General features: G+C 53.6%; 2 protein-coding genes and 1 long non-coding RNA gene across 5 annotated transcripts in view; 1 reads left to right on the top strand and 2 right to left on the bottom strand.

Moving 5' to 3' along the window:
* Positions 1–21,701: 21,701 nt before the first annotated feature.
* LOC143784121 (uncharacterized) lies at positions 21,702–22,961 on the bottom strand. The gene is made up of 4 exons (XR_013217713.1): positions 22,807–22,961; positions 22,629–22,700; positions 22,122–22,176; positions 21,702–22,002 (listed from the first exon to the last, which is right to left on the bottom strand). It is a non-coding gene; the product is annotated as an uncharacterized LOC143784121 (long non-coding RNA).
* Positions 22,962–27,023: 4,062 nt separating this feature from the next.
* Positions 27,024–45,555, top strand: LOC143784987 (coiled-coil domain-containing protein 42-like). 3 transcript variants are annotated; one of them, XM_077273614.1, is made up of 7 exons: positions 27,024–27,094; positions 27,159–27,261; positions 29,040–29,144; positions 31,875–32,075; positions 38,023–38,244; positions 43,849–43,998; positions 45,431–45,555. In XM_077273614.1, the coding sequence occupies exons 1-7, from the start codon at positions 27,048–27,050 to the stop codon at positions 45,512–45,514; spliced, it is 912 nt and encodes a 303-aa protein (XP_077129729.1). In that variant the 5' UTR covers positions 27,024–27,047; the 3' UTR covers positions 45,515–45,555. The 3 variants fall into 3 exon arrangements, with proteins under 3 accessions (XP_077129729.1, XP_077129728.1, XP_077129727.1); XM_077273613.1 differs by having other exon boundaries at positions 28,968–29,144; XM_077273612.1 differs by having other exon boundaries at positions 27,159–27,333.
* A 7,706-nt stretch (positions 45,556–53,261) lies between these two features.
* The window catches only part of RNF40 (ring finger protein 40), an 18,785-nt gene continuing 1,482 nt past the window's right edge, over positions 53,262–70,564 (bottom strand). The window contains exons 2-20 of the mRNA XM_077273604.1: positions 68,795–68,989; positions 66,781–66,948; positions 66,470–66,611; positions 61,573–61,794; positions 61,381–61,499; positions 58,747–58,893; positions 57,911–57,985; positions 57,719–57,838; positions 57,424–57,603; positions 57,209–57,344; positions 57,024–57,136; positions 56,592–56,917; positions 56,110–56,227; positions 55,890–56,039; positions 55,591–55,803; positions 55,397–55,522; positions 54,585–54,725; positions 53,747–53,848; positions 53,262–53,543 (exon numbers count right to left, since the gene is read on the bottom strand). Coding sequence (XP_077129719.1) covers positions 53,367–53,543; positions 53,747–53,848; positions 54,585–54,725; positions 55,397–55,522; positions 55,591–55,803; positions 55,890–56,039; positions 56,110–56,227; positions 56,592–56,917; positions 57,024–57,136; positions 57,209–57,344; positions 57,424–57,603; positions 57,719–57,838; positions 57,911–57,985; positions 58,747–58,893; positions 61,381–61,499; positions 61,573–61,794; positions 66,470–66,611; positions 66,781–66,948; positions 68,795–68,926 — 2,907 coding nt within the window. The 5' untranslated portion in view covers positions 68,927–68,989 and the 3' untranslated portion in view covers positions 53,262–53,366. The remainder of the gene's footprint in view (positions 53,544–53,746; positions 53,849–54,584; positions 54,726–55,396; positions 55,523–55,590; positions 55,804–55,889; positions 56,040–56,109; positions 56,228–56,591; positions 56,918–57,023; positions 57,137–57,208; positions 57,345–57,423; positions 57,604–57,718; positions 57,839–57,910; positions 57,986–58,746; positions 58,894–61,380; positions 61,500–61,572; positions 61,795–66,469; positions 66,612–66,780; positions 66,949–68,794; positions 68,990–70,564) is intronic.

Genomic DNA, 70,564 nt, shown 5'->3' with positions numbered 1-70,564 from the left:
ATTTTGCCCCTTCCTCTTTGCACGTCTAGAGGTGACATTTTGCCCCTTCTTCTTTGCACATCTAGGTGACATTTTGCTCCTTCCTCTTTGCACATCTAGAGGTGACATTTTGCCCCTTTCTTTGCACGTCTAGAGGTGACATTTTGTGTCTTCCTCTTTGCACATCTAGAGGTGACATTTTGCCCCTTCCTCTTTGCACATCTAGAGGTGACATTTTGTGTCTTCCTCTGCACATCTAGAGGTGACATTTTGTGTCTTCCTCTTTGCACATCTAGAGGTGACATTTTGCCCCTTCCTCTTTGCACGTCTAGAGGTGACATTTTGCCCCTTCCTCTTTGCACATCTAGAGGTGACATTTTGCCCCTTCCTCTTTGCACGTCTAGAGGTGACATTTTGCCCCTTCTTCTTTGCACATCTAGGTGACATTTTGCTCCTTCCTCTTTGCACATCTAGAGGTGACATTTTGCCCCTTTCTTTGCACGTCTAGAGGTGACATTTTGTGTCTTCCTCTTTGCACATCTAGAGGTGACATTTTGCCCCTTCCTCTTTGCACATCTAGAGGTGACATTTTGTGTCTTCCTCTGCACATCTAGAGGTGACATTTTGTGTCTTCCTCTTTGCACATCTAGAGGTAACATTTTGTGTCTTCCTCTTTGCACATCTAGAGGTGACATTTTGCCCCTTCCTCTTTGCACATCTAGAGGTGACATTTTGTCCCTTCTTTTTTGCACATCTAGAGGTGACATTTTGCCCCTTCCTCTTTGCACATCTAGAGGTGACATTTTGCCCCTTCCTCTTTGCACATCTAGAGGTGACATTTTGCCCCTTCCTCTTTGCACATCTAGAGGTGACATTTTGTGTCTTCCTCTGCACATCTAGAGGTGACATTTTGTGTTTTCCTCTTTGCACATCTAGAGGTAACATTTTGTGTCTTCCTCTTTGCACATCTAGAGGTGACATTTTGCCCCTTCCTCTTTGCACATCTAGAGGTGACATTTTGTCCCTTCTTTTTTGCACATCTAGAGGTGACATTTTGCCCCTTCCTCTTTGCACATCTAGAGGTGATATTTTGTGTCTTCCTCTTTGCACATCTAGAGGTGACATTTTGCTCCTTCCTCTTTGCACATCTAGAGGTGACATTTTGCTCCTTCCTCTTTGCACATCTAGAGGTGACATTTTGCCCCTTCCTCTTTGCACATCTAGAGGTGATATTTTGCTCCTTCCTCTTTGCACATCTAGAGGTGATATTTTGCTCCTTCCTCTTTGCACATCTAGAGGTGACATTTTGCTCCTTCCTCTTTGCACATCTAGAGGTGATATTTTGCTCCTTCCTCTTTGCACATCTAGAGGTGACATTTTGCCCCTTCCTCTTTGCACATCTAGAGGTGACATTTTGCTCCTTCCTCTTTGCACATCTAGAGGTGACATTTTGCTCCTTCCTCTTTGCACATCTAGAGGTGACATTTTGCCCCTTCCTCTTTGCACGTCTAGAGATTATATTTTGCCTTTTTCTCTTTGCACATCTAGAGATTACATTTTGCCCCTTCCTCTTTGCACATCTAGAGGTGATATTTTGTGTCTTCCTCTTTGCACAGCTAGAGGTGACATTTTGTGTCTTCCTCTTTGCACGTCTAGAGGTGACATTTTGCCCCTTCCTCTTTGCACATCTAGAGCTTACATTTTGCCCCTTCCTCTTTGCACATCTAGAGGTGACATTTTGTGTCTTCCTCTGCACATCTAGAGGTGACATTTTGCCCCTTCTTCTTTGCACATCTAGAGGTCACATTTTGTGCCTTCTTCTTTGCACATCTAGAGATTACATTTTGCCCCTTCCTCTTTGCACATCTAGAGGTGACATTTTGCCCCTTCCTCTTTGCACATCTAGAGGTGACATTTTGCCCCTTCCTCTTTGCACATCTAGAGGTGATATTTTGCCCCTTCCTCTTTGCACATCTATAGGTGACATTTTGCCCCTTCCTCTTTGCACATCTAGAGGTGATATTTTGCCCCTTCCTCTTTGCACATCTAGAGATTACATTTTGCCCCTTCCTCTTTGCACATCTAGAGGTGACATTTTGCCCCTTCCTCTTTGCACATCTAGAGGTGACATTTTGCCCCTTCCTCTTTGCACATCTAGAGGTGATATTTTGCCCCTTCCTCTTTGCACATCTAGAGGTGACATTTTGCTCCTTCCTCTTTGCACATCTAGAGGTGACATTTTGCTCCTTCCTCTTTGCACATCTAGAGGTGACATTTTGCCCCTTCTTCTTTGCACGTCTAGAGGTGACATTTTGCTCCTTCCTCTTTGCACATCTAGAGGTGACATTTTGCTCCTTCCTCTTTGCACATCTAGAGGTGACATTTTGCCCCTTCCTCTTTGCACATCTAGAGGTGACATTTTGCCCCTTCCTCTTTGCACATCTAGAGGTGACATTTTGCCCCTTCCTCTTTGCACATCTAGAGGTGACATTTTGCCCCTTCCTCTTTGCACATCTAGAGGTGATATTTTGCCCCTTCCTCTTTGCACATCTAGAGATTACATTTTGCCCCTTCCTCTTTGCAGATCTAGAGATTACATTTTGCCCCTTCCTCTTTGCACATCTAGAGGTGATATTTTGCCCCTTCCTCTTTGCACATCTAGAGGTGACATTTTGCCCCTTCCTCTTTGCACATCTAGAGGTGATATTTTGCCCCTTCCTCTTTGCACATCTAGAGATTACATTTTGCCCCTTCCTCTTTGCAGATCTAGAGATTACATTTTGCCCCTTCCTCTTTGCACATCTAGAGGTGATATTTTGCCCCTTCCTCTTTGCACATCTAGAGGTGACATTTTGCCCCTTCCTCTTTGCACATCTAGAGGTGACATTTTGCCCCTTCCTCTTTGCACATCTAGAGGTGACATTTTGCCCCTTCCTCTTTGCACATCTAGAGGTGATATTTTGCCCCTTCCTCTTTGCACATCTAGAGGTGACATTTTGCTCCTTCCTCTTTGCACATCTAGAGGTGACATTTTGCTCCTTCCTCTTTGCACATCTAGAGGTGACATTTTGCCCCTTCCTCTTTGCACGTGTAGAGTTTATATTTTGCCCCTTTCTCTTTGCACATCTAGAGATTACATTTTGCCCCTTCCTCTTTGCACATCTAGAGGTGATATTTTGTGTCTTCCTCTTTGCACAGCTAGAGGTGACATTTTGTGTCTTCCTCTTTGCACGTCTAGAGGTGACATTTTGCCCCTTCCTCTTTGCACATCTAGAGCTTACATTTTGCCCCTTCCTCTTTGCACATCTAGAGGTGACATTTTGTGTCTTCCTCTGCACATCTAGAGGTGACATTTTGCCCCTTCTTCTTTGCACATCTAGAGGTCACATTTTGTGCCTTCTTCTTTGCACATCTAGAGATTACATTTTGCCCCTTCCTCTTTGCACATCTAGAGGTGACATTTTGCCCCTTCCTCTTTGCACATCTAGAGGTGACATTTTGCCCCTTCCTCTTTGCACATCTAGAGGTGATATTTTGCCCCTTCCTCTTTGCACATCTATAGGTGACATTTTGCCCCTTCCTCTTTGCACATCTAGAGATTACATTTTGCCCCTTCCTCTTTGCACATCTAGAGGTGACATTTTGCCCCTTCCTCTTTGCACATCTAGAGGTGACATTTTGCCCCTTCCTCTTTGCACATCTAGAGGTGATATTTTGCCCCTTCCTCTTTGCACATCTAGAGGTGACATTTTGCTCCTTCCTCTTTGCACATCTAGAGGTGACATTTTGCTCCTTCCTCTTTGCACATCTAGAGGTGACATTTTGTCCCTTCTTTTTTGCACATCTAGAGGTGAAATTTTGCCCCTTCCTCTTTGCACATCTAGAGGTGACATTTTGCTCCTTCCTCTTTGCACATCTAGAGGTGACATTTTGCCCCTTCCTCTTTGCACGTCTAGAGATGATATTTTGCCCCTTTCTCTATGCACATCTAGAGATTACATTTTGCCCCTTCCTCTTTGCACATCTAGAGGTGATATTTTGTGTCTTCCTCTTTGCACATCTAGAGATTACATTTTGCCCCTTCCTCTTTGCACATCTAGAGGTGATATTTTGTGTCTTCCTCTTTGCACGTCTAGAGGTGACATTTTGCCCCTTCCTCTTTGCACATCTAGAGATTACATTTTGCCCCTTCCTCTTTGCACATCTAGAGGTGACATTTTGTGTCTTCCTCTGCACATCTAGAGGTGACATTTTGCCCCTTCTTCTTTGCACATCTAGAGGTGACATTTTGTGCCTTCTTCTTTGCACGTCTAGAGGTGACATTTTGTGCCTTCCTCTTTGCACATCTAGAGATTACATTTTGCCCCTTCCTCTTTGCACATCTAGAGGTGACATTTTGCCCCTTCCTCTTTGCACATCTAGAGGTGACATTTTGCCCCTTCCTCTTTGCACATCTAGAGGTGACATTTTGCCCCTTCCTCTTTGCACATCTAGAGGTGATATTTTGCCCCTTCCTCTTTGCACATCTAGAGATTACATTTTGCCCCTTCCTCTTTTCAGATCTAGAGATTACATTTTGCCCCTTCCTCTTTGCACATCTAGAGGTGATATTTTGCCCCTTCCTCTTTGCACATCTAGAGGTGACATTTTCCCCCTTCCTCTTTGCACATCTAGAGGTGACATTTTGCCCCTTCCTCTTTGCACATCTAGAGGTGACATTTTGCCCCTTCCTCTTTGCACATCTAGAGGTGATATTTTGCCCCTTCCTCTTTGCACATCTAGAGGTGACATTTTGCTCCTTCCTCTTTGCACATCTAGAGGTGACATTTTGCCCCTTCTTCTTTGCACGTCTAGAGGTGACATTTTGCTCCTTCCTCTTTGCACATCTAGAGGTGACATTTTGCCCCTTCCTCTTTGCACATCTAGAGGTGACATTTTGCCCCTTCCTCTTTGCACATCTAGAGGTGACATTTTGTGTCTTCCTCTTTGCACATCTAGAGGTGACATTTTGCCCCTTCTTCTTTGCACGTCTAGAGGTGACATTTTGCTCCTTCCTCTTTGCACGTCTAGAGGTGACATTTTGCCCCTTCCTCTTTGCACATCTAGAGGTGACATTTTGCCCCTTCCTCTTTGCACGTCTAGAGGTGACATTTTGCCCCTTCTTCTTTGCACATCTAGGTGACATTTTGCTCCTTCCTCTTTGCACATCTAGAGGTGACATTTTGCCCCTTTCTTTGCACGTCTAGAGGTGACATTTTGTGTCTTCCTCTTTGCACATCTAGAGGTGACATTTTGCCCCTTCCTCTTTGCACATCTAGAGGTGACATTTTGTGTCTTCCTCTGCACATCTAGAGGTGACATTTTGTGTCTTCCTCTTTGCACATCTAGAGGTAACATTTTGTGTCTTCCTCTTTGCACATCTAGAGGTGACATTTTGCCCCTTCCTCTTTGCACATCTAGAGGTGACATTTTGTCCCTTCTTTTTTGCACATCTAGAGGTGACATTTTGCCCCTTCCTCTTTGCACATCTAGAGGTGATATTTTGTGTGTCTTCCTCTTTGCACATCTAGAGGTGACATTTTGCCCCTTCCTCTTTGCACATCTAGAGGTGACATTTTGTGTCTTCCTCTGCACATCTAGAGGTGACATTTTGTGTCTTCCTCTTTGCACATCTAGAGGTAACATTTTGTGTCTTCCTCTTTGCACATCTAGAGGTGACATTTTGCCCCTTCCTCTTTGCACATCTAGAGGTGACATTTTGCCCCTTCCTCTTTGCACATCTAGAGGTGACATTTTGCCCCTTCCTCTTTGCACATCTAGAGGTGACATTTTGCCCCTTCCTCTTTGCACATCTAGAGGTGATATTTTGCCCCTTCCTCTTTGCACATCTAGAGATTACATTTTGCCCCTTCCTCTTTGCAGATCTAGAGATTACATTTTGCCCCTTCCTCTTTGCACATCTAGAGGTGATATTTTGCCCCTTCCTCTTTGCACATCTAGAGGTGACATTTTGCCCCTTCCTCTTTGCACATCTAGAGGTGACATTTTGCCCCTTCCTCTTTGCACATCTAGAGGTGACATTTTGCCCCTTCCTCTTTGCACATCTAGAGGTGATATTTTGCCCCTTCCTCTTTGCACATCTAGAGGTGACATTTTGCTCCTTCCTCTTTGCACATCTAGAGGTGACATTTTGCTCCTTCCTCTTTGCACATCTAGAGGTGACATTTTGCCCCTTCCTCTTTGCACGTCTAGAGATTATATTTTGCCCCTTTCTCTTTGCACATCTAGAGATTACATTTTGCCCCTTCCTCTTTGCACATCTAGAGGTGATATTTTGTGTCTTCCTCTTTGCACAGCTAGAGGTGACATTTTGTGTCTTCCTCTTTGCACGTCTAGAGGTGACATTTTGCCCCTTCCTCTTTGCACATCTAGAGCTTACATTTTGCCCCTTCCTCTTTGCACATCTAGAGGTGACATTTTGTGTCTTCCTCTGCACATCTAGAGGTGACATTTTGCCCCTTCTTCTTTGCACATCTAGAGGTCACATTTTGTGCCTTCTTCTTTGCACATCTAGAGATTACATTTTGCCCCTTCCTCTTTGCACATCTAGAGGTGACATTTTGCCCCTTCCTCTTTGCACATCTAGAGGTGACATTTTGCCCCTTCCTCTTTGCACATCTAGAGGTGATATTTTGCCCCTTCCTCTTTGCACATCTATAGGTGACATTTTGCCCCTTCCTCTTTGCACATCTAGAGGTGATATTTTGCCCCTTCCTCTTTGCACATCTAGAGATTACATTTTGCCCCTTCCTCTTTGCACATCTAGAGGTGACATTTTGCTCCTTCCTCTTTGCACATCTAGAGGTGACATTTTGCTCCTTCCTCTTTGCACATCTAGAGGTGACATTTTGTCCCTTCTTTTTTGCACATCTAGAGGTGAAATTTTGCCCCTTCCTCTTTGCACATCTAGAGGTGACATTTTGCTCCTTCCTCTTTGCACATCTAGAGGTGACATTTTGCCCCTTCCTCTTTGCACGTCTAGAGATGATATTTTGCCCCTTTCTCTTTGCACATCTAGAGATTACATTTTGCCCCTTCCTCTTTGCACATCTAGAGGTGATATTTTGTGTCTTCCTCTTTGCACATCTAGAGATTACATTTTGCCCCTTCCTCTTTGCACATCTAGAGGTGATATTTTGTGTCTTCCTCTTTGCACGTCTAGAGGTGACATTTTGCCCCTTCCTCTTTGCACATCTAGAGATTACATTTTGCCCCTTCCTCTTTGCACATCTAGAGGTGACATTTTGTGTCTTCCTCTGCACATCTAGAGGTGACATTTTGCCCCTTCTTCTTTGCACATCTAGAGGTGACATTTTGTGCCTTCTTCTTTGCACGTCTAGAGGTGACATTTTGTGCCTTCCTCTTTGCACATCTAGAGATTACATTTTGCCCCTTCCTCTTTGCACATCTAGAGGTGACATTTTGCCCCTTCCTCTTTGCACATCTAGAGGTGACATTTTGCCCCTTCCTCTTTGCACATCTAGAGGTGACATTTTGCCCCTTCCTCTTTGCACATCTAGAGGTGATATTTTGCCCCTTCCTCTTTGCACATCTAGAGATTACATTTTGCCCCTTCCTCTTTGCAGATCTAGAGATTACATTTTGCCCCTTCCTCTTTGCACATCTAGAGGTGATATTTTGCCCCTTCCTCTTTGCACATCTAGAGGTGACATTTTGCCCCTTCCTCTTTGCACATCTAGAGGTGACATTTTGCCCCTTCCTCTTTGCACATCTAGAGGTGACATTTTGCCCCTTCCTCTTTGCACATCTAGAGGTGATATTTTGCCCCTTCCTCTTTGCACATCTAGAGGTGACATTTTGCTCCTTCCTCTTTGCACATCTAGAGGTGACATTTTGCCCCTTCTTCTTTGCACGTCTAGAGGTGACATTTTGCTCCTTCCTCTTTGCACATCTAGAGGTGACATTTTGCCCCTTCCTCTTTGCACATCTAGAGGTGACATTTTGCCCCTTCCTCTTTGCACATCTAGAGGTGACATTTTGTGTCTTCCTCTTTGCACATCTAGAGGTGACATTTTGCCCCTTCTTTGCACGTCTAGAGGTGACATTTTGCTCCTTCCTCTTTGCACATCTATAGGTGACATTTTGCCCCTTCCTCTTTGCACATCTAGAGGTGATATTTTGCCCCTTCCTCTTTGCACATCTAGAGATTACATTTTGCTCCTTCCTCTTTGCACATCTAGAGGTGACATTTTGTGTCTTCCTCTTTGCACATCTAGAGGTGACATTTTGCCCCTTTCTTTGCACATCTAGAGGTGACATTTTGCCCCTTCCTCTTTGCACATCTAGAGGTAACATTTTGTGTCTTCCTCTTTGCACATCTAGAGGTGACATTTTGCCCCTTTCTTTGCACATCTAGAGGTGACATTTTGCCCCTTCCTCTTTGCACATCTAGAGGTGACATTTTGCTCCTTCCTCTTTGCACATCTAGAGATTAAATTTTGTCCCTTCCTCTTTGCACGTCTAGAGGTGACATTTTGCCCCTTCCTCTTTGCACATCTAGAGGTGACATTTTGTGTCTTTATCTTTGCACATCTAGAGGTGACATTTTGTGTCTTCCTCTTTGCACATCTAGAGGTGATATTTTGTCCCTTCCTCTTTGCACATCTAGAGGTGACATTTTGCCCCTTCCTCTTTGCACATCTAGAGGTGACATTTTGTGTCTTTATCTTTGCACATCTAGAGGTGACATTTTGTGTCTTCCTCTTTGCACATCTAGAGGTGACATTTTGTGTCTTCCTCTTTGCACATCTAGAGGTGACATTTTGTGTCTTCCTCTTTGCACATCTAGAGGTGACATTTTGCCTCTTCCTCTTTGCACATCTAGAGGTGACATTTTGTGTCTTCTTCTTTGCACGTCTAGAGGTGACATTTTGCCCCTTCCTCTTTGCACATCTAGAGGTGACATTTTGTGTCTTCCTCTTTGCACATCTAGAGGTGACATTTTGCCCCTTCCTCTTTGCACATCTAGAGGTGACATTTTGTGTCTTCCTCTTTGCACATCTAGAGGTGACATTTTGCACCTTCCTCTTTGCACATCTAGATGTGACATTTTGCCCCTTCCTCTTTGCACATCTAGAGGTGACATTTTGCTCCTTCTTCTTTGCACATCTAGAGGTGACATTTTGTCCCTTCCTCTTTGCACATCTAGAGGTGACATTTTGCCTCTTCCTCTTTGCACATCTAGAGGTGACATTTTGTGTCTTCCTCTTTGCACATCTAGAGGTGACATTTTGTGTCTTCCTCTTTGCACATATAGAGATTACATTTTGTCCCTTCCTCTTTGCACATCCAGAGGTGACATTTTGTCCCTTCCTCTTTGCACATCTAGATGTGACATTTTGCCCCTTCCTCTTTGCACATCTAGAGGTGACATTTTGCTCCTTCTTCTTTGCACATCCAGAGGTGACATTTTGTCCCTTCCTCTTTGCACATCTAGATGTGACATTTTGTCCCTTCCTCTTTGCACATCTAGATGTGACATTTTGCCCCTTCCTCTTTGCACGTCTAGAGGTGACATTTTGCTCCTTCCTCTTTGCACATCTAGAGATTACATTTTGTCCCTTCCTCTTTGCACATCTAGAGGTGATATTTTGTCCCTTCCTCTTTGCACATCTAGAGGTGACATTTTGTCCCTTCCTCTTTGCACATCTAGAGGTGACATTTTGCCCCTTCCTCTTTGCACATCTAGAGATTACATTTTGTCCCTTCCTCTTTGCACATCTAGAGATTACATTTTGTCCCTTCCTCTTTGCACATCTAGAGGTGATATTTTGTCCCTTCCTCTTTGCACATCTAGAGGTGACATTTTGTCCCTTCCTCTTTGCACATCTAGTGGTGACATTTTGTCCCTTCCTCTTTGCACATCTAGTGGTGACATTTTGTCCCTTCCTCTTTGCACATCTAGAGGTGATATTTTGTCCCTTCCTCTTTGCACATCTAGAGGTGACATTTTGTCCCTTCCTCTTTGCACATCTAGTGGTGACATTTTGTCCCTTCCTCTTTGCACATCTAGTGGTGACATTTTGTCCCTTCCTCTTTGCACATCTAGTGGTGACATTTTGTCCCTTCCTCTTTGCACATCTAGAGATTACATTGTGTCCCTTCCTCTTTGCACATCTAGAGATTACATTTTGCCCCTTCCTCTTTGCACATCTAGAGGTGACATTTTGTGTCTTCCTCTTTGCACATCTAGAGGTGACATTTTGTGCCTTCTTCTTTGCAGATCTAGAGATTACATTTTTTTCCCCTTCCTCTTTGCACATTGTGACAGTTTCACTGGTGTCCTACATGAGGGGAGATATGTGTCACAAAGATTGCTTTGCATGTGATAGCCTTAAAGGGAACCTGTCACCCCCAAAATCGAAGGTGAGGTAATCCCACCGGCATCAGGGGCTTATCTCCAGCATTCTGTAATGCATTCTGTAATGCTGTAGATAAGCCGCCGATGTATCCTGAAAGAGGAGAAAAAGACGTTAGATTATACTCACCCAGGGGCGGTCCTGCTCCGATGGGTGTCTCAGGTCCGGGTCCGGCGCCTCCTATCTCCTTTCCATGACGTCCTCTTCTGGTCTTCACGCTGCGGCTTCGGCGCAGGCGTACTGATTTGCCCTGTTGAGGGCAGAGCAAAGTACTGCAGTGCACAGGGAAAGGTCAGAGAGGCCCAGCGCCTGTGCACTGCAGTACTTTGCTCTGCCCTCAACAGGGAGATAAAGTGCGCCTGCGCCAGAGCCGCGGCATGAAGACCAGAAGAGGACGTCATGGAATGAAGATGGGAGGCGCTGTACCGGACCTGAGACACCCATCGGAGTGGACCGGAGACACCCATCGGAGCGGACCGCAGCGGGACCACCCCTGGGTGAGTATAATCTGACCTCTTTTTCTCCTCTTTCAGGTAACATCGAGGGCTTATCTACAACATTACAGAATGCATTACACAATGCTGTAGATAAGCCCCTGATGCCGGTGGGCTTAGCTCACCTTCGATTTTGGGGGTGACAGGTTCCCTTTAAGTGTTTCCTCCAGCAGGATATGGGCTAAGAGCAATCCAGTTGCTATATGGGCCTGGCTTTCTTGGTGGATGGGTCAGAGATGGGCGGGATGCCTCCTCCATATCTCCACCTCCATGATGTGGTGGTGGAAATAAATGTCCAGCTGGTTTTATTTTCTTTCTCTGTGTTGTGTGGAGGAAGGAAGCCTCCATCCTGAAGCTCCTGTGAGAGCTGCCATAGGGGTTGTCCCAGAAGTGCCGGGCAGGACTGTATAAACTTTTGATTTTCATTTGAGCCAGACAGGCTGTTTCTGTTACCATTTTGGGGTTTTGGTTTGTGATACAATAAACCACCCAGAGACTTTAACCCCACATGTGCCTGTGTCTACCTCGAAGCACAGCTAAGTGAGCTGACCTTCCTCAAGTGGTGTTTTGGATGCAGGCAATATTCCAGGAACACGTGTAGCAGTGGTGCACAAATCGTATGTCCTAGGCTAAGGCAGCTGCAGAGATGGAACAGCGGTTGGACAAAATGGAGGAGCTAATCCAGCACCTGATCCTGAGCCAACAGCAGAAGCAGCAGATACAGCAGGAGACTAGTAAACTCCTAATACAACAGATACAACAACAAAGGTGGACAGAACTCCTGGCGGGGGATGTCTGCGGCAGAGATACCACCCCCCCCATCAAGGTGATGACTCCTGCATCCGGAAAGTGGTAAGATGAGCCATGCAAAAGATGACCCCAGAGGATGATATAGAGGCTGTGTTCGAGCGGGTGGCGGAGAAGCTACCACCAGAGCAGTGGGCAGAGGTACTGGCCCCCCGTTTGACTGGTGAACCACAGAAGGCCTATTTCGATTTGACATTACAGGATGTGCAAGAGTGTGCCAAGCTGAAAACGGAGATATTGGCATGCTCAGGGGTCACTCTGTCAGAGCCAAAAGGGTTCATCACTGGATGTGCAGCGCCCCCACCGCCGCAGGGCCGAGGGATACCCGGTACCGGGCCTACGAGTCTCTGCTTCTGGGGGTTGTCACGGCGGCTAGGCCCCGGTCCGTGACCCTGCCGTGGGGCGCACAGTGAATAATAGGTGTGGAGGATGGTAGTGGTGGTGCGGTGCAGTAAATAACGAGGACACCAGGTTGCAGTCTCTTTACCTCTTTACTGAAGATCTCTGAGTCCACAGTCCAGAATACGGTTCACCAGGCTGCGCAAGTCCGGCCGGTCCAATGGCACCTCCAGAGTTCTCTTCACAGGTGGAAATCGGTGCCTTCCTTCTAGGGCTATGTGTTGCGGTCCTTCCCTGCTGTGCTTACGGAAAGTCCCCACAACCGTTGTCTGTTTCTTAAGTTCCCTCACAACTCGATTAAATGATGTTCTTCTAATCCTCCGTCCCTCCCTGATGTTCTGGTTGGGACGGCACCCGTTTGACGGGTAGGCTCGGAGCTCTTCCGGGACCCTAGAGTCGCCCCTCTCCACAAGGTGCCCCCCAAGACTTCATAGGTGATTTGTGTGAGACAGCCCGCCTTAGACTGACTGTCCTGCCGCTGTTTAGAGTATTGCTTGAAGCTGAATGTTATAATACTCCCTCGGCGTTCCGGCCACCGGTAGTGCGCCTCAGTAGGGTGTTGCTCCGGTCTTACAGCACGACCCCTACTGGTATTTCTCCTATTGCTTGATCTCGTTTCTCACTCAGCACAATCTATCTCGCTTCTAGTCCTTTCTTGGGCCCCGCCGCTTCCCGGAGCTGGCGCGGACCCGTTACGTTCTTTCAAATGCCAAGCCTCTGTCAGGATCCCACCCCTGACAGGGGCCCTACCGAATCTTCCCCCACAACACCCTCTGCCACAAGGTGTTGCCTGGTTCCAACCCAGTCAGCTTTCTGATCTAACTTCCTGCCTGACCCCCAGTTTACCCACTATGGTGGGGAGTGGCCTAATGAATAGAACCCTTAGCTCCCCCCGGAGGCCCGGCTGTGAAATGTATTGGTGTCTGTGATACCTGATCAGATGAACTCCTTCAGTGCCATCGGACGCACCATAGCTCCCCATAGTGGCGGAGCCACAGTACTGCAACGACCAGGACTCTGGGGCGCTGCACTCCCCCCTGGTTAAACACAGTACTCCGGGACTGGGAAGAAAACAACAATACAAGTTAGCAAAAAGACATACAGTTTTGTTGAGTGCAATAACAATAAGTATACTTGAACAGGCTTCCCTTTATGGGAGGTAAGGACACTTGAACGTTACAAACATGGTTAACATTATAAATTACAGGCTATAAATAACTCCTGTTACCCAACCGGGTATTCTACTAAGTGCACAATTGTTGGACAATAATTTAACATTGCCTTTAAGGACTCACACTCTAAATCCACTAAAGACCTTCCTATAATCACATTATAAGGTAATTTAACTTTTTCATTCTCCTTCTTTAAATCTGCAGGACCGCCTGTCCTATCGGCACCAGACCTTCTGCCTCTCCTTTCTATGCAGGACCGCCCCGTTCAGCCAGGGCCTACTGCCTTTTCAACTACTATACACAGTATAGAACATAACATTACTTTCAGTTTAAGAGCACTGAGTCATCTCTACATGACTCCTATGAGGACTCAGGGTTTACCTTCTATCCTAACTTTCTATCAGCATTATCAAAACATTTTCTATCGAACATTAAGCCTTCTCATTATCTTTCTCTCTATCATGCATGCTGGACACCATGTCTATCCCTACGGGCCCACTGCATCCTTCTTCTATCTTTCACCTTTTTCTTCTCAGAGCACATCATCAGTATTTCTTCACATTTAACTAATTAAATACATATAACTTTCTCATGTAAACATTATCATCTCTTTCTTTGGTCAAGACATTATTGCTTCCTATCTTAAGCAATATCACAGTTTAAGCGTAACAAATGAACATCCTCTTTAAGAGGGGACCAAGTCTCTATGAGGTAGCACACCTTCCCAGGCTACCAGTCCATACTCAGCAAAGGTTCCAGTGCGGTATCTTCACAAAGAGTCCTTCTTTAAGTAAAACCAGTAGGGAGCGCCTTTAATAAGGTGCAAACTATATACAAGAAGTTCGGATCATGCACTGTTCATGATTTCAGCAGTTCTAGAAACTTGTGCAAAAACTTGAAAAAATCAAATAAAAGCAAAACAATAGGGATCCCAGGTCCACAGAAGGATCCCCTTAAGAGTTAACCCTGGACGGGTTTAAAGTAGCAAAAAGCAGGGAAACAAACAGTTAACTATTTACAGTTTCAGGTTTCCGAGGTTTAGTTGGACGGCTTCCAGGGCTGCACCTGGCACTTAACCCTTCTTGGCCTGGGATAAGTGAGGTCCAGGGTTATACCCAGTGCTGGACAAACGCCGTTAATCCGTCTTGCATGTACAGTTAAATCAGGCGCAGCGATGGAGGTCTGCGCAGCTTGAGTAGAGGCATTTGCTGCAGCAGAGGTAGCGGCTGCCGCAAGATCAGTCACTAGAACGGAGTCAGCAGCTGTGGCACTAGCAGTCACCGGAGTGGTGTCGGTTGTCAGGGCAGGGTCGTCCTTCATACCTGCTTCAGACGCGGTCCCTCCGGTGCCGGTCTGCTCCATCTCCGCTGGGGTCTGGAACGCTGGTTGTGGGGCCTTGCGCTGCGGCGTTGTCATCTCCGTTTGCAGCATCTCGCTTTCCGGCAGGGCCTTGCTTTCTGGCTTCGGAGCGCTGGAACTTCTTTCTTGCTCCGGACCAGGCGAGGCTGCCGACAGATGTCTGGTGAGGCTCCCGATGATGGTCTTCTTCCACCCGGCCTCAGTGCTCAGCTGCGTCTGCAGGAGTTGGTGGATCAGCTCGTCCGCTCCGGTCTGCAGGAGGTCAGCATCAACTGTGGAGGTCTGGCTGCGGTGCCTCTCCGGGTAGCTGGGGGAGTCCTCGGCTCCGACCCCACGCTCCGGCTCCGGGCGGCTGGCCATGGCGTCCTCCATCTCACTGACTTCTTCTTCCTGGTCCTTTTCCCGCGGTCTCTTTCGTGGGCGGCCCCGTCTCCATGGTCTCCACCCTCCAAACAGGATCAGGAGGCGGACCTCGGCTGTTGACGGACACGTCCGCAGGACACCGAAATATTTGGACTGGGCGGCCATTGTCGTTCGCGCTTTCCAGCTTGCCTACGCCCACTTCACGCCCCTCCTCCTCAGCGCTGCAATGGCGGCGGATTTTAGCGGCAAAAGGCGCAGCACACAGTCTTTGTAATAAAGCACAATCAAAGCACGATAAATCACAGTTCCAAGGCACACATGACCTGATTCCTCAGGCTTAAGTAGATCCTGTTCGTGACGCCAAGTTGCAGCGCCCCCACCGCCGCAGGGCCGAGGGATACCCGGTACCGGGCCTACGAGTCTCTGCTTCTGGGGGTTGTCACGGCGGCTAGGCCCCGGTCCGTGACCCTGCCGTGGGGCGCACAGTGAATAATAGGTGTGGAGGATGGTAGTGGTGGTGCGGTGCAGTAAATAACGAGGACACCAGGTTGCAGTCTCTTTACCTCTTTACTGAAGATCTCTGAGTCCACAGTCCAGAATACGGGTCACCAGGCTGCGCAAGTCCGGCCGGTCCAATGGCACCTCCAGAGTTCTCTTCACAGGTGGAAATCGGTGCCTTCCTTCTAGCGCTATGTGTTGCGGTCCTTCCCTGCTGTGCTTACGGAAAGTCCCCACAACCGTTGTGTCTGTTTCTTAAGTTCCCTCACAACTCGATTAAATGATGTTCTTCTAATCCTCCGTCCCTCCCTGGTGTTCTGGTTGGGACGGCACCCGTTTGACGGGTAGGCTCGGAGCTCTTCCGGGACCCTAGAGTCGCCCCTCTCCACAAGGTGCCCCCCAAGACTTCATAGGTGATTTGTGTGAGACAGCCCGCCTTAGACTGACTGTCCTGCCGCTGTTTAGAGTATTGCTTGAAGCTGAATGTTATAATACTCCCTCGGCGTTCCGGCCACCGGTAGTGCGCCTCAGTAGGGTGTTGCTCCGGTCTTACAGCACGACCCCTACTGGAATTCTCCTATTGCTTGATCTTGTTTCTCACTCAGCACAATCTATCTCGCTTCTAGTCCTTTCTTGGGCCCCGCCGCTTCCCGGAGCTGGCGCGGACCCGTTACGTTCTTTCAAATGCCAAGCCTCTGTCAGGATCCCACCCCTGACAGAGACCCTACTGTCTCTTCCTCCACAACACCCTCTGCCACTAGGTGTTGCTTCGTCCAATCCAGTCAGCTTTCTGATCTCACTTCCTGCCTGACCCCCAGTTTACCCACTATGGTGGGGAGTGGCCTAATGAATAGAACCCTTAGCTCCCCCCGGAGGCCCAGCTGTGAAATGTATTGGTGTCTGTGATACCTGATCAGGTGAACTCCTTCAGTGCCATCGGACGCACCATGGCTCCCCATAGTGGCGGAGCCACAGTACTGCAACGACCAGGACTCTGGGGCGCTGCAGATGTATTATGGTGATAAACCGCTCTCAGATGTTTGACTTGTTGCATTTGGTCCAGAAATGGTTGCAGCCGGAGTCCTCCACTCCAGCAAAGATGGCCGAGAGGGTCGTCATGGACAGATTTATTCACTCCCTTCCCAGGTCAGTGCAGAACTGGGTTGCCCAAGGAGACCCCCGGAATGCAGATGACTTGGCGGACCTCGTAGAAAGGAACCACTTGGTCGAGAAGTCCCTAACGAGGCTGGTAGGTGGTACATTTCCATACTGTGGTACCCAGCGGGAACCCGAGTCCCAAAAGAGGGGTAACACATCCACCACTGGGGGGGAAGTCAGAGATCCCAAGGAGCGGCTGAGGGGTTACCAAATGCTGCTGCTAAAGACCTGATCTGCTGGAGGTGTCACGGTCCTGGACACATAGCAGCCCGTTGTCCTATGTCTTCCAAGCATATGGATTGTAGCCTAGGCAGGTGCTGCTCGTATTATGCCTACCCAGCCTGCAGTGTGGACTATCAACCTGTAGATGAGCCGCAGTCATGCCCCGTGACCATAAATGGAGTTCTGGTGTCAGGAATCTTGGACTCCGGGAGTTTGGTGACCCTGATAAGAGCCACACTTCCCCACCATTTGATCCCAGGGAAACCTATGGACACTAGATGGTGGCCCGATTCTAACGCATCGGGTATTCTAGAATATGCATGCGTAGTGTATAGCACAGCCCACGTAGTATATTGCACAGCCACGCAGTACATTGCGAAGCCCACGCAGTACATTGCGCAGCCCACGCAGTACATTGTGCAGCCCACGCAGTACATTGCGCAGCCCACGCAGTACATTGCGCAGCCCACGCAGTACATTGCGCAGCCCACGTTGTACATTGCGCAGCCCACGTTGTATATTGCGCAGCCCACGTAGTATATTGCGCAGCCCACGTAGTATATTGAGCAGCCCACGTTGTATATTGCGATGCCCACGTAGTATATTGCGCAGCCCATGTAGTATATTGCGCAGCCCACGTAGTATATTGCGCAGCCCACGTAGTATATTGCGCAGCCCACGTATATTGTGCAGCCCACGTAGTATATTGCGCAGCCCACGTAGTATATTGCGCAGCCCACATAGTATATTGCGCAGCCCACGTAGTATATTGCGCTGCCCACGTAGTATATTGCGCTGCCCACGTAGTACATTGCGCAGCCCACGTAGTACATTCTAACGCATCGGGTATTCTAGAATATGCATGCGTAGTGTATAGCACAGCCCACGTAGTATATTGCACAGCCACGCAGTACATTGCGAAGCCCACGCAGTACATTGCGCAGCCCACGCAGTACATTGCGCAGCCCACGTTGTATATTGCGCAGCCCACGTTGTATATTGCGCAGCCCACGTAGTATATTGCGCAGCCCACGTAGTATATTGAGCAGCCCACGTTGTATATTGCGATGCCCACGTAGTATATTGCGCAGCCCATGTAGTATATTGCGCAGCCCACGTAGTATATTGCGCAGCCCACGTAGTATATTGCGCAGCCCATGTATATTGTGCAGCCCACGTAGTATATTGCGCAGCCCACGTAGTATATTGCGCAGCCCACATAGTATATTGCGCTGCCCACGTAGTATATTGCGCTGCCCACGTAGTACATTGCGCAGCCCACGTAGTACATTGCGCAGCCCACGTAGTACATTGCGCAGCCCACGTAGTACATTGCGCAGCCCACGGAGTACATTGGGCAGCCCACGCAGTACATTGGGCAGCCCACGCAGTACATTGGGCAGCCCACGCAGTACATTGGGCAGCCCACGCAGTACATTGGGCAGCCCACGCAGTACATTGGGCAGCCCACGCAGTACATTGGGCAGCCCACGCAGTACATTGGGCAGCCCACGCAGTACATTGGGCAGCCCACGCAGTACATTGTGCAGCCCACGCAGTTCATTGCGCAGCCCACGCAGTCCCATGTAGTATATTGAGCAGCCCACGTTGTATATTGCGCAGCCCACGTTGCATATTGCGCAGCCCACGTTGCATATTGCGCAGCCCACGTAGTATATTGCACAGCCCACGTAGTATATTGCGCAGCCCATGTAGTATATTGCGCAGCCCACGTAGTATATTGCGCAGCCCACGCAGTACATTGCGCAGCCCACGCAGTACATTGCGCAGCCCACGCAGTACATTGCGCAGCCCACGCAGTACATTGCGCAGCCCACGCAGTACATTGCGCAGCCCACGCAGTACATTGCGCAGCCCACGCAGTACATTGCGCAGCCCACGCAGTACATTGCGCAGCCCACGCAGTACATTGCGCAGCCCACGCAGTACATTGCGCAGCCCACGCAGTACATTGCGCAGCCCACGTAGTACATTGCGCAGCTCACGTAGTACATTGCGCAGCCCACGCAGTACATTGCGCAGCCCACGCTGTACATTGAGCAGCCCACGTATATTGCGCAGCCCACGCAGTACATTGCGCAGCCCACGCAGTACATTGCGCAGCCAACGCAGTACATTGCGCAGCCAACGCAGTACATTGCGCAGCCCACGCAGTACATTGCGCAGCCCAACGCAGTACATTGCGCAGCCCACGCAGTACATTGCGCAGCCCACGCAGTACATTGCGCAGCCCACGCTGTACATTGCGCAGCCCACGCTGTACATTGCGCAGCCCACGTTGTACATTGCGCAGCCCACGCAGTACATTGCGCAGCCCACGCAGTACATTGCGCAGCCCACGCAGTACATTGCGCAGCCCACGCTGTACATTGCGCAGCCCACGCAGTACATTGCGCAGCCCACGTTGTATATTGCGATGCCCACGTAGTATATTGCCCAACCACGTAGTATATTGCCCAGCCACGTATTATATTGCCCAGTGACGTAGTATACAGCACAGAGCCACGTAGTATATGGCCCAGTGACGTAGTATACAGCACAGAGTCACGTAGTATATTGCACAGCCCACGTAGTATATTGCACAGCCCACGTAGTATATTGCACAGCCCACGTAGTATATTGCCCAGTGACTTAGTATATTGCCCAGTGACGTAGTATACAGCACAGAGCCACGTAGTATATTGCCCAGCCATGTATGACATAGGTTAAAAAAAAAATAAAATAAACATATACTCACCTTTCGCAGGCGCGTTGTAGCTCTGTTGCCTGTGTGGGGTGCAGGCGGCAGCTTCCGGTCCCAGGGTGTGATGACGTCGCGGTCACGTGACGACGTCACGGTCACATGACTGTGACGTCACGGCAGGTCCTTGTCGCGCAGGACCTGTGATGACATCGCGGTCACATGACCGTGTTGCGGTCACATGACCGTGATGTCACTGCAGGTCCTTTCTGTGCAGGCGCGCAGGAATAGTGAGGTCTCGGTAGCATAACTTTTCCTTTTTGGCAGCATTGAGTAAACTGATTGTCTGATGGTTTTTCATCAATGAAATTCAGAGTCTCGCATTTAGAGCAAACTGCATTCATATTCCCACAGTAGTGTTCATGAATTGTACTTTCATTGTCTGTTACGTAATGTGCACGTTGTTGAATATTGTCCTGGTCGTGCCTTAGTTGGTAGAGCATTCGTTTTTTATGAATTTGGCGATCATGTTGTTCCTTTCGTACAGTTTGTTGTGGTGTCTTCGGTTGGCGAAGGTGTCTGTGAGATTCCGCATCCTGGGCTTGTCTGGCGGCAGTTTGTTGTGGTGTCTCCTGTTCCCGATGTTGTCGTTTTCTTGCTGCTGCTGCTTTTCTGTCATCCTCATTGGCGTATTTTTGTTTACGACCCATTCTAAGATAGAAACACAGGGAGATGCCGCCCATACAGGGAGACGCAGGCACACACCCTACACAATGGCAGGACATGACAGCAGTGGAGGACAATGATGATTCCAGAATTCACGGCAGACTGTGCCTGTTGCTGATTGGTCGAGGCCGGCTGGCCTCGACCAATCAGCAAGGCGGGATTTCCGAGACAGACAGACAATTAGACCCTTAGACAACACAATGGCGATCACTTGACAGCAGTGGAGGACAATGCCCGTCGCTGATTGGTCGAGGCCTGGCGGCCTCGACCAATCAGAGATGCGGGATTTCCAGGACAGACAGACAATTAAACCCTTAGACAATTATATATATAGATATGCTGTATCAATGGGGGCTCCAAAGACTACCCTGTTGCCAGAGTGTTGATTAAAGCTAGAAGTGGTACGGAGTATCATGAGGTTGGGCTAGTCAGAGACTTGCTGCACCCCGTGATAATCCGGCGGGACTTCAGCCTGTTCTGGGACTGGTGGGGAAAGGCCCAGTGACTCAGGCAGGAGCCAGTGCAACCCTGATGCATCCCCGTCGCAGTTGGAGGTGGAGGATTTCCCCTTGTGTGTCATCGCTGGTGATGAAGACGATCCGGTGACCAGTGAGGCCGAGGTTCCTGAGCTGGGGAAAATTTCGGAACTACTTAAATGCGGGCTCTTACCCTAAAGGGGCCTTTGAAAATGTGTCTGTGATTGATGGGGTTGCTCAAGAGCCGGGGGCTGACACCAGGTTCCCAGACTTTGCTGTTAATGGCGAGTTAATGTATCTGGTGACCACACTGAGGGGAGAGGAGATAGTGGAGCAGCTGTTGGTTCCAGGGCCATACCGGCAGAGGGTTCTAGACATGGCTCATTCATATGTTTTGTGAGGACATAAGGGGGTAGAGAAAATGCAGGAGAAATTAACACAGAGGTTCTATTGGCCGGGATCTTACCCTGAGATCCTGAATTATTGTAGGTCCTGCCCCACCTGTCAGATAACCGCTCCCTCTTCGCACTTCCGAAGTCCTCTAGTCCCGTTAGGCTACTTTCACATTAGCGTCGTGCACTGCACGTCGCAATGCGACGTTGCAGTGCACCGACGCATACTGTGCAAGCGCCACACAACGGGGGCAGCGGATGCTGTTTTTCAACGCATCCGCTGCCCCATTGTGAGGTGCGGGGAGGCGGGGGTGGGGTTCCGGCCGCGTATGCGCGGTCGGAAATGCTGCAGATGACGCACCAAAAAACGTTACATGTAAAGTTTTTTGGTGGCGACGGTCCGACGCAACACATACAGACAATGCACACGGCACTCGAGGGTCCTGTGTGGTGCACAAGTCAGGTTTCCAGCCCGTCAACAAGATAATGGCAATCACTTGGCACTCAGATTTTTGTTGCAAGAAAAAATGAACATTCCGTTTATTTGTGCATCCAGTTTAAAGATTTAAACGTTTTCGGTCCAATCACAAGACCTTCATCAGAAATATCTTTAACAAAACTGAAATACAGGTAAAGCATCAAATACAGATTAGTGACAATATCCACATGATGCACAAAAGAGAGAAAACAACGGAACTATGATAATTCTGTTCAAATCCGTCCTATAAAAGAGAGAGGTGAGCAACCGTGGTGGCCGGAGCAAATCCAGGTTGGTGTCCCGTGAGTCGTGAAGATTCCAATTATAAAGAATACGAAGCTGTGAGTATTGGTAAGGAAGAGAAAATAACTGAAATGGAAGAAGACCGTTATGACACAATACAAAAACCTGTGAAGGAGCTATATACGTGACTAAGGTCAATATCGCCTAAAGGATACTAGGTAGAAGGTATTCCGATCAGAGTGCTGTAAACAGAGAGTGCCCAATGACAACCTACAACGAAGATGTGGTAAATGATGTTAGTAATTCAAATGGTCGTGTATGCACCAGATATCAGACTATGAGGAAATTGTGACAGAATAACCAGTACGTCACATGATATTTAAAGGATATGGTAATAGTATGCCAATAAGGGTTGTGATGGCAGAAAAGAAACAGTACAAAAAGGATGCCAAACATTGTAAAGTGCAGAAGAGGGTTTGAGTGGCAACCCCAAAAAGCGTCATGCTGTTGTACCGTGGGGCATTTGACTAACACTGAACCGATTGCTCTAATTGTGTGTTTAAACTTGTACCATGAAGACAGAAAATTACCTGGAAGTAATGCACAAAAGGGATTATAAAGGCCACAAAGGCCTGAGTGTAGGCAACCCGGGACCAAGGTGACACAGTATATGCGTGTTAAGACCTAAATGGGCAATCCCAAGGGCTAAAGTGGCAAAATACCTCAGGGATCCTGGAGAGATTCCCGGAGGGAAGGTACTGAGGAGAGGCGAGAACCCACCACTAGGGGTAGCGCTGTGGAGAGAAATACATATATATAGGGAAGCTCCCTAAATCCAATGCAAATAGGCGCTGTAATATAAGTAGGAGAAAGCGCTGTAGTGAAACCCCCTCTAGTTACCTTGGATAGCCAGGTCCGTGGCGCTCTGTCAGGTGCTCCCGGGGCCACTGTGTAATGGTGATACTTCCGGGTATATCTGCGTTGTGTAATCGGGTCACGTGACCCGCCGCGTCATCGCGGTCATGTGATCACGGCGTCAAGCGCGCCTGCGCATATAGAGCTGTGTCGAGCTCAATGGGCCAGCATGAACAGGAATCTATGTGGGGGAGCGCACTAAGTGAGATGTGTATGTGCGGATCAGGAACTCCTATAGAGCTCGTAGAGATGAGCCGGTGAGCAATCCTGTTTAGCCTGAGGCCAGTGTCGTGGTTGAAAAAGGGGGCGATGTTAAGCTCTCTCAAGGAGGGGATAAAAGAAGGGTTTTAAGGAAGAAGATGATGAATGTTAGTAAGTAATAACACATAAGGGAAAAGGTTGTGAAACTCAAATCGCAGTACATATATACTCTACCATCTAGAGTGCCGTGTACAGCCACCAGTGCCATGCATGTGCCGTGAGACTATCGATTCTAAAGAAAAGAAAACATATCAAAATTAGACAAATACATTTGAGAGCTTGGTACACAAATTAAAACAGTCAAGGGCTTCACATGAGTTAGATATGGAACGAACGACATTATAAAAATGCTGCTACGTCATAGTCCCGGTTTAATCCCTTTGGCTCTAGGGTCTGTAAGGTGAAGATCCAGAATGCTTCCCTTCTTTTAAGTGTTTTTATGCGATCCTGGCCTCTTCTTAGGGGGTCTATCTGCTCTAGTACCTGAAATCGAAGTTGGGAAATGTTATGATTTTTTTCAATGAAGTGGTGGGGGAGAGGAAGATGAGTTTTTTTGCACCGGACGGTAGATTTATGTTGGGACACTCTGTCCCGAATGGCTTGCGTAGTTTCCCCCACATAGGCGAGGCCGCACGGGCATTTGATTACATAGATCACATGCGTGGACTCGCAGGCATAGAAACCCTTGATTGCTAGGGCTTTGCCTGTTTGTGGGTGAAATCCTGCGGGGCCCTTTTGAACATTACTGCACTGTAGACAGTTTAGGCATGGAAAAGTACCCTTTCTTTGCGTTTGAAGGAAGGTTTGTCTAGCCAGGGTTGTTACTGGGCCTATATCCGCTTTTACCAACCTGTCTCTTAAGTTTTTGGCACGTCTAAAGCACGAAAGAAATGGTGATTTAAATTCTGGAATGAGTGGATAACTTTTAGTCAAAATGTTCCAGTGTCTCCTAATGGTGGATTGTACCAGGCCAGAAAATGGGTGAAAGGTTGTGACAAAAGGAATTCTCTTGATGCTTACGTTGACTTCCTCTGAGATGTATTTAATTTGGCCTTAGTGAGTACCCCCCTGTGGGTAACCCCTATTAGAAAACTTGCCCTCCATTTCTGATAATCTCACTTTCTTCGTGTTGTCATCAGAGACAATCCGGTCCACCCTTAGAAATTGAGATTTAGGGATGGAGTTTTTTGTGGAAGGGGGGTGACAGCTGCTGAAATGAAGCAGACCATTGCGGTCTGTAGGTTTGGTAAACAAATCAATGGCCAGTGCACCCCCCCTCTCCTTATAAATTAAAGTGTCCAGAAAACTAATCCGGTTTGTGTCATGCTGTATGGTGAATTTAAGTTCTGGCCAAATGTTGTTTATGTGATTGTCAAATGACAAGAGTGACTCGATTGGTCCATCCCATATGCAAAAAATGTCATCAATGTATCTCCGCCAGATTTCACAGTGGTCCAAGAACAGAGGATGGGTATAGACGAAATCGCTCTCAAAGGCTGCCATGTAGGCCACCGCGAAAGGGGGCGCTACATTTGAGCCCATGGCTGTGCCCTGCTGTTGAACATAGAAGGAGTCTTGGAACAACGCAACACGACGCAACCGTCGCACGACGGTTGCGACGTTTGGCAATGCGTCGCACTGCGTCACTAATAAAAGTCTATGGAGAAAAAACGCATCCTGCAAGCAAACCGCCCGAGCTGCCTCCTCACCAACCGCCCGAGCTGCCGCTTCACCACCGCCAGAGCTGCCGCCTCACCACCACCAGAGCTGCCGCCTCACCACCACCAGTGCTGCAGCACACTGACCTCCTGTCTCTTCCCCATTATCCCGTAGAATGTAAGTCCGCAAGGACAGGGTCCTCTCCCCTCTGTACCAGTCTGTCATTGTAAACTTGTTTACTGTAAACGTTATCTATAACTTGTATGTAACCCCTTATCATGTACAGCACCATGGAATTAATGGTGCTATAGAAATAAATAATAAATTATGAGAGTACCATGAAAGTGTAGATACTTGGGCACCGACACCTAGAGATGAATTATGAGAGCACCTGCTTCTCAGGGTTAAGTCCAATATACCACCAGAACCCTGGGAGCCCTCCGCAGGCACCCCTGTGTCTCATCTTTCTCTGTTTGGAAATTCATAGAGAGGGGGGAAGGGGCTGCAAGAAGGATTTTGGCTTTACAGAAACCATTGGTGGGAGGAGTAGCAGGCAGCCCTGTCTGTGTAACCCGAACAATGGAAAATAAATCATATTTTCCTGACAATACAGGTATATGGCGGTGTATACAGGTATATACTGAGTGCTGTATATCGGGGATGTATACAGGTATATGGGGGGTGTATACAGGTATATACTGAGTGCTGTATATCGGGGATGTATACAGGTATATGGGGGTGTATACAGGTATATGGCGGTGTATACAGGTATATGCTGAATGCTGTATATCGGGGATGTATACAGGTATATGGGGGGTGTATACAGGTATATACTGAGTGCTGTATATCGGGGATGTATACAGGTATATGGGGGGTGTATACAGGTATATGGCGGTGTATACAGGTATATGCTGAATGCTGTATATCGGGGATGTATACAGGTATATGGCGGTGTATACTGGTATATCAGGGATGTATACGGGTATATAGGGAGTGCTGTATACAGGTATATGGGGGACGCTGTATACTGGTATATGGGGGGCGCTGTATACTGGTATATGGGGGGTGCTGTATACTGGTATATGGGGGGTGCTGTATACAGGTATATGGGGGGCGCTGTATACAGGTATATGGGGGGCGCTGTATACAGGTATATGGGGGGCGCTGTATACTGGTATATGGGGGCGCTGTATACAGGTATATGGGGGCGCTGTATACAGGTATATGGGGGGCGCTGTATACTGGTATATGGGGGGCGCTGTATACAGGTGTATGGGGGTGCTGTATACAGGTGTATGGGGGGCGCTGTATACAGGTATATGGGGGCGTATACTGGTATATGGGGGGCGCTGTATACTGGTATATGGGGCGTATACTGGTATATGGGGGCGTATACTGGTATATGGGGGCGCTGTATACAGGTGTATGGGGGTGCTGTATACTGGTATATGGGGGTGCTGTATACTGGTATATGGGGGCGCTGTATACAGGTATATGGGGGCGCTGTATACAGGTGTATGGGGGGCGCTGTATACAGATATATGGGGGTGCTGTATACTGGTATATGGGGGCGTGTACTGGTATATGGAGGGCGCTGTATACTGGTATATGGGGGGCGCTGTATACAGGTATATGGGGGGCGCTGTATACTGGTATATGGGGGCGCTGTATACAGGTGTATGGGGGCGCTGTATACAGGTGTATGGGGGGTGCTGTATACAGGTATCTGGGGGTGCTGTATACTGGTATATGGGGCCGCTGTATACAGGTGTATGGGGGGCACTGTATACAGGTGTATGGGGGGCGCTGTATACAGGTATATGGGGGGCGCTGTATACAGGTATATGGGGGGCGCTGTATACTGGTATATGGGGGGCGCTGTATACAGGTATATGGGGCGCTGTATACAGGTATATGTGGGGCGCTGTATACAGGTATATGGGGGGCGCTGTATACTGGTATATGGGGGGCGCTGTATACAGGTATCTGGGGGTGCTGTATACTGGTATATGGGGCCGCTGTATACTGGTACACTCTGGGGCGCTGTATACAGGTGTATGGGGGTGCTGTATACTGGTATATGGGGGTGCTGTATACTGGTATATGGGGCCGCTGTATACTGGTGTATGGGGGCGCTGTATACTGGTGTATGGGAGGTGCTATATACAGGTGTATGGGGGCGCTGTATACTGGTACACTCTGGGGCGCTGTATATAGGTGTGTGGCTGCGGTGGTCTTGCGGTCGCCCTCGCTCAGGTGACCTCTGGCAGGCGGCAGTGGCAGTTGCTGCTCTCGGTCCTCACAGGATGGATGTGCGGAGACAGAGGGAGGTGCAGGACGGACGTTGTCTCAGGTGCGTCCTCCGCTGTCCTCTTTATTGTGCATTACGGTTTCTTCATTACCCCCTTGTTGTGCAGGACACTCCCCCCGATACATGGACGAAGCCCCTGGACCCTGCAACTGCTGGAGAGACGGCAACAGGATCAGGAGATGGAAGAAATGCTGGGAACCGAGACCGCAGTGAGACCTCAGGGATCCCAAACATTTCACGTGCCCCTCGTCAGCTCGTGTGACCCACCGTCATCAGCTCGTGTGTGTCCCACCCTCACTGTCCTCGTCACCTCCTGTGTGTCCCACCCTCACGGTCCTCGTCACCTCCTGTGTGTCCCACCCTCACGGTCCTCGTCACCTCCTGTGTGTCCCACCCTCACGGTCCTCGTCACCTCCTGTGTGTCCCACCCTCACGGTCCTCGTCACCTCCTGTGTGTCCCACCCTCACTGTCCTCGTCACCTCCTGTGTGTCCCACCCTCACTGTCCTCGTCACCTCCTGTGTGTCCCACCCTCACTGTCCTCGTCACCTCCTGTGTGTCCCACCCTCACGGTCCTCGTCACCTCCTGTGTGTCCCACCCTCACGGTCCTCGTCACCTCCTGTGTGTCCCACACTCACGGTCCTCGTCACCTCATGTGTGTCCCACCGTCACTGTCCTCGTCACGTGTGTGTCCCACCCTCATTGTCCTCGTCACCTCCTGTGTGTCCCACCCTCACGGTCCTCATCATCTCGTGTGTGTCCCACCCTCACTGTCCTCGTCATCTCCTGTGTGTCCCACCCTCACATTCCTCGTCACCTCCTGTGTGTCCCACCCTCACGGTCCTCGTCACCTCCTGTGTGTCCCACCGTCACTGTCCTCGTCACCTCGTGTGTGTCCCACCCTCACTGTCCTCGTCACGTGTGTGTCCCACCCTCACTGTCCTCGTCACGTGTGTGTCCCACCCTCACTGTCCTCGTCACCTCCTGTGTGTCCCACCCTCACTGTCCTCGTCATCTCCTGTGTGTCCCACCATCACGGTCCTCGTCACCTCCTGTGTGTCCCACCCTCACGGTCCTCGTCACCTCCTGTGTGTCCCACCCTCACGGTCCTCGTCACCTCCTGTGTGTCCCACCCTCACTGTCCTCGTCACCTCCTGTGTATCCCACCCTCACTGTCCTCGTCACCTCCTGTATGTCCCACCCTCACTGTCCTCGTCACCTCCTGTGTATCCCACCCTCACTGTCCTTGTCACCTCCTGTGTGTCCCACCCTCACTGTCCTCGTCATCTCCTGTGTGTCCCACCCTCACGGTCCTCGTCACCTCCTGTGTGTCCCACCGTCACGGTCCTCGTCACCTCCTGTGTCCCACCCTCACGGTCCTCGTCACCTCCTGTGTATCCCACCCTCACTGTCCTCGTCACCTCCTGTGTGTCCCACCCTCACTGTCCTCGTCATCTCCTGTGTGTCCCACCCTCACGGTCCTCGTCACCTCCTGTGTGTCCCACCCTCACGGTCCTCGTCACCTCCTGTGTGTCCCACCCTCACGGTCCTCGTCACCTCCTGTGTGTCCCACCCTCACTGTCCTCGTCACCTCCTGTGTGTCCCACCCTCACTGTCCTTGTCACCTCATGTGTCTCACCCTCATCAGCTCGTGTGTATCCCACCCTCAGTCCTCGTCACCTCCTGTGTGTCCCACCGTCACAGACCTCGTCACCTCCTGTGTGTCCCACCGTCACGGTCCTCGTCACCTCGTGTGTCCCACCCTCACGGTCCTCGTCACCTCGTGTGTCCCACCCTCACGGTCCTCGTTACCTCGTGTGTCCCACCCTCACGGTCCTCGTCACCTCCTGCGTCATCCCCTTTTCCCTACCTCTATCAGTATGCTCATGAACCTGGAGGCTCTGGATTTTCACAGCTCCTTCCAGATAGTGATGTCATCAGTAAGGGCCCGGCGCCATCAGCAGCTAACAAGGGTCATTGTATACAGGATTTTCACTCCAACATGGAAGTAGTCACCCTGCGGTGGGAGGAGCTACGTGTGCAGGAGGCAGGGCTAAAAGATCAATTACTGACAAGCCAGCGCCTCATACTGGTGAGTGTGGGTATGACACCTGGAGTGTGTGTTTGTGTAGATCAACCAGGTGTCACTGGCTGTGACAAGCCAACACCAAGAAGTGCTGAATGATGGAGATCACTGACCAATAACGTCCCCGTTGTGCTCGATGGAGACAAGTCCGGTGCGGTGACGCTGTTGGCAGCTCCTGTGTAATTACTGACCAATAGCGTCCTCAATGGAGACAAGTCTGGAGACGCTGCCAGCAGCTCCTGTGTAATCACCGATCAATTACGTCACTGATGTGCTTAATAGAGACAAATCTGGAGACGCTGCCGGCAGCTCCTGTGTAATCACCGACCAATGATGTCCCAGATGTGCTCAATGGAGACAAATCTGGAGACGCTGCTGGCAGCTCCTGTGTAATCACTGACCAATGACGTCACTGAAGTGCTTAATAGAGACAAATCTAGAGACACTGCCAGCAGCTCCTGTGTAATCACTGACCAATTACATCACTGATGTGCTTAATAGAGACAAATCTGGAGACGCTGCCGGCAGCTCCTGTGTAATCACCCACCAATGACGTCACTGATGTGCTTAATAGAGATAAGTCCAGAGATGTTACCAGCAGTTCCTGTGTAATCAGCGACTAATGACCTCCCTGATAGGACTTGTCTCCATCGAGCACATCTGGGACATCATGGGTTGGTTATTACACAGGAGCTGCCGGCAGCGTCTCCAGATTTGTCTCTATTAAGCACATCAGTGACATCATTGGTCGGTGATTAAACAGGAGCAGCCGGCAGCATTTCTGGTCTTGTCTCCATTGAGGATGTCATTGGTCGGTGATTAACAGGAGTTGCTGGCAGCGTCTCCGGACTTGTCTCCATTGAGGATGTAATTGGTCGGTGATTACACAGGAGCTGCCAGCAGCGGATCGAGACTTGTCTCCATCGAGTACATTGGGGACATCATTGGTCGGTGATTACACAGGAGCTGCCAGCAGCGGATCCAGACTTGTGTCCATTGAGGATGTCATTGGTCGGTGATTACACAGGAGCTGCCAGCAGTGGATCCAGACTTGTGTCCATTGAGGATGTCATTGGTCGGTGATTACACAGGAGTTGCCAGCAGCGGATCCAGACTTGTGTCCATTGAGGATGTAATTGGTCGGTGATTACACAGGAGCTGCCAGCAGCGGATCGAGACTTGTCTCCATCGAGTACATTGGGGACATCATTGGTCGGTGATTACACAGGAGCTGCCAGCAGCGGATCCAGACTTGTGTCCATTGAGGATGTCATTGGTCGGTGATTACACAGGAGCTGCCAGCAGTGGATCCAGACTTGTGTCCATTGAGGATATCATTGGTCGGTGATTACACAGGAGTTGCTGGCAGTGGATCCAGACTTGTGTCCATTGAGGATGTCATTGGTCGGTGATTACACAGGAGCTGCCAGCAGCGGATCCAGACTTGTGTCCATTGACGATGTCATTGGTCGGTGATTACACAGGAGCTGCCAGCAGCGGATCCAGACTTGTCTCCATTGGGGACGTCATTGGTCGGTGATTACACAGGAGCTGCCAGCAGCGGATCCTGGTGATTTGTACAATCAGCGGCAGAACCGTCCTCAGACGACCATTAATGACCTCAGTGACAGCAGCCGAGGCCGGAGGTGCCGGGATTGCGGTTCCATCTGGCGACTTCCATCCTCTGCCACTTCTTCTTCTTGGCGTTGTAATTTCAAGGTTGAGTGTGAGAGAAGATCGCTCTGTATGACGACCGCTAGTTCTTCTCCAAGAAAAGCTGCACTCTGGATTGTTAAGAAGGAGAAATCTGGAAGATTGGCGCGGCATTACTGCCGTGGAGAATGTGGGAGTGTTCCATCCTTAGTCCTGTGTTATCGGGTAAGGTATGATGACGGGCCGTGCCCGCGGCAGTGGTGCTCAGTCACATTGGCCAGGTTATGTGCCTTCTTTTTACGGTACATTTCCTGTAGCAGTGTTGCAGGTCCAAGATCCCACATGCACATGATTAGCTATTCTCTATGGCAGCAATGCAGCTCCACTTGTCTCCATTTACCATTCTAAGCAGAATAATAGTCTTTATTTATGTAGTGCCCATATATGCCGCAGCACTTTACAATTCAACAGTTCATATACAGGTTATAAGTAACAACGATAAAGGTATACAATAATTAGAGCAAAGACAAGGACGCCCTGCTGGTAAGAGCTTACAAGAACCACTGTGTCAGCTGGCTCCTGTTCACACCAGTTGGGGCGTGCTGCTGCTCAGTTTTTCTGTCTCCAGTTCTCTGATTTCTGCCACGGTGAGTCTGTATTACAACAGCTTTTCTACTTCTTACCGATTAGTCTGATTCTGATCACGCCAGACCCCACCACTGCCAGACAGACATCATTCTCTACAGCAGCACGGTGGCGCAGTGGTCAGCACTGTATGATGGATCAGTGGTTAGCACTGCAGCACTGGAGTCCTGGGTTCTAATCCCACCAAGGACAACATCTGCAAGGAGTTTCTTTGTTCTCCTCGTGTTTGCGTGGGTTTCCTCCGGGTTCTCCAGTTTCCTCCCACATTACAAAGACCTACTGATAGGGAATTTATATTGTGAGCCCCATCGGGGACAGGGATGATAATATCTGTAAAGCGCTGCGGAATATGTTAGCGCTATATAAAAAAATAAAGAGATTTAAAAAAGATTAATTAGAGACGTCAACACCAAGGTGTCGATCCTGTCTGTGTTCCAGGAGAATGGAGTGAAATGCTGGCAGGCAGACGCAAAAACGAGGAGAGCGCAAGAAATCTGGAACCATAAGGAGCACCAACTGCACCGCCTGCAGGAGGAGAAACACTCACTGGTCGAAAGGAAGCAGAAAATCCAAGCCCAAATTCAACAATACAACAAGTTCTGTGACTTTCTGGAGAGCACAGTGGAAACATCAGAAGAGGTGAAAGAGCAAGAGATGGGACGGTGGAGGGATCCCCAGTGAGAGCGAGAGATGGGAAGGTGGATAGATCCACAGAGAGCGCGAGAGATGGGAAGGTGGAGAGATCCACAGAGAGCGCGAGAGATGGGACGGTGGAGGGATCCCCAGAGAGCGCGAGAGATGGGACGGTGGAGGGATCCCCAGTGAGTGGGACAGTGGAGGGATCCCCAGAGAGTGCGAAAGATGGGACGGTGGAGGTATCCCCACAGAGAGCGAGAGATGGGACGGTGGAGGGATCCCCAGTGAGAGCGAGAGATGGGAAGGTGGAGAGATCCACAGAGAGCGCGAGAGATGGGACGGTGGAGGGATCCCCACAGAGAGCGAGAGATGGGACGGTGGAGGGATCCCCAGTGAGAGCGAGAGATGGGAAGGTGGAGAGATCCACAGAGAGCGCGAGAGATGGGACGGTGGAGGGATCCCCAGTGAGTGGGACGGTGGAGGGATCCCCAGAGAGCGCGAAAGATGGGACGGTGGAGGTATCCCCACAGAGAGCGAGAGATGGGACGGTGGAGGGATCCCCAGTGAGAGCGAGAGATGGGAAGGTGGAGAGATCCACAGAGAGCGCGAGAGATGGGACGGTGGAGGGATCCCCAGTGAGTGGGACGGTGGAGGGATCCCCAGAGAACGCGAGAGATGGGATGGTGGAGGGATCCCCAGAGAGAGCGAGAGATGGGACGGTGGAGGGATCCCCAGTGAGTGGGACGGTGGAGGGATCCCCAGAGAGCGCGAGAGATGGGACGGTGGAGGGATCCCCAGAGAGAGAGAGAGATGGGACGGTGGAGGTATCCCCACAGAGAGCGAGAGATGGGACGGTGGAGGGATCCCCAGTGAGTGGGACGGTGGAGGGATCCCCAGAGAGTGCGAAAGATGGGACGGTGGAGGTATCCCCACAGAGAGCGAGAGATGGGACGGTGGAGGGATCCCAAGTGAGAGCGAGAGATGGGAAGGTGGAGAGATCCACAGAGAGCGCGAGAGATGGGACGGTGGAGGTATCCCCACAGAGAGCGAGAGATGGGACGGTGGAGGGATCCCCAGTGAGAGCGAGAGATGGGAAGGTGGAGAGATCCACAGAGAGCGCGAGAGATGGGACGGTGGAGGGATCCCCAGTGAGTGGGACGGTGGAGGGATCCCCAGAGAACGCGAGAGATGGGATGGTGGAGGGATCCCCAGAGAGAGCGAGAGATGGGACGGTGGAGGGATCCCCAGTGAGTGGGACGGTGGAGGGATCCCCAGAGAGCACGAGAGATGGGACGGTGGAGGTATCCCCACAGAGAGCGAGAGATGGGACAGTGGAGGGATCCCCAGAGAGAGCGAGAGATGGGACGGTGGAGGTATCCCCACAGAGAGCGAGAGATGGGACGGTGGAGGGATCCCCAGTGAGTGGGACGGTGGAGGGATCCCCAGAGAGCGCGAGAGATGGGACGGTGGAGGGATCCCCAGAGAGAGCGAGAGATGGGACGGTGGAGGGATCCCCAGAGAGCGAGAGATGGGACGGTGGAGCGATCCCCAGAGAGAGCGAAAGATGGGACGGTGTAGGGATCCACAAAGAGCGCCAGAGATGGGACTGTGGAGGGATGCACAGAGCGCCAGAGATGGGATGGTGAAGGGATCCATAGAGAGCGCGAGATGGGACAGTGGAGGGATCCACAGAGAGCGCGAGAGATGGGACGGTGGAGGGATCCCCAGAGAGAGCGAGAGATGGGACGGTGGAGGTATCCCCACAGAGAGCGAGAGATGGGACGGTGGAGGGATCCCCAGTGAGTGGGACGGTGGAGGGATCCCCAGAGAGCGCGAGAGATGGGACGGTGGAGGGATCCCCAGAGAGAGCGAGAGATGGGACGGTGGAGGGATCCCCAGAGAGCGAGAGATGGGACGGTGGAGCGATCCCCAGAGAGAGCGAAAGATGGGACGGTGTAGGGATCCACAAAGAGCGCCAGAGATGGGACTGTGGAGGGATGCACAGAGCGCCAGAGATGGGATGGTGAAGGGATCCATAGAGAGCGCGAGATGGGACAGTGGAGGGATCCACAGAGAGCGCGAGAGATGGGACGGTGGAGGGATCCGCAGAGAGAGCAAGAGATGGGACGGTGGAGGGATCCGCAGATAGCGACAGATGGGAAGGTGGAGAGATCCACAGAGAGCGCGAGAGATGGGACGGTGGAGAGATCCCCAGTGAGTGGGACGGTGGAGGTATCCCCACAGAGAGCGAGAGATGGGACGGTGGAGGGATCCCCAGTGAGAGCGAGAGATGGGAAGGTGGAGAGATCCACAGAGAGCGCGAGAGATGGGAAGGTGGAGAGATCCACAGAGAGCGCGAGAGATGGGACGGTGAAGAGATCCCCAGTGAGTGGGACGGTGGAGGGATCCCCAGAGAGCGCGAGAGATGGGACAGTGGAGGTATCCCCACAGAGAGCGAGAGATGGGATGGTGGAGGTATCCCCACAGAGAGCGAGAGATGGGACAGTGGAGGGATCCCCAGTGAGTGGGACGGTGGAGGGATCCCCAGAGAGCGCGAGAGATGGGACGGTGGAGGTATCCCCACAGAGAGCGAGAGATGGGATGGTGGAGGTATCCCCACAGAGAGCGAGAGATGGGACGGTGGAGGGATCCCCAGAGAGAGCGAGAGATGGGACGGTGGAGGTATCCCCACAGAGAGCGAGAGATGGGACGGTGGAGGGATCCCCAGTGAGTGGGACGGTGGAGGGATCCCCAGAGAGCGCGAGAGATGGGACGGTGGAGGTATCCCCACAGAGAGCAAGAGATGGGACGGTGGAGGGATCCCCAGAGAGAGCGAGAGATGGGACGGTGGAGGGATCCCCAGAGAGCGAGAGATGGGACGGTGGAGCGATCCCCAGAGAGAGCGAAAGATGGGACGGTGTAGGGATCCACAAAGAGCGCCAGAGATGGGACCGTGGAGGGATGCACAGAGCGCGAGAGATGGGATGGTGAAGGGATCCATAGAGAGCGCGAGAGATGGGAAGGTGGAGGGATCCCCAGAGAGAGCGAGAGATGAGACAGTGGAGGGATCCCCAGAGACAACGAGAGATGGGACGATGCAGGAATCCGCAGAGAGCGAGAGATGGGAAGGTGGAGAGATCCACAGAGAGCGCGAGAGATGGGACGGTGGAGGGATCCCCAGTGAGTGGGACGGTGGAGGGATCCCCAGAGAGCGCGAAAGATGGGACGGTGGAGGTATCCCCACAGAGAGCGAGAGATGGGACGGTGGAGGGATCCCCAGTGAGAGCGAGAGATGGGAAGGTGGAGAGATCCACAGAGAGCGCGAGAGATGGGACGGTGGAGGGATCCCCAGAGAGCGCGAGAGATGGGACGGTGGAGGGATCCCCAGAGAGCGCGAAAGATGGGACGGTGGAGGTATCCCCACAGAGAGCGAGAGATGGGACGGTGGAGGGATCCCCAGTGAGAGCGAGAGATGGGAAGGTGGAGAGATCCACAGAGAGCGTGAGAGATGGGACGGTGGAGGGATCCCCAGTGAGTGGGACGGTGGAGTGATCCCCAGAGAGCGCGAGAGATGGGACGGTGAAGGGATCCCCAGTGAGTGGGACGGTGGAGGGATCCCCAGAGAGCGCGAGATATGGGATGGTGGAGGGATCCCCAGTGAGTGGGACGGTGGAGGGATCCCAAGAGAGCGCAAGAGATGGGACGGTGGAGGTATCCCCACAGAGAGCGAGAGATGGGATGGTGGAGGTATCCCCACAGAGAGCGAGAGATGGGACGGTGGAGGTATCCCCACAGAGAGCAAGAGATGGGACGGTGGAGGGATCCCCAGAGAGAGCGAGAGATGGGACGGTGGAGGGATCCCCAGAGAGCGCGAGAGATGGGACGGTGGAGAGATCCACAGAGAGCGTGAGAGATGGGACCGTGGAGGGATCCCCAGTGAGAGCGAGAGATGGGAAGGTGGAGAGATCCACAGAGAGCGCGAGAGATGGGAAGGTGGAGAGATCCCCAGAGAGCGCGAGAGATGGGACGGTGGAGGGATCCCCAGAGAGCGCGAAAGATGGGAAGGTGGAGGTATCCCCACAGAGAGCGAGAGATGGGACGGTGGAGGGATCCCCAGTGAGAGCGAGAGATGGGAAGGTGGAGAGATCCACAGAGAGCGTGAGAGATGGGACGGTGGAGGGATCCCCAGTGAGTGGGACGGTGGAGTGATCCCCAGAGAGCGCGAGAGATGGGACGGTGAAGGGATCCCCAGTGAGTGGGACGGTGGAGGGATCCCCAGAGAGCGCGAGATATGGGATGGTGGAGGGATCCCCAGAGAGAGCGAGAGATGGGACAGTGGAGGGATCCCCAGTGAGTGGGACGGTGGAGGGATCCCAAGAGAGCGCAAGAGATGGGACGGTGGAGGTATCCCCACAGAGAGCGAGAGATGGGACGGTGGAGGTATCCCCACAGAGAGCGAGAGATGGGACGGTGGAGGTATCCCCACAGAGAGCAAGAGATGGGACGGTGGAGGGATCCCCAGAGAGAGCGAGAGATGGGACGGTGGAGGTATCCCCACAGAGAGCGAGAGATGGGACGGTGGAGGGATCCCCAGTGAGTGGGACGGTGGAGGGATCCCCAGAGAGCGCGAGAGATGGGACGGTGGAGGTATCCCCACAGAGAGCGAGAGATGGGAAGGTGGAGGGATCCCCAGAGAGAGCGAGAGATGGGACGGTGGAGGGATCCCCAGAGAGCGAGAGATGGGACGGTGGAGCGATCCCCAGAGAAAGCGAAAGATGGGACGGTGTAGGGATCCACAAAGAGCGCCAGAGATGGGACTGTGGAGGGATGCACAGAGAGCGCGAGAGATGGGATGGTGAAGGGATCCATAGAGAGCGCGAGATGGGACGGTGGAGGGATCCACAGAGAGCGCGAGAGATGGGAAGGTGGAGGGATCCCCAGAGAGAGCGAGAGATGGGACAGTGGAGGGATCCCCAGAGACAGCGAGAGATGGGACGGTGGAGGGATCCGCAGAGAGAGCAAGAGATGGGACTGTGGAGGGATCCGCAGAGAGAGCGAGAGATGGGACGGTGGAGGGATCCGCAGATAGCGACAGATGGGACGGTGGAGGGATCCACAGAAAGAGTGAGAGATGGGACGGTGGAGGGATCCCCAGAGACAGCGAGAGATGGGACGATGCAGGAATCCGCAGAGAGCGAGAGATGGGACGGTGGAGGGATCCGCAGAGAGAGCGAGAGATGGGACAGTGGAGGGATCCGCAGAGAGAGCGAGAGATGGGACGGTGGAGGGATCCCCAGACAGAGCAAGAGATGGGACGGTGGAGGGATCCCCAGAGGGAGCGAGAGATGGGACGGTGGAGGGATCCACAGAGAGCGAGAGATGGGACGGTGAAGGTATCCGCAGAGAGAGTGAGAGATGGGACGGTGGAGGGATCCGCAGAGAGCAAGAGATGGGACGGTGAAGGGATCCGCTGAGAGAGCGAGAGATGGGACGGTGGAGGGATCCGCTGAGAGAGCGAAAGATGGGATAGTGGAGGGATCCGCAGAGAGCGAGAGATGGGACGGTGAAGGGATCCGCTGAGAGAGCGAGAGATGGGACGGTGGAGGGATCCACTGAGAGAGCGAGAGATGGGACGGTGGAGGGATCCGCAGAGAGCGAGAGATGGGACGGTGGAGGGATCCGCAGAGAGCGAGAGATGGGACTGTGGAGGGATAAACGGAGACAATAAGATGGGACAATGCATGCAATATTCTACATAATGTATAGAGACCGTCAGTAGACCGGGTGCAGTGCTGTATATGGAGCGTACACCGGGTGCAGTGCTTTATGTGGAGTGTACACCTGGTGCAGTGCAGTATACGGCGTGCACACCCATTGCTTCCTGTGTCTGGCTGGTCATTGTAGTTCTTTAGCTCTGTCACTGGATGAATACATTCTGGTCTGGTTTCAGTTTCGGGCCTCGGGTGACGTCCTCGCTCGGTTCTACATGTTGGTGGATACGTCCCGTTATCTGCAGCGCACAGTACAGGAGGCGCAGGCGTCCAGTGACCAGGCCAGGGCGCAGCTCTGCAGCTTCATGAAGGAGAAGGGTGACGAGGCGCTGAAGCTCGACAACCAGCTGGGCCAACTGCAGAGCCATCTGGACCACGCTCAGAACCAGCGACTCTTGTGGGTGAGGATGGATGGGACGGAGCATGGATGCTGGGTATTGTAGTTCATCAGACGCAACATGTGGGACATTTATGCTGCAGTAGTCACGGACAGAGTCTGGTGCAACGTAGCATCCCGATTCCAGCTCTGCCGATCACATCAGGGTGCAAATTGAGGTCTTGATGAGTCGGAACTAGAGGGAGGTTTTTATTATTTGCTGATGTGACTGACTGGACGGCTGTGCAGAGCATGTGACGGATAACAACCCAGCACAGTCTCACATAACTCGAGCACTGAAGATGTTGGGTGACATCCCGCCCGTTCTCCATTCGCCTTGGTGTCAAGGCGCTGTTCTCGGAGCCATCTTCTTGAGGCTTGACTATTTCTGAAGGATCACACAAAGAACCCGCTGACGCCTGAAGAGTCGTCGGTGCCTGAAGAGTCGTCGGTGCCTGAAGAGTTGTCGGTGCCCGAGGACCCGTAGGTGCTTGAAGAGTCATAGTAACATAGTAACATAGTTAGTAAGGCTGAAAAAAGACATTTGTCCATCCAGTTCAGCCTATATTCCATCATAATAAATCCCAAGATCTACGTCCTTCTACAGAACCTAATAATTGTATGATACAATATTGCTCTGCTCCAGGAAGACATCCAGGCCTCTCCTGAACCCCTCGACTGAGTTCGCCATCACCACCTCCTCAGGCAAGCAATTCCAGATTCTCACTGCCCTAACAGTAAAGAATCCTCTTCTATGTTGGTGGAAAAACCTTCTCTCCTCCAGACGCAAAGAATGCCCCCTTGTGCCCGTCACCTTCCTTGGTATAAACAGATCCTCAGCGAGATATTTGTATTGTCCCCTTATATACTTATACATGGTTATTAGATCGCCCCTCAGTCGTCTTTTTTCTAGACTAAATAATCCTAATTTCGCTAATCTATCTGGGTATTGTAGTTCTCCCATCCCCTTTATAAATTTTGTTGCCCTCCTTTGTACTCTCTCTAGTTCCATTATATCCTTCCTGAGCACCGGTGCCCAAAACTGGACACAGTACTCCATGTGCGGTCTAACTAGGGATTTGTACAGAGGCAGTATAATGCTCTCATCATGTGTATCCAGACTTTTTTTTAATGCACCCCATGATCCTGTTTGCCTTGGCAGCTGCTGCCTGGCACTGGCTGCTCCAGGTAAGTTTATCATTAACTAGGATCCCCAAGTCCTTCTCCCTGTCAGATTTACCCAGTGGTTTCCCGTTCAGTGTGTAATGGTGATATTGATTCCTTCTTCCCATGTGTATAACCTTACATTTATCATTGTTAAACCTCATCTGCCACCTTTCAGCCCAAGTTTCCAACTTATCCAGATCTATCTGTAGCAGAATACTATCTTCTCTTGTATTAACTGCTTTACATAGTTTTGTATCATCTGCAAATATCAATATTTTACTGTGTAAACCTTCTACCAGATCATTAATGAATATGTTGAAGAGAACAGGTCCCAATACTGACCCCTGCGGTCCCCACTGGTCACAGCGACCCAGTTAGAGACTATACCATTTATAACCACCCTCTGCTTTCTATCACTAAGCCAGTTACTAACCCATTTACACACATTTTCCCCCAGACCAAGCATTCTCATTTTGTGTACCAACCTCTTGTGCGGCACGGTATCAAACGCTTTGGAAAAATCGAGATATACCACGTCCAATGACTCACCGTGGTCCAGCCTATAGCTTACCTCTTCATAAAAACTGATTAGATTGGTTTGACAGTCATCGGTGCCTGAAGAGTTGTCAGTGACTGAGGAGTTGTCGGTGACCGAGGAGTCGGCAGTGACTGAGGACCCGTATGTGCTTGAAGAGTCATCGGTGCCTGAAGAGTCGTCGGTGCCTGAGGAGTCGTCAGTGCCCAAAGAGTGGGCGGTGACTGAGGACCCGTAGGTGACTGAGGAGTCGTTACCTGAGTAGTCGTTGGTGTCTAAGGACCCGCTGGCGCCTGAGCACATGTCGGTGCCTGAGGAGTAGTCAGTGTCATGAACCAGGGGTGTTTGGTTGCCCCCCCGTTCTTCAGGGGATTTCTTATATCCGACTTTCCAGTTTGGAACTTGCAGCTCTCTGGCTCCCCCTTTACCCTCAGGTCAGTCAGGGAACTACACCTGAGATAAGTAGTCACCAGAAGGGCTGCCTTGCTGTGTACTGGCTATTGGGCATGCTGCAGTGAGGGTGATATAACTATACCCAGATTATAAATCTCTGTATGTCACTGCCAGAGTCTCCCAACAAGCCCAGAACACTTTGCTGCCACCAGCTCCTGATTTTACAATATCTGGTCAGGAGCCAACCCAATCAATAGCTTGACTTAGTTCGGAGGACGTGGGGGGATACGTTTAGAGCAAGGAGAACAGATTAGTAAATATTATAGATTTTACTCCAAAAAGAAATAGTCAGGGTTTACAAAAGTATAAAAAGATGTTACAAAATGAGACAATTACAATATGTACAAAGCAATAAAAAATAACAATGGATTAAAGATGAAGGAACTTACAGTTATCTCATTCAATGGCATGCCATGGGGTGGCGCCAGCCGGCGCTGCTATGGGTACTACCTCCCCATCCACCCCTAACATGGGGCAGTTACCTTCCTCTGTGGCACTGGTCAGTTGCGCGGCCTCACCTTCCTCATGGCTCCCATGCATCTCCCCATTTCCCTGAGCACCATTGCTTGCTCCTATTAGGGGTTCCTCAGCCATCCCACCCCGCAGAGTGATGTGGCTGAGCACTCCTGCACCTGTGAACACATTATCACTGTCAGAGAAATGGTTATCAGGTAAATCACTCTCAGGCAACGCATGCAATTTAACATCATTATCATCAGCATTGGCATCACCCTTAGTATCAGATCGGGGAGGGGGATCAGGGACATAATATGCAAACATTCTGCCCAAATCAGTCCCCAACAAAACTTTGGTGGACAAGTTTTCAGACAACCCCACTTCCTTCACCTGGCACCCCAATCTATATACACCCAGGCCATTGGCAGGGGACAGCGGCTGCCTCCAATCCCGGTGACAGTCAGGGTTTTCCCTGGAATAATCTCTTCAGGGGCCGCCAGTTCGGGTCGGATGAGGGTTCTTTTAGGCCCGGTGTTCTTGAGGCCTGTAGCGACATGGCCCACCACGGTGATGTGCTGCACGTTGTCACACACCCTCCCAACCACCCCACCCACCAAAAGATCTGCTGCATTAGGCCCTGGGGCCTTGGCTGGGGGGGGGGGGGTTCTTCTGCTTCTCTGGACAGTGGGCGCTGATGTGTCCAGTCCAATTGCAGGAAAAACAATTGCGAGGGTCAGATGTAGGCCTGGTGTTGACACAGGGCCTCCGGTGAGTCGGCTGGCAGGGGTACTGGCGTTGGTTGATGGCTTACCCCCTTTCCAGCTGGCGGAAACTGCCTTCCGCACCTCCAATTTACGGTTGGCCTCATAGGCATCGGCAATCTGTGCTGCTTTCGCCACGTCTTTGGGCTCTCTGTCCATCACGAACTGTCGCACCTCAGCTGGGCAAAGATGTAAGATCTTGTCTTTGATCATCAGGTCCCGCAGCTGCTCAAAGGTGGTCGCTGACAGTCCTTGGATCCACTGGTCAAAGTGGGTCCTGAGTCCATGCACCACATCGCTATAACTGTCGTGTGGGCCACGTTGGAGGTTCCGGGACTTTTTGCAGTAGACCTCAGGAGTCAGTTGGTACTTCTTTATCAGGGCCTGCTTGATGGCCTCATAGTCTCTATCTTGGTCTGGCGGGAGAGAAGCAAACGCCTCCAGAGCTTTTCCTTTGAGGCCTGGGGTTAGATATCGGGCCCATTCAGTCCCAGGCAGCCGGTACTATCTGCAGCCTTTCTCAAAAGCCCGCAGAAAATGGCCAAGCCCCCATCCTTTTCATCACAGGAAAATGCTCCAGCCGGGGTTTAAGGAACCGGGCGCTGCTGGACTCACTGCTGGGAGGGGGGGACTTCTGACCCTGGATTCGGGCTAACTCCAGCTGGTACTCCTGCTCCGCTTGGCGCTCGGCTCTCTCGCTTGGCTCTCTCTTGGTATTGCTGGATCAGCTGCAAATGTCTCTCATGATCGTCTGCGGGAAGTTGTTTCAGTGCCCTCTGCAGATGGGGTCCACTCTACCCTGGTTGCGAATAGGGCCCGCAATCAGTGGTTGGCAGCAGCACCACCTACGCTTGCGCTGGCTTCTGCATCCGCTGGGCTCTGAGAGCAATACTGAGCGGCTTCCAGTTGCACCAGATCAGCGATCAGTTCGCTTTTGCCTGTGGGGTCAACCTGCTTCGACATGCACAGGACAATAAAGAGTGTCCTTGGTCTGCTGCTTATAAAAGGCCTCTCCCAGCGTAACCATGGTTGCCAAACAAAAGATAGGATAGAAAAACAAAGAGGAGGGTATGGGGTATCGCTTATACACACTGTATTGTCTCAGGACTAATAAACACTGAGTTTGTTCTCCAAAACTTTTTGCGAAGGGTCCTTGCAAGAACCGTGCAACTTTTTAGTGAGAGGAATGATTGCTCAAACCAGATCACGAATGCTCCATTATCCCACCGCTCTGCCACCGGGGGTGTTTGGTTGCCCCCAGTTCATCAGGGGATTTATTATATCCCACTTTCCAGTTCAGGTGTGGAACTTGCAGCTCTCTGGCGCCCCCCTTACCCTCAGATCAGTCAGGGAACTACACCTGGGATAAGTAGTCGCCAGAAGGGCCGCTTTGCTGTGTACTGGCTATTGGGCACGCTGCAGTGACAGCTATATAACTATACCCAGATTATAAATCTCTGTCCGTCACCACCAGAGTCTACCAACAAGCCCAGAACACGTCGCTTCCACCAGTTCCTAATTTTATAATATCGGGTCAGAAGCCAACCCAATCAGTAGCGTTGACTTAGTTCGGAGGACGTGGGGGGATAAGTTTAGAGCAAGGAGAACAGACTAGTAAATATAGCTTTTACTCCAAAAAGAAATAGGCAGTGTTTACAAAAGTATAAAACGATGTTACAAAATGAGACAATTACAATATGTACAAAGCAATTAAAAATAACAATGGATTAAAGATGAAGGAACTTATAGTTAACTCATTCAATGGTACGCCATGTGGTGGCGAGGAGGGGACCTTCCCAAATCATCAGGTCAGATTGCACAGCCTGTCGTAGCTGAATCCCCTGGCAAAAGACACCCTCCTAATTGCACTTCATAATCGTATACCCTCTGGTCATGACCTCACTGAGTGGGCGGAGCTATGGAAGGTAAAACTACTCTCACGTTACAGTTGTGTAGCAGGGGAAAGGGAGGGGGGAGGAATTCTAGCAGAGAGAGGGGGGGCTCGTAGCCATGTGCCTGAAAAGGGGCCCTGTGGATGGTGGAAGGGAAGCATGTGTGCTGAGCTAACATGTCAGTTATAAAACCAAAAAGATGTAGCAGAGCTATGTGTGCGTGGCTAGCGCAATAACGTAAACAATAGGTCATATTTCCTGACAGTCTGTGATTGAGGCGTTGTCGGTGCCTGTAGACCCGCTGGGGTGTTGGGGCAGATGGGACATGGTCAGCATATTGCGCTTTTCCTCTTCTCACCTTACAGGAATCACAGTGGATGCACATTCAGAATACGGCCACAAACAAGACCCTACTGATTGGCACCATAAAAACGGCAGCACAAAACCTATTCCGTCACATCGCGGTCCTGGAAAGGAGCGTCGTCACAGAGGATACCATGACACAACTAGAGATGGTGAGGATGAGGGTCCACAGGCCGACACTTTCCTGACCTCACAAGAGGGTGCCGTGCATATTATCACTGCACTACACCAACCAGAGTGAGGAGCGGCCGCCGGAAGAGCGGGACACGAGCCGAGGGGGCGGGACACGAGCCGAGGGGGCGGGACACGAGCCGAGAGGGGGGGGGGACACACGAGCCGAGAGGGGGGGGGGACACGAGCAGAGAGGGGGGGGGACACGAGCCGAGAGGGGGGGGACACTTGCCGAGGGGGGGGGGGGACACGAGCCGAGAGGGGGGGGGACACGAGCCGAGAGGGGGGGACACGAGCCGAGAGGGGGGGGACACGAGCCGAGGGGGGGGACACGAGCCGAGGGGGCGGGACACGAGCCGAGGGGGGGGGACACGAGCCGAGATGGGGGGGGACGCGAGCCGAGAGGGGGGGGGCACGAGCCGAGAGGGGGGGGGACACGAGCCGAGAGGGGGGGGGACACGAGCCGAGAGGGGGGGGGACACGAGCCGAGAGGGGGGGGACACGAGCCGAGGGGGGGGGGGACACGAGCCGAGAGGGGGGCGGGACACGAGCCGAGAGGGGGGCGGGACACGAGCCGAGAGGGGGGCGGGACACGAGCCGAGAGGGGGGCGGGACACGAGCCGAGAGGGGGGCGGGACACGAGCCGAGAGGGGGGCGGGACACGAGCCGAGAGGGGGGCGGGACACGAGCCGAGAGGGGGGCGGGATACGAGCCGAGAGGGGGGGGGACACGAGCCGAGGGGGGGGGACACGAGCCGAGAGGGGGGCGGGACACGAGCCGAGAGGGGGGCGGGACACGAGCCGAGAGGGGGGCGGGACACGAGCCGAGAGGGGGGCGGGACACGAGCCGAGAGGGGGGCGGGACACGAGCCGAGAGGGGGGCGGGACACGAGCCGAGAGGGGGGCGGGACACGAGCCGAGAGGGGGGCGGGACACGAGCCGAGAGGGGGGCGGGACACGAGCCGAGAGGGGGGCGGGACACGAGCCGAGAGGGGTGCGGGACACGAGCCGAGGGGGGGGGGGGGACACGAGCCGAGAGGGGGGGGGACACGAGCCGAGAGGGGGGGGACACGAGCCGAGGGGGGGACACGAGCCGAGAGGGGGACACGAGCCGAGAGGGGGGCGGACACGAGCCGAGAGGGGGGGGGGACACGAGCCGAGAGGGGGGGGGACACGAGCCGAGAGGGGGGGGACACGAGCCGAGAGGGGGGGGGACACAAGCCGAGGGGGGGGGACACGAGCCGAGAGGGGGGGGGACACGAGCCGAGAGGGGGGGGGACACGAGCCGAGAGGGGGGGGGACACGAGCCGAGAGGGGGGGGACACGAGCCGAGAGGGGGGGGACACGAGCCGTACAAAGCGACGATGGAATAAGCCGCATTCACTCTATTAATGATGATTCTGCCCTGGCCCAGGTCCAGCAACACATCCAGGATCTCACCGATGTCTATGAGGCCACAAGACGCCAACTAGTAACCAACGCAGAAAAAAGAGCGTGAACGACCACTACCAAAAATAAAGAATGAGTTTCCACAATTATCTAGCTGCGAGATGTGGCCTCCCATGCGATACCCGAGCTCGGCCTCACACACTTGACAGGAGACCGGCTGTGCCATCACCTCAAGTCCAAAACACGTGCCTGGTCATGCCGTCGCCTCACGCACCAGATAGTAGCCCACCTTACGTACAGGACCTGAGCTCTGCCGAAACCGCACATTGAAGACATGAGCCCAGCAATCACCTCATATAGGAGACACAAGCCCGGCTGTGCCACCACCTCACGTACAGGACCTGAGCCTGGCCACAGCATCACCTCACGTACAGGACCTGAACACGGCAATCACCTCATATAGGAGACATGAGCCCGGCCACAGCTTCACCTCATGTACAGGACCTGAGCCTGGCCGTCACCTCATATAGAAGACAGGAGCCCGGCTGTGCCATCACCTCACGTACAGGACCTGAGCCTGGCCGTCACCTCATATAGAAGATAGGAGCCCGGCCACAGCTTCACCTCATGTACGGACCTGAGCATATAGGAGACATGAGCCCGGCTGTGCTGTCACCTCACGTACAGGACCTGAGCCCGGCCGTCACCTCATATAGAAGACAGGAGCCCGGCCACAGCTTCACCTCATGTACAGGACCTGAGCCCGGCCACAGCGTCACCTCACGTACAGGACCTAAGCCCGGCCGTCACCTCATATAGAAGACACGAGCCTGGCCACAGCATCACCTCACGTACAGGACCTAAGCCCGGCCGTCACCACATATACAAGACACGAGCCTGGCCACAGCTTCACCTCATGTACAGGACCTGAGCCTGGCCGTCACCTCATATAGGAGACATGAGCCCGGCTGTGCCACCACCTCACGTACAGGACCTAAGCCCGGCCGTCACCTCATATAGAAGATAGGAGCCCGGCCACAGCATCACCTCATGTACGGACCTGAGCCCGGCCATCACCACATATACAAGACACGAGCCCGGCCACAGCTTCACCTCATGTACAGGACCGGAGCCTGGCCGTCACCTCATATAGAAGACAGGAGCCCGGCCACAGCTTCACCTCACGTACAGGACCTGAACACGGCAATCACCTCATATAGGAGACATGAGCCCGGCTGTGCCGTCACCTCACGTACAGGACCTGAGCCCGGCCGTCACCTCATATAGAAGACAGGAGCCCGGCCACAGCTTCACCTCATGTACAGGACCTGAGCCCGGCCACAGCGTCACCTCACGTACAGGACCTGAGCCCGGCCATCACCTCATATAGAAGACAGGAGCCCGGCCACAGCTTCACCTCACGTACAGGACCTGAGCCCGGCCGTCACCACATATACAAGACACGAGCCCGGCCACAGCTTCACCTCACGTACAGGACCTGAACACGGCAATCACCTCATATAGGAGACATGAGCCCGGCTGTGCCGTCACCTCACGTACAGGACCTGAGCCCGGCTGTCACCACAAATACAAGACAAGATCCCGGCCACAGCGTCACCTCACGCACAGGACCTGAGCCTGGCCGTCACCTCATATAGAAGACAGGAGCCCGGCCACAGTGTCACCTCATGTTCAGGACCTGAGCCCGGCCGTCACCTCATATAGAAGACAGGAGCCCGGCCACAGCGTCACCTCATGTTCAGGACCTGAGCCCGGCCGTCACCTCATATAGAAGACAGGAGCCCGGCCACAGCGTCACCTCATGTAGAAGACACAAGCGTGGCCACAGTGTCACCTCATGTACAGGACCTGAGCCCGCCCATCATCTCAAATAGAAGACAGGAGCCCGGCCATTGCATCATCTCATGTACGGACCTGAGCCCGGCCATCACCACATATACAAGACACGAACCCAGCCACAGCGTCACCTCATGTACAGGACCTGAGCCCGGTAGTCATCTCATATAGAAGACAGGAGCCCGGGCACAGTGTCATCTCACGTACAGGATCTGAGCCCGGCCGTCACCTCATGTAGAAGACAGGAGCCCGGCCACAGGGTCATCTCAAGTGCAGGATCTGAGCCCGGCTGTCACCTCATGTAGAGGACACGAGTCTGGCCACAGCGTCACCTCACGTACAGGACCTGAGCCCGGCTGTCACCTCATGTAGAAGACAGGAGCCCGGCCACAGCGTCAGCTGACAGGACCTGAGCCCAACCGTCACCTCATGTAGAAGACACGAGCCCGCCACAGCGTCACCTCACATACAGGACCTGAGCCCGGTAGTCACCTCATGTAGAAGACAGGAGCCCGGGCACAGTGTCATCTCACGTACAGGATCTGAGCCCGGCCGTCACCTCATGTAGAAGACACTAGCCCGGCCACAGGGTCATCTCAAGTGCAGGATCTGAGCCCGGCTGTCACCTCATGTAGAGGACACGAGTCTGGCCACAGCGTCACCTCACGTACAGGACCTGAGCCCGGCTGTCACCTCATGTAGAAGACAGGAGCCCGGCCACAGCGTCAACTGACAGGACCTGAGCCCAACCGTCACCTCATGTAGAAGACACGAGCCCGCCACAGCGTCACCTCACATACAGGACCTGAGCCTGGCTGTCACCACGTTGAGTGGGGAAAAAAAGTTTTTAGTCAGCAACCAATTGTGCAAGTTCTTCCACTTAAAAAGATGACAGAGGCCTGTAATTGACATCATAGGTAGACCACAACGATGAGAGTCAAAATGAGAAAACAAATCCAGAAAATCACCTTGTCTGATTTGGCAAGACTGATTTTGCATATTATGGTGGAAAATAAGTATTTGGTCACCTAAAAACATGCAAGATTTCTGGCTCTCACAGACCTGTAACTTCTTCTTTAAGAGGCTCCTCTGTCCTCCACTCATAACCTGTAGTAATGGCGCCTGTTTGAACTTGTTATCAGTATAAAAGACACCTGTCCACAACCTTAAACAGTCACACTGCAAACTCCACTATGGTGAAGACCAAAGAGCTGTCAAAGGACACCAGAAACAAAATTGTAGCCCTGCACCAGGCTGGGAAGACTGAATCTGCAATAGCCAACCAGCTTGGTGTAAGGAAATCAACTGTGGGAGCAATATTAAGAAAATGGAAAACATACAAGACCACTGATAATCTTCCTTGATCTGGGGCTCCACGCAAGATCTCACCCCGTGGGGTCAGAATGATCACAAGAACGGTGAGCAAAAATCCCAGAACCACATGGGGGACCTAGTGAATGACCTGCATAGAGCTGGGACTACCGTAACAAAGGCTACCATCAGTAACACGCTACACCGCCAGGGACTCAGATCCTGCAGTGACAGACTTGTCCCCCTGCATAACCCAGTATATGTCCGGGCCCATCTGAAGTTTGCTAGAGAACATTTGGATTATCCAGAAGAGCATTGGGAGAATGTCCTATGGTCTGATGAAACCAAAGTAGAACTGTTTGGTAGAAACAAAACTTGTCATGTTCGTTGGAGACAGAATGCACAGATGCATTCAAAGAACACCATACCTACTGTGAAGCATGGGGGTGGCAACATCAAGCGTTGGGGCTGTTTCTCTGCAAAGTGACCAGGGCGACTGATCCGTGTACATGAAAGAATGAATGGGGCCATGTATCGTGAGATTTTGAGTGCAAACCTCCTTCCATCAGCAAGGGCATTGAAGATGAAACGTGGTTGGGTGTTTCAGCAGGATAATGATCCCAAGCACACCGCCAGGGCAATGAAGGAGTGCGTAAGAAGCATATGAAGATCCTGAAGGGCCTAGCCAGTCTCCAGATCTCAACCCCATAGAAAACCTTTGGAGGGAGTTGAAAGTCCATTTTGCCCAGTGACAGGCCAAAACATCACTGCTCTAGAGGAGACCTGCATGGAGGAATGGGCCAACATACCAACAACAGTGTGTGGCAACCTTGTGAAGACTTACAGAAAACGTTTGACCTCTGTCATTGCCAACAAAGGATATATTACAAAGTTTTGAGAAGAACTTTTGTTTTTGACCAAATACTTATTTTCCACCATAACTTGCAAAATGAATCTTCCAAATCAGACAAGGTGATTTTCTGGATCTGTTTTCTCATTGGGACTCATCGTTGTGGTCGACCTATGATGTCAATTACAGGCCTCTCTCAGCTTTATAAGTGGGAGAACTGGCACAGTTGGTGGCTGACTACATACTTTTTTCCCCACTGTATACAAGACACGAGCCCGGCCACAGCGTCACCTCACGTATGACCACATTCAATACTGTCTGGATTCAGCATACGGTTTAAATTAACACACAATTTGCCAAAGGCAACTAAAGGTCTCTAATCAAGATCCGAAAGTAAAATGTAACTTTCAATCATTTTCAAGGAAACACAGAAGATGAGAAGCCTGGTGTGTGGGCGCCACCAGGGCCGGCCTCTGCAGGGCGAAGGCTCCTATTATTGCCCCTATTTACTCCAGCTATAGGGGGACACACGGTAATGGGGCGTTCGGGGTGGAGAGCGATCTCTCACGTGGATCCCTTTAGGGCCAGAGTTTACCCGAGAAGAGCAGCTCTGTTCTGAGGTCATTAAGCTGCTGATGGCTCTCAGTGCGGACACAAGTCAGTAGATCACTGTCTATAAAGTGACTTTAGTGGGGATTAGAGGATCACAAGGTTAGATCCCCATTTAAGGTTCTCGGTTTGTGATCATACACATATAGCGGATTCCTTACAGGATCATACAGTCAGATCCATAACAAGATCATATCTTATAGAATCATACCATCAAAAAATCTGCCTGTATAATCCTGTAAGATCTTGTCATGAATCTGACTGTACGATCCTGTAAAATAAGATCTTGTGGATCTGACTATGATCCCCAGGTGATAATATCAACCATATGTCACTATAGTCAGGGACTCACTAAAGTGATCTCCTGTGGATCTGATCATATGATCACAAGCAGCGCCTCTTTAAAACAGGAATCCGCTATATGTCTGTATATGATCACAAACCGAGAACCTTTAAATGGGGATCTAACCTTGTGATCCTCTAATCTCCACTAAAGTCACTTTATAGACAGTGATCTACTGACTTGTGTCCGCACTGAGAGCCATCAGCAGCTTAATGACCTCAGAACAGAGCTGCTCTTCTCGGGTAAACTCTGGCCCTAAAGGGATCCACGTGAGAGATCGCTCTCCACCCCGAACGCCCCATTACCGTGTGTCCCCCTATAGCTGGAGTAAATAGGGGCAATAATAGGAGCCCTCGCCCTGCAGAGGCCGGCCCTGGTGGCGCCCACACACCAGGCTTCTCATCTTCTGTGTTTCCTTGAAAATGATTGAAAGTTACATTTTACTTTCGGATCTTGATTAGAGACCTTTAGTTGCCTTTGGCAAATTGTGTGTTACCTCTCGTACGAGATACGGGCCCGGCCACGGCGTCGCCTCACATACAAGACACGAGCCCGGCCACAGCGTCGCCTCACGTACGAGACACGAGCCCAGCCACGGCGTCGCCTCACGTACGAGACACGAGCCCAGCCACAGCGTCGCCTCACGTACGAGACACGAGCCCGGCCACAGCGTCGCCTCACGTACGAGACACGAGCCCGGCCACAGCGTCGCCTCACGTACGAGACACGAGCCCAGCCACAGCGTCACCTTACGTACGAGACACGAGCCCAGCCACAGGGTCACCTCACGTACGAGACACGAGCCCGGCCACAGCGTCGCCTCACGTACGAGACACGAGCCCGGCCACAGCGTCGTCTCACGTACGAGACACAGGCCCGGCCACGGCATCACCTCACGTACGAGACACGAGCCCAGCCACGGCGTCGCCTCACGTACGAGACACGAGCCCAGCCACAGCGTCGCCTCACGTACGAGACACAGGCCCGGCCATGGCATCACCTCACGTACGAGACACGAGCCCAGCCACGGCATCGCCTCACGTACGAGACACGAGCCCAGCCACGGCGTCGCCTCACGTACGAGACACAAGCCCGGCCACAGAGTCGCCTCACGTACGAGACACGGGCCCGGCCACAGCGTCGCCTCACGTACGAGACACGAGCCCAGCCACAGCGTCCCCTTACGTACGAGACACGGGCCCGGCCACAGCGTCGTCTCACGTACGAGACACAGGCCCAGCCACAGCGTCGCCTCACATACAAGACACAGGCCCAGCCACAGCGTCGCCTCACGTACGAGACACGAGCCCGGCCACAGCGTCACCTCACATAAAAGACATGAGCTCGGCCACAGCGTCGTCTCACGTACGAGACACAGGCCCAGCCATGGCATCACCTCACGTACGAGACACGAGCCCGGCCACAGCGTCGTCTCACGTACGAGACACGGGGACGGCCATGGCATCACCTCACGTACGAGACACGAGCCCGGCCACAGCGTCGTCTCACGTACGAGACACGGGCCAGCAGCATCACCTCACATACATGAGAGGGTCCCGGCCGCACAGTCACCTCACGTACGAGACACGGGCCAGCAGCATTGCCTCATGTACAGCACAGGGGCCCCACCGCAGCATCACATCACATACAGGACAAACCGGCAGCAGTCACCTCACGTACATGAGAGGGTCCCGGCCGCACAGTCACCTCACGTACGAGACACGGGCCAGCAGCATTGCCTCATGTACAGCACAGGGGCCCCACCGCAGCATCACATCACATACAGGACAAACCGGCAGCAGTCACCTCACGTACATGAGAGGGGCCCGGCCGCACAGTCACCTCACGTACATGAGAGGGGCCCGGCCGCACAGTCACCTCACGTACATGAGAGGGGCCCGGCCGCACAGTCACCTCACGTACATGAGAGGGGCCCGGCCGCACAGTCACCTCACGTACATGAGAGGGGCCCGGCCGCACAGTCACCTCACGTACATGAGAGGGGCCCGGCCGCACAGTCACCTCACGTACATGAGAGGGGCCCGGCCACACAGTCACCTCACGTACATGAGGGGCCCGGCCGCACAGTCACCTCACGTACATGAGAGGGGCCCGGCCGCACAGTCACCTCACGTACATGAGAGGGGCCCGGCCGCACAGTCACCTCACGTACATGAGAGGGGCCCGGCCGCACAGTCACCTCACGTACATGAGAGGGGCCCGGCCGCACAGTCACCTCACGTACATGAGAGGGGCCCGGCCGCACAGTCACCTCACGTACATGAGAGGGGCCCGGCCGCACAGTCACCTCACGTACATGAGAGGGGCCCGGCCGCACAGTCACCTCACGTACATGAGAGGGGCCCGGCCGCACTGTCACCTCACGTACATGAGAGGGGCCCGGCCGCACAGTCACCTCACGTACATGAGAGGGGCCCGGCCGCACAGTCACCTCACGTACATGAGAGGGGCCCGGCCGCACAGTCACCTCACGTACATGAGAGGGACCCGGCCGCACAGTCACCTCACGTACATGAGAGGGGCCCGGCCGCACAGTCACCTCACGTACATGAGAGGGGCCCGGCCGCACAGTCACCTCACACACAGGACACCGACTTGACTGCCTGAATCCAGCATCACTTAAACATTATAGCAGCCTTGACACAAACAGGTCAGACAGGACGTGCTGGAGAAGTGACCGGGTGACATGTTGGACCATATATGAAGGACTTCCAGGAGACCGTCCCCGCTGACTAACGGAGAATAGCGCGTGGTGCCTGTGACATGGAGGACACACAACCGATACAGACGTGTTCGGTCTCATCAACAGGTGACGTGTGCACCGCCATCTACTGCACATGTGTAACACAGCGATCAGGTCACAGGTCGTGTGGATCAATCCCAGATCCAATTCATCTTTATTGCCCCCCATCACCACATTCTGGTCCCACCCATGAGTCCCTCATGACGACTCCGGACACCTTGTCTCCATCAGTTTATATAAATTCGGTGGAAATCGTGCGCCCCGAAGGCGGCATTACACTTGGGGCACTTCCTCTGTCTGGAGTCATATCGGGTCTTTACACACTCGAAGCAGAAGACGTGGAAACACTTGGTGAGGACGGCGTCCTTCTTACGGGTGTTACAGCAGGGGCAGGTGAGACGGGCCTAGGGAGAAGCACAGACGTCACCACGGGGCTCTGTGCCCACACCGGACCCCCACAGCAGCCTCGGCCCCGCGCCGGACCCCTGCCCCCACATGCAGCCTCACCTGCCCCCTGCCCCCACATGCAGCCTAATGCCCACCCCATCACACCCCCCACCCCATATTTCCAGGGGCATATTAGGAGCAGCGCTCCGTCCAGCCTTACTCTGTACTCTTTGATTTCCTCCTGCAGGATCTGATCAGCGTCCGCATAAACCTCCATCTTCTTTTGTTTCTCCAATTTTCTACGCAGGCGCGAAACGTCCTCCTGCAGAAGACGAAGGGTTAAGGGTATGTGCACACGTTCAGGTTTTCGCAATAAAAACTCACTAAAACGCATACATTATGCATCCTATCATTTAGAATGCATTCTGCATGTTTTGTGCACATGGTGCGTTTTTTTCCGTGAAAAAAATGCATCGCAGTAAAAAAAGCAGCATGTTCATTAATTTTGCGGTTTTTTTGCGTTTTTCCCGCTATTCTATGCATTGGGGGAAAAAAAAAAAAACGCATCAAAAACGCGGTAAAAACGCATGCGGATTTCTGGCAGAAATGTCTGGTTTGTCAGGAAAATTTCTGCCAGAAATCCTGACATGTGCACATAGCCTAAAAGGGGAAAAATGGGCAACAGCAGGAACATGGAAGGCTGGCAGGAGGTTCCCTGCACTCTCTCATAGGCGGGTGCGGGGCGTTACCTCCGCTCTCTCGTAGGCGGGTGCGGGGCGTTACCTCCGCTCTCTCGTAGGCGGGTGCGGGGCGTTACCTCCGCTCTCTCGTAGGCGGGTGCGGGGCATTACCTCCGCTCTCTCGTAGGCGGGTGCGGGGCGTTACCTCCGCTCTCTCGTAGGCGGGTGCGGGGCGTTACCTCCGCTCTCTCGTAGGCGGGTGCGGGGCGTTACCTCCGCTCTCTCGTAGGCGGGTGCGGGGCGTTACCTCCGCTCTCTCGTAGGCGGGTGCGGGGAGTTACCTCCGCTCTCTCGTAGGCGGGTGGTGCGGGGAGTTACCTGCGCTCTCTTCAGGCTGAATGATTCCTTCTCCTTGGCGGAGCGGTTGTCACACACCAGGCTCTGCGTGTCGCGCAGTGTACTGACTATATGTTCCAACTGAACCTTCAGGTCCTCGGCGAGCTGAGCCGCTTCCACTGCCTGGAATAAGTGTAGGGTGAGTAACCAGCATGGCCTCCCGCACCTGGAGCCACCTCCCAGCCCGTGCCCGGCCCCAGAGTCACCTCCCAGCCTGTGCCCGGCCCCAGGGTCACCTCCCAGACTGACCCCAGAGTCACCTCCCAGCCCGCATCCGGCCCCAGGGTCACCTCCCAGCCCGCATCCAGCCCCAGAGTCACCTCCCAGCCCGCATCCGGCCCCAGAGTCACCTCCCAGCCCGCATCCAGCCCCAGAGTCACCTCCCAGCCCGCATCCGGCCCCAGGGTCACCTCCAAGACTGACCCCAGAGTCACCTCCCAGCCCGCATCCGGCCCCAGAGTCACCTCCCAGCCCGCATCCAGCCCCAGAGTCACCTCCCAGCCCGCATCCGGCCCCAGAGTCACCTCCCAGCCCGCATCCAGCCCCAGAGTCACCTCCCAGCCCGCACCCAGCCCAGACTCACCTCCCAGCCAGCACCCGGCCCCAGAGTCACCTCCCAGCTTGTTCCCGGCCCCAGAGTCACCTCCAAGTCCGTGCCCGGCCCCAAAGTCACCTCCCACCCCGGAGCCACCCAGTGTCTCGAAGTCGCCTTGTGCCCCATTCTCGGAGCCACCCCACACCCTGGGGTCACCTCCCACCCTGGCCCAGGAATCATACCCCCGCCCGGTCCGCACCTTCCTCTTCTGGATCTCTAGGGCCTGTGTCCTGAGCGTCAGCTCCTTCTCGATGGCGGCAAGGGAGGTGTGCAGCACCCGCTCCCGCTCCTCCAGCTTCTGCACCTGTAACAGCTGAGAGTCCACCTGCCGAAGAGAAGCCATGAGACCAGTCCCTGCACCCCCACACACCCCAGAGAGTCCCGCAGCGGTACCTGTGTCTTCAGGCCCTGCACCTGCTCCGCCAGCTCCTCCTTCTCCTCTCGCAGCAACTTGTGGATCTGATTGGACTTGATCCGCTCGGACATGAGCTTGAAGTTGGCGTCGTCCTTTTCTCGCAGCTGCTGCATCAGGCGGATATTCTGCTCCTGCATGTCCTCAAACGCCTGCCCCGTCACATCCATCTCCGACAGCAAAGCCTCCTCCTCCTGGATAGATGACCGAAAGGGGTGGGGGATTGTGGTGAGACCGGCACCTGGGGGGCATCCTTACCCCGCCTGCAGGCACCACTCACCTGCTTGGTTGCGCTGAGTTTCCGCTGTAGATGTTCGATCTGCTCTTCGGCTATTTTAATCTTCCGCAGCGCTTCCTCATCCGCCAGCTTCTTCCGCTCACGACGATCCTTTTCTTCAAGCACTTGAACTCGTAATCGCAGCTCCTCCACCTGCAAGAAACACAGGTGTATGACACCAGGCTGTGGCCCGTGGCCCCTCGGGAGCAGAGTGGGCACCCACCTCGGCTTTGGTCTTCCTCTCGGCTGCCATCAACTGCACCTTGTCCCTCTGTTCCTTGGGGGCTGATTTGTACATATCGAGAAGCAGCTTCATCTCCTTCTGACTCTCCTGGGCTTTTCTAAGAGAGGGACAGATAACAAGCTAAGAGTCAACGGTGGACGGAGAGGTCAAGCTCTGGCAGCAGAGGCCTGTGGGTAGGCAGCTGAAGCGAGTGCAGCGGTGGACGGGCATCTGAAGCGAGCGCAGAAGTCGGGGTGGGTGCCTGAAGCAAGTGCAGAAGTCGGGGGTGGGTGCCTGAAGTGAGCGCAGAGATCAGGGGTGGGTGCCTGAAAAGAGCGCAGAGATCAGGGGTGGGTGCCTGCAGCGAGCGCAGAGCTCAGGGGTGGGTGCCTGCAGCAAGCGCAGAGTTCGGGGGCAAGCAGCAGATGCTAGCAGAGGCAGGTCGGTCGATGGGCTGGCAGGGTGGCATGAACAGCTCTTACTTGAGGTCTGCTCTGAGCTGTTTTAGGATGTCCGTGTCCTTCCTCTTTGTGTCTTCGCCCTTCTGCTTGTCTCGCTCCCGGTCTCGCTCCTTCTCCCGCTCCTTTTCCCGCTCTAGTTCTCGTGTCTTGCTCCTTTCCAGCTCTTTTTTCTGCTCCTCCTCTTCTTTCTTCACCTCCGGGATTGTGGGCATTTCCGGGTCTCGAGGCAGAAGCACAGGAGACTCCTTCTTCATGTCTGGTGCCGCTTCTTCCTCTTTGATGACTGGAGCGGTGACTTCAGCACTAGACAGTCCGGGTGCTGGACCCAGAGGGACCTGTAAGCGCATCTGGGGAGATGGGAGAAAGCAGGCATTATGCAGAATCGGGGGCACCGTACCAGGCACCACACACACATGGGGCGCCGCACAACCTCCACCCCCTCAACTTACTCACCTCTCCTTGGGCATCTCGCACCTTGCGCTTGTACCGCTGCACGTCGCCCTTCAGCTGGTGGTTGTGGTTCTGGAGACTTCCGATCAGATGACGCATTTCACGATTAATGGGACCTATAAGAGAGGCGTTATCCTCCAGCAATGGCAGTGTCGGAGGAGCAGTGTCGGAAGCGCGTTTCCCCTTACCTGCTTGTTCGTTGGCAGCCAGATTCTGCTCAAACTCGATCCTCAGCATCTCGTACTCCTTGCGCACCTGAGCGAGCGTGTCCTCCAGCTGGATCACCTCTGTGCGCAGCTTCTTCTGTACAGACAGCTCCTCGCTCTGTGGAAGCAGAAACCAGAGCGGGCGGTCACAACAAAGGGCTGCCATGGTAGTAACGACGCCCCAGTAGAATGCTTACCTCCATGCGTTCGATCTGCCGCAGATGGCTGTTTTTCGTGCTCAGGAGCAGCGCTCGCGCTTCATCCAGTTGAGTCTTCACCTGCAGTGACTCGTTATACAGAAGTGAGAACTGGGACTGCAGACAGCGGAAGTCCTGTGTCCCCCTGACCACCTCCTCCGGGAGGGTCCGCAGATCAAGCTGTAATAGGAACTTGGTGAAGATTGCAAGCCCCAAGAGACCCACCTACCCAAAGCCCAGGGACCCTTCCCAAGGTTTCTCCTCCAAAGACTCATCCGTTACTCTGGACACGGACCTTCAGCTTCTCCTTCAGCCGCACGGCCGCTTGCAGCTCGTTCTGCAGCTTCTCCAGCTCACACATGCGACCGTTCGCCAATTCTTGGTTTTGTTCCAGCTCGGCATTCAGCATCTCAAACTGAGAAAAGAGACGATGCAGAAGGCGGCAGCAGCAGAGGACTTCAGACATAACCAGACAGGACCCCATTACCTTCTGCACAGTCAGAGTCGTCTGTCCTCCCTGGAAACTTCCAGAACTTCCAGAGATGTGGTGTCCAGAATTTAGCTATGGAAAAATAACGAGGGAACCTGAGGAAAGCAGGACGGCCAGCCGTGGGGAGGTCGGGGACAGGATGGCGGAGTCGATGGGACAAAGCAGGAAGGCCGGTTTTGGGGGAGGGGACAGTAGGAAGGCTGGTTGTGGGGGAGAGTGGGAGGTACAGTCGTGGGAGAGATGCGGCCTGTAGTGGGGGTCAGGATGGCGAAGTCGATGGAGGAAAGCAGGAAGGCCGGCAGTGGAGGAGGAAGGGAGAGAATTGGATGGCTGGTTGAGGGGAGATTGGAAGGGACAGTCATGGGGGAGGTGCGGCCTGTAGTGGGGGGTTGGGGGACAGGATGGCAAAGTCGATGGAGGAAAGCAGGAAGGCTGGTTGTGGAGGAGGATGGGAGGGAATTGGATGGCTGGTTGTGGGGGAGAGCGGGATGGACAGTCGTCGAGAAAATGGGGGAGACTGGGAGGCTACCTATGGCAGGGTAGCGTGAGGGAAGGATAGGGGAGAGTGGGATGGCTGCCCATGGAGGTGGGGGGGGGGGAATTGCAGGGCTGCCACCCATGGGGGGGGTTTGGGACAGAGAGGAACGGCCACCTGTGGTAGATTGGGAAGGTAGAGAAGAGCAGCCACCTGATGGATGGAGAACAAGGCAGCCGACAGTGGGGTGTCCATGGGTGAGAGTGAGTTTTTGCTGGATGGCCGGTCATGGGGTTCAGAGCAGGAATGGGGGCGGCCCCCGTCAGAGGAGCAGCACGGTGACCAGAGGGGCACATACCTGCTCCAGGGCCTCCGCCAGGTGGCGGTTCAGCTTCTGCTCGTGTTTGCGCAGTTTCTCAATGTCCCACTGCAGATCCTCGATGCTTCGCTCCATTTCTGACACTTTGGTTTCTGATGAAGTGACGCGGTCCTGGAGCTCGTGGTGCTGGAGGCCGAGACCAGAGGGCGAGTCAGAGGGGACGAAGGGATGCGGCACATAGGGGATAAGACCTCACTGTGTCATGTACTGGGATCCTCCAGTACTATATACAGTTGTGTGGAAAAAGTGATTGTCCCCTAAACCTAAAAGCTGGGCTACACTTAGCAGCAACAACTGCAATCAAGCGTTAGTGATAACTGGCAATGAGCTTACAACGCTCTGGAGGAATTTTGGCCGCTCCTCTCTGCAGTATTGTTGTAATTCCGCCACATTGGAGGTTTCCAAGCATTAACCGCCTTTTTAAAGGTCATTACAGCATCTCAGTTGAATTAAGGTCAGGACTTTGACTAGGCCACTCCAAAGTCAGTTTTCTTTTACTTAAGCCATTCAGACGTGGACTTGCTGTTGTGTTTTGGATCATTGTTCTGCTGCATAACCCAAGTGCGCTTCAGCTTGAGGTCACAAACAAATGGCCGGACATTCTCAGGATTTTTTGGTAGACATTAGAATTCATGGTTCCATTTACCACAGCAAGTCTTCTGGGTCATAAAGCAACAAAACAGCCCCAGACCATCACACTACCACCACCATATTTTACTGTTGGTATGCTGTTCCTTTTCTGAAATGCTGTTACATCTACACCAGATGTAATGGGGTATAGGTCTTCCAAAAAGTTCAGCTTTTATCTCGTCAGCCCACAGGGTATTCTCCCAAAAGTCTTGGGGATCATCAAGATGTTTTGTGGCAAAACTGAGATGAGCCTTTATGCTTTTACTGTTCAGCAGTGGTTTTCGTCTTGAAACTCTGCCATGCAGGCCATGTTTGCCCAGTCTCTTGCTTATGGTAGGGTCATGAGCACTGACCTTAACTGAGGCAAGGGAGGCCTGCAGGTCTTTGTTGTAGGGACTTTTGTGACCTCTTGGATGAGTTGTCGCTGCGCTCTTGGGGTAATTTTGGGAAGAATAACCACTATTCCTTGTTTTTGCCATTTGTGGATAATAGCTTTCTAACCTTTTCCAGACTGATAGATCTCAATTACTTTGTGTGAGAATATGGCCGCTTACTAAAGACTATAAGAGAAAAGGACGTAGAGGGGAGATTTTTTCCAGCACGGAGCACCAGTTTTGTTATGTTTTATTCAAGATTTTCTTGCTGTGTTTTATTAGTGATTTTCTCGCTCATCAGTTTATCCTCAGGAATCAATGTTACATACACTGACTTACTGCAGGCTGGATCTTATGTATAGCTAAGGCCAGACAGGAGGCTGCTAAAGGTACCTTCACACTAAACAACTGTACAACGAGAACGACAACGATCCGTGACGTTGCAGCGTCCTGGATAGCGATATCGTTGTGTTTGACACGCAGCAGCGATCTGGATCCCGCTGTGATATCGCTGGTCGGAGCTAGAAGTCCAGAACTTTATTTGGTCGTCAGGTCGGCGTGTATCGTCATGTTTGACAGCAAAAGCAACGATGTCAGCAATGTTTTACATGGAGCTAACGACCTGTGAGAACGATAAGTGAGTCGCCGTTACGTCACAGGATCGCTCCTGCATCGTTGCGGAGCTGCTGTGTTTGACGTCTGTACAGCGACCTAAACAGCGACGCTGCAGCGATCGGCTCGTTGTCTATATCGCTGCAGCGTCGCTGAGTGTGACGGTACCTTAAGGGTCAATGTAAAGCACTCATCCGATCAATCCATTGTTCTTCCAGCCTAGGCCCATTGTGTGGATGGAGACAGTAGACCCAGGGGGGGCGTCACCACAGGGGGTCTCACATCAGCCCAGGTGATGGAATATGCCTTGTTCTGGGTGCTAAAGGAAAATGTTTCAGTGGGAGGGGGAAAGAGACACATAGGTTGAATCCGGCAGTTGTTGGAGTGACTGAGAAGAGAGAGGATCCAAGCTGGGATGGATGGATGGATGGATGAATGGATGGATGATCTATGGAGTTTGGAGATCGGTTGTTGGCTGGAGGAGTCTCCATGAGCTACAGTCGTGATATCCATCGTCTGGAGGAACATGGGCTGTGACTACACACTGTATCGACTGGAGATGCCAAAGGCTGTGGGCCAACCAAAAGTTGGGAGACAGTAGGTATCGCCTGGTACGGGGCCAGTGGAACTACCGATCTCAGATTGGGGTCTTGTGGACTGAGGACACTGTATGTCGGCCATCTACCTGGATTTGTTGCCCAACCATGGATGTATGGAATAAAGAACAGTCGCCTCGTTAACCTGCCTGGTGGTTGTTACAACCCACAACCTCAGATCTTCTCACTCTGTTTCTCATTTGTTCCAGCATTTCTTTGGATCGCGGCACGAGGTCGAGCTTTTGAGGGTCTTTTGGTCAGAAAGAGGCAAACAGTTTCCACACAACTGTATAGAGGGGATAAGACCCTGTTTCATGTACCGGGCTCCTCCAGTACTATACACACACACACACACATATGTATGGAGAAGACCCCGCTATGGTGATGTTGGGGGTCCGCACCTGCAGTGAGATGCGGTGGTGCTTCTCCTGGAGGACGGTCGCCAGGTCCTGCAGTTTGTGGTTCTCAGTGAAGACCTCCTTGTTCTGCGCTCGATGCGTCTCCTCCACCGGATCAGTGTCTGGGGGGCACAGAATACGTGGGTGACATCCCATCATGCTCTCTGCTCTGCGCCAGGATGCGGGGTCACTTACCAGCGCTGCGCTCGCACAGCTCCTGCATCCGGCCGTGCAGCTTGATGGAGGTCTCCAGGATGCAGGACACGGCTCGCTTACTGAACTCCATGCGATCCTGCAGCTGCAGCTCCATCTCCTCCGGGGTGCTGCTCGCGAGGGTGGCCAGGAACGTCAGAGAGGATTCTGGGAGGACGCCGGGGGAGGGCTGCACTGGAGGAGCTGCTGGGGGGGCCGAGGCGTCTGCAGACAGCGGAGAGCAGAGGTGAGATCCACGGACGCTGCGCCGGGACCCCCGACACAACACAATGGCTGCCACCCGCCGACAATCCAAAGCACACAACACCCCCATTACCTAGTGCTACGGCCTCAGAGGACGGACTACAACCCCCAGCAGAACCTCAACCTACCGCACGGCACAAAAGAAATGCTGCAGAGAAGCTCCTGGTAACAGAAGGGTTAATGGCCTGTGTGTATCAATGACCATGAGGCAGAGTCACCACCCCCGCCTCCGTATCTGGTGATCGCCCGTCCCCTCCGTCCTCAGTATCTGGTGGCCTCCTGTCTCCACCATGTAATATGTGTGATGAAACTGAATAGTGGGGGCCCTCAGGGACCACAGCTGGGGAATGTCCAGCATCTCAGGGTCACAGTGAATGTAGGACGGGTGACGTTTAGCTTCTCGACTTATTGTCCCTTCTACATCAACGACCCCCAAAATCCAGTAGATGTCAGTAAGGATGAGGAATCCTGGGGGTGATGATCCGGCCCCGGAGCCCTGACCTTACTTCATCCGTCTGCCTGGGATCACATGGACAGATCCACACAACCCTCACACACAGAACACCTGGGGGTGATGATCCGGCCCCGGAGCCCTGACCTTACTTCATCCGTCTGCCTGAGATTACATGGAGAGATCCGCACAAGCCTCATACACAGAACACCTGGGGGTGATGATCCGGCCCCGGAGCCCTGACCTTACGTCACCTGTCTGCCTGAGATTACATGGAGAGATCCACACAAGCCTCGCACACAGAAAACCTGGGGGTGATGATCCGGCCCCGGAGCCCTGATCTTACTGCATCCGTCTGCCTGGGATCACATGGAGAGATCCGCACAAGCCTCATACACAGAACACCTGGGGGTGATGATCCGGCCCCGGAGCCCTGACCTTACTTCATCCGTCTGCCTGAGATCACATGGAGAGATCCGCACAACCCTCATACACAGAACACCTGGGGGTGATGATCCGGCCCCGGAGCCCTGATCTTACTGCATCCGTCTGCCTGGGATCACATGGAGAGATCCACACAACCCTCATACACAGAACACCTGGGGGTGATGATCCGGCCCCGGAGCCCTGATCTTACTTCATCCGTCTGACTGAGATCACATGGAGAGATCCACACAACCCTCATACACAGAACACCTGGGGGTGATGATCCGGCCCCGGAGCCCTGATCTTACTTCATCCGTCTGCCTGAGATCACATGGAGAGATCCACACAACCCTCATACACAGAACACCTGGGGGTGATGATCCGGCCCCGGAGCCCTGATCTTACTGCATCCGTCTGCCTGGGATCACATGGAGAGATCCGCACAAGCCTCATACACAGAACACCTGGGGGTGATGATCCGGCCTCGGAGCCCTGACCTTACTTCATCCGTCTGCCTGAGATCACATGGAGAGATCCACACAACCCTCATACACAGAACACCTGGGGGTGATGATCCGGCCCCGGAGCCCTGATCTTACTTCATCCGTCTGACTGAGATCACATGGAGAGATCCACACAACCCTCATACACAGAACACCTGGGGGTGATGATCCGGCCCCGGAGCCCTGATCTTACTTCATCCGTCTGCCTGGGATCACATGGAGAGATCCACACAACCCTCATACACAGAACACCTGGGGGTGATGATCCGGCCTCGGAGCCCTGATCTTACTTCATCCGTCTGCCTGAGATCACATGGAGAGATCCACACAACCCTCACACACAGAACACCTGGGGGTGATGATCCGGCCCCAGAGCCCTGATCTTACTTCATCCGTCTGCCTGAGATCACATGGAGAGATCCACACAAGCCTCATACACAGAACACCTGGGGGTGATGATCCGGCCCCGGAGCCCTGACCTTACTTCATCCGTCTGCCTGAGATTACATGGAGAGATCCACACAACCCTCATTCACAGAACACCTGGGGGTGATGATCCGGCCCCGGAGCCCTGACCTTACGTCACCTGTCTGCCTGAGATCACATGGAGAGATCCACACAAGCCTCATACACAGAACACCTGGGGGTGATGATCCGGCCCCGGAGCCCTGACCTTACTTCATCCGTCTGCCTAAGATTACATGGAGAGATCCACACAACCCTCATACACAGAATACCTGGGGGCGATGATCCGGCCCCGGAGCCCTGACCTTACATCATCTGTCTGCCTGAGATTACATGGAGAGATCCACACAAGCCTCGCACACAGAATACCTGGGGGTGATGATCCGGCCCCAGAGCCCTGATCTTACTTCATCCGTCTGCCTGGGATCACATGGAGAGATCCACACAAGCCTCGCACACAGAACACCTGGGGGTGATGATCCGGCCCCGGAGCCCTGACCTTACTTCATCCGTCTGCCTGGGATCACATGGACAGATCCACACAACCCTCACACACAGAACACCTGGGGGTGATGATCCGGCCCCGGAGCCCTGACCTTACGTCACCTGTCTGCCTGAGATTACATGGAGAGATCCACACAAGCCTCGCACACAGAACACCTGGGGGTGATGATCCGGCCCCGGAGCCCTGATCTTACTGCATCCGTCTGCCTGGGATCACATGGAGAGATCCGCACAACCCTCATACACAGAACACCTGGGGGTGATGATCCGGCCCCGGAGCCCTGATCTTACTGCATCCGTCTGCCTGGGATCACATGGAGAGATCCGCACAAGCCTCATACACAGAACACCTGGGGGTGATGATCCGGCCTCGGAGCCCTGATCTTACTTCATCCGTCTGCCTGGGATCACATGGAGAGATCCGCACAAGCCTCATACACAGAACACCTGGGGGTGATGATCCGGCCTCGGAGCCCTGATCTTACTTCATCCGTCTGCCTGAGAGCACATGGAGAGATCCACACAACCCTCATACACAGAACACCTGGGGGTGATGATCCGGCCCCGGAGCCCTTATCTTACTTCATCCGTCTGCCTGAGATCACATGGAGAGATCCACACAACCCTCATACACAGAACACCTGGGGGTGATGATCCGGCCTCGGAGCCCTGATCTTACTTCATCCGTCTGCCTGAGATCACATGGAGAGATCCACACAACCCTCACACACAGAACACCTGGGGGTGATGATCCGGCCCCAGAGCCCTGATCTTACTTCATCCGTCTGCCTGGGATCACATGGAGAGATCCACACAACCCTCATACACAGAACACCTGGGGGTGATGATCCGGCCCCGGAGCCCTGACCTTACTTCATCCGTTTGCCTGAGATCACATGGAGAGATCCACACAAGCCTCATACACAGAACACCTGGGGGTGATGATCCGGCCCCGGAGCCCTGACCTTACTTCATCCGTCTGCCTGAGATCACATGGAGAGATCCACACAACCCTCATACACAGAACACCTGAGGGTGATGATCCGGCCCCGGAGCCCTGATCTTACTTCATCCGTCTGCCTGGGATCACATGGAGAGATCCACACAAGCCTCATACACAGAACACCTGGGGGTGATGATCCGGCCCCGGAGCCCTGACCTTACTTCATCCGTCTGCCTGGGATCACATGGAGAGATCCACACAAGCCTCATACACAGAACACCTGGGGGTGATGATCCGGCCCCGGAGCCCTGATCTTACTTCATCCGTCTGACTGAGATCACATGGAGAGATCCACACAACCCTCATTCACAGAACACCTGGGGGTGATGATCCGGCCCCGGAGCCCTGACCTTACTTCATCCGTTTGCCTGAGATCACATGGAGAGATCCACACAAGCCTCATACACAGAACACCTGGGGGTGATGATCCGGCCCCGGAGCCCTGACCTTACTTCATCCGTCTGCCTGAGATCACATGGAGAGATCCACACAACCCTCATACACAGAACACCTGAGGGTGATGATCCGGCCCCGGAGCCCTGATCTTACTTCATCCGTCTGCCTGGGATCACATGGAGAGATCCACACAAGCCTCATACACAGAACACCTGGGGGTGATGATCCGGCCCCGGAGCCCTGACCTTACTTCATCCGTCTGCCTGGGATCACATGGAGAGATCCACACAAGCCTCATACACAGAACACCTGGGGGTGATGATCCGGCCCCGGAGCCCTGATCTTACTTCATCCGTCTGACTGAGATCACATGGAGAGATCCACACAACCCTCATTCACAGAACACCTGGGGGTGATGATCCGGCCCCGGAGCCCTGACCTTACGTCACCTGTCTGCCTGAGAGCACATGGAGAGATCCACACAACCCTCATACACAGAACACCTGGGGGTGATGATCCGGCCCCGGAGCCCTGATCTTACTTCATCCGTCTGCCTGGGATCACACGGGCGGTCAACAGCTACTGATGATGTAGGCGACGGTGGTCACCAGCTACTGACGACGGAGGCGACGGTGGTCACCAGCTACTGACGACGGAGGCGACGGTGGTCACCAGCTACTGACGACGGAGGCGACGGTGGTCACCAGCTACTGGCGGTCACCAGGTACTGAAGACGGAGGGACTTGGAGGATGTGACTGGACGCTTCTGGCAGCATTTTGTCCTCTGACCTGTTTTGCGCGGCACTAAACATCGGCTGTAGGGAGCGGCGAGTCCTGGTCCTGCGGGGTGTGACCAGACTTCCCCCGGATTAATCAGACATTAGGTACCTTTGCAGTCGGACGCCTCGATAAGCGGCTCCTCTGCAGCCTCCGGCTCGGTGGGATTCTCGGCATTCTCCGGTGGCGCATCCACAGCAGCGCCGGGATCGGAGTCGTAGCGCTTCAGCAGCAGCTGTACGTTCTCATCCAGCTGGAAAGAGGCGCGAGAATCAGCAGAGCGCGGAGCACAGCGGAGGCCGCCCCACACACAGCCCCCAACGGTCCTGACCCCCTCACTGTCCTGCCAGACCTCCCATGACGGTCCCCAGCCCCCCAATCTTCTAGCAGCCGAGCCCCCTTTTTTCCATCCTCTCACTCACCTGGCTCCAGTAGCGGTTGACAATTAGCAGCGTGGCGTCGTCCGTGGCTTGTCGCTTCTCCAGCTTCTCGATCTTCTCGCGGAGCTCGTCCTCCACCCCCTGACGCTGCTCCAGACGCTCCGCCAGCTTCTTGTTCTTAAACTGTAAGACCTTCATGTCCATCTCCTCCTGAGAGCAGAAGTCATCAGTGAGAAAGAGCGGCCGGCGGGGAGGGGGGAGGAGGAGAGGCGAGGAGGAGGAGGAGGGGCGAGAAGGCCGGCAGGGAGGAGGGGCGAAAAGGAGGAGGAGAGGCGAGGAGGGGGGAGGAGGAGAGGCGAGGAGGAGAGGCGAGGAGGAGGGCGAGAAGGAGGAGGAGAGGCGAGGAGGAGGAGGGGCGAAAAAGAGGAGGAGAGGCGAGGAGGGGCGAGGAGGAGAGGCGAGGAGGAGGGCGAGAAGGAGGAGGAGAGGCGAGGAGGAGGAGGGGCGAAAAAGAGGAGGAGAGGCGAGGAGGAGGAGGGGCGAGAAGGAGGAGGAGGGGCGAGAAGGAGGAGGAGGGGCGAGAAGGAGGAGGAGGGGCGAGAAGGAGGAGGAGGGGCGAGAAGGAGGAGGAGGGGCGAGAAGGAGGAGGAGGGGCGAGAAGGAGGAGGAGGGGCGAGAAGGCCGGCGGAGGGGCGAGAAGGAGGAGGAGGGGCGAGAAGGCCGGCGGAGGGGCGAGAAGGAGGAGGAGGGGCGAGAAGGAGGAGGAGGGGCGAGAAGGAGGAGGAGGGGCTAGGAGGAGGAGGAGGGGCTAGGAGGAGGAGGAGGAGGGGTGAGAAGGCCAGCGGGGAGGAGGGGCGAGGAGGAGGGCAAGAAGGAGGAGGATAGGCGAGAAGGAGGAGGAGCGAGAAGGAGGAGGAGCGAGAAGGAGGAGGAGCGAGAAGGAGGAGGAGGAGAGGCAAGGAGGAGGGGCGAGGAGGAGGGGCGAGGAGGAGGGGCGAGGAGGAGGGGCGAGGAGGAGGGGCGAGGAGGAGGGGCGAGGAGGAGGGGCGAGGAGGAGGGGCGAGGAGGAGGGGCGAGGAGGAGGGGCGAGGAGGAGGGGCGAGGAGGAGGGGCGAGGAGGAGGGGCGAGGAGGAGGGGCGAGGAGGAGGGGCGAGAAGGCCAGCGGAGAGGAGGAGCAAGAAGGACGGCGGGGAGGAGGGGCGAAGGGGAGGAAGGCAGGATGGGTGAGAAGGTCACTGGGGTGAAGAGGAGCAGAGGAGGAGGGGAGGCCGAGGAGGAGGAGAGGACAAGTGAGAAGGCTGCTGGGGAGATGGGGCTAGGAAAGCGCCGAGGATGAGGGGCAAAAGGGGCCAACGAGGAGGAGGGGCGCAGAGGAGGGGCGAGGGTGGGGCGCAGAGAAAGAGGGGCAAGGGTGAGGTGCCACTAAGCAGGAGGGGCTCCAGGGAGGAGGGGTGAAGGGGCGCTACGCAGAGAAGGAGGGGCAGAAGGGGGATGGGCGTGGGATGCACCAAGGAAGAGGGGCGAAGGATGAAGGATGTGCTGAGGAGGAAGAGGCCAAGAGGGGGGGGTTGGAAGACACAGGGGTGGAGGGGCGAGGGCAGAGGAGGAGGAAGAGGAGGAGGGACGAGGAAGGGTGCAGAGGAAGAGGGAGGCTCTGAGGAGGAGGAGGGGGCCTCGAGGAAGGAGCGCCGAGGTTGAGGGGGGTGCCAGGTAAAAAAGGCGCCATGGAGGAGGGGGTGAGGGAGCGGCAGAGAAAGAGGGGCAAGGGGGGGCACAGAGGAGGAAGGACAAGAGGGGGAGCAGAGTTCGAGGGACGCGCCGGGGAAGAGGGGCGAGGGGGGACACAGGAGGAGGGGCAAGGGCAGAGGAGGATGGACGAGAGGGAGGCTCCGAGGAGGATGCGGGAGCGCTATGGAGGAGGGTTGAGGAGGGCACAGAGGAAGAGGCGCCGAGGAGGAGGGGGGTGTCAGGGAAAAAAGGCAGCATGGGGGAGGAGGTGAGGGAGCGGCAAGGAAGAGGCGCGAGTGATGCGCTGGGGAAGAGGGGCGCACTGACCGTAGAGGAGATGCCACCCAGGCGGATGGGCTCGATCAGCGTTGTCGGCGTCTTCTCCTCATGGTTGGGCTTCTTCTCCGGGGGGCCAGACACTCCGTCCCCCGATGCTCTCTTGTTACCGGGGGCGGACATATTGGTCTTGGTTGTGGTCACTTCAGCAGATGTGGCGGTCTCTAAGCGGTCGATGTGTCATATCTACAACCAGTAAACAGAGGTGATCACTGACGTCACCGCCTCGTATCTATGACAACCACCGCCAACACTCCCTGAAATCACAGGGAGATGGTCACCTGAGAGCAGCACAATGTACAGAGTAGGCAGCGAGGAGGCAGCGAGGAGACAGTGAGCAGTGAGGAAGCAGTAAGGAGGCAGCGAGCAGCGAGGAGGCAGTGAGTAGGGAGGAAGCGAGGAAAAAGTGAGAAGGCAGCGAGGAAGAAGGGAGGAGACAGCGAGGAAGAAGGGAGGAGTGGGGAAGCAGTGAGGAAGCAGCGAGGAAGCAGCAGGGAGGCAGCGAGGAAGCAGCGAGGAGACAGCGAGGAAGAAGGAGGAGACAGCGAGGAAGAAGGGAGGAGCGAGGAAGCAGCGGGGAGGCAGCGAGGAAGAAAGGAGGAGACAGCGAGGAAGAAGGGAGGAGACAGCGAGGAAGCAGCGAGGAAGAAGGGAGGAGACAGCGAGGAAGAAGGGAGGAGACAGCGAGGAAGAAGGGAGGAGACAGCGAGGAAGAAGGGAGGAGACAGCGAGGAAGAAGGGAGGAGACAGCGAGGAAGAAGGGAGGAGACAGCGAGGAAGAAGGGAGGAGACAGCGAGGAAGAAGGGAGGAGACAGCGAGGAAGAAGGGAGGAGACAGCGAGGAAGAAGGGAGGAGACAGCGAGGAAGAAGGGAGGAGACAGCGAGGAAGAAGGGAGGAGACAGCGAGGAAGAAGGGAGGAGACAGCGAGGAAGAAGGGAGGAGACAGCGAGGAAGAAGGGAGGAGACAGCGAGGAAGAAGGGAGGAGACAGCGAGGAAGAAGGGAGGAGACAGCGAGGAAGAAGGGAGGAGACAGCGAGGAAGAAGGGAGGAGACAGCGAGGAAGAAGGGAGGAGACAGCGAGGAAGAAGGGAGGAGACAGCGAGGAAGAAGGGAGGAGACAGCGAGGAAGAAGGGAGGAGACAGCGAGGAAGAAGGGAGGAGACAGCGAGGAAGAAGGGAGGAGACAGCGAGGAAGAAGGGAGGAGACAGCGAGGAAGAAGGGAGGAGACAGCGAGGAAGAAGGGAGGAGACAGCGAGGAAGAAGGGAGGAGACAGCGAGGAAGAAGGGAGGAGACAGCGAGGAAGAAGGGAGGAGACAGCGAGGAAGAAGGAGGAGCGAGGAAGCAGCGGGGAGGCAGCGAGGAAGAAAGGAGGAGACAGCGAGGAAGAAGGGAGGAGACAGCGAGGAAGAAGCGAGGAAGAAGGGAGGAGACAGCGAGGAAGAAGGGAGGAGACAGCGAGGAAGAAGGGAGGAGGCAGCGAGGAAGAAGGAGGAGACAGCGAGGAAGAAGGAGGAGCGAGGAAGCAGCGGGGAGGCAGCGAGGAAGAAGGGAGGAGACAGCGAGGAAGAAGGGAGGAGACAGCGAGGAAGAAGCGAGGAAGAAGGGAGGAGACAGCGAGGAAGAAGGGAGGAGACAGCGAGGAAGAAGGGAGGAGACAGCGAGGAAGAAGCGAGGAAGAAGGGAGGAGACAGCGAGGAAGAAGGGAGGAGACAGCGAGGAAGAAGGGAGGAGACAGCGAGGAAGAAGGGAGGAGACA

Source organism: Ranitomeya variabilis, chromosome 7, assembly GCF_051348905.1.
Source record: "Ranitomeya variabilis isolate aRanVar5 chromosome 7, aRanVar5.hap1, whole genome shotgun sequence".
NCBI lineage: Eukaryota > Metazoa > Chordata > Amphibia > Anura > Dendrobatidae > Ranitomeya > Ranitomeya variabilis.
The sequence above is the reverse complement of the archived record's forward strand: the minus strand, read 5'-3'. Positions and strand labels throughout refer to the sequence as shown.

What these genes read in the sequence shown, in the direction of transcription:
- LOC143784987 (XM_077273613.1), top strand. Translation starts at nt 27,048, where the DNA reads ATGGATGTGCGGAGACAGAGGGAGGTGCAGGACGGACGTTGTCTCAG. An exon ending in CAGTGGAAACATCAGAAGAG is followed by an intron (nt 32,076 to 38,022) that starts GTGAAAGAGCAA and finishes GTCTGGTTTCAG; the next exon opens with TTTCGGGCCTCGGGTGACGT. An exon ending in CCATGACACAACTAGAGATG is followed by an intron (nt 43,999 to 45,430) that starts GTGAGGATGAGG and finishes GCCCTGGCCCAG; the next exon opens with GTCCAGCAACACATCCAGGA.